Raw genomic sequence first — 69697 nt, 5'->3', positions numbered from 1 at the left:
TCACACATGCAAGGGAAGTGTTCTAACCATTGAGCAACATCCCTGGCCACCATGTGTGTGTGTGTGTGTGTGTGTGTGTGTGTGAGAGAGAGAGAGAGAGAGAGAAGTGGGGGGTTAGTACAAGGCAAGTGGCTTCACCCCAGACCATCTCTCTGGCTCCAAGGCCTTCTTCCTTTGAGGGGCCAGGGGTGACAGGGCTGGGCCACACCTGGCTGTATTCAGTGTCTACTTCTTCTATATTTTTTTTTTTTTTTGCTTTATGGGTCACACCCAGTGATGCACAGGGGTTACTTCTGGCTCTGCACTCAGGAATTACCCCTGGCGGTGCTCAGGGGACCCTATGGGATGCTGGGAATCGAACCCGGGTTGGCCGCGTGCAAGGCAAACGCCCTCCCCGCTGTGCTATCGCTCCAGCCCCTCAGTGTCTACTTCTGGCTCTGTGTTCAGGAGTGACCCTGCCCGTGCTGGGCGGGGGGAGTTTATATAGTGCCTGGCATTCAAGCTGGAGTTTCCACACGGGCGTTTCCTTCTCCTTATAAGGCAGCGAAGGGGCTGCCTCAGTTCACCGGTGGGCTGCCTCCGGCAATCTCTTCCCTCCGACACACTCCCCAGCCCTCGCTTTAGGGAGCCCCCACCCCAGTCCCAATCCTTGGGAGTACGGTGGCCGCGTTGGCGCTGCTGCCTGCCGCCCAGCCCCCTGCTGAGCTGGTGCCATGGGGACAATGATAGGACCTGAAGTCTGTCGAGACTAGCTGGCGCTCATGAGCGAACACCAGCTGAAACTGGCCAACACGGCAGAGCAATACTTTCATTTTCCCAGAAAGCTACGTACTGGGGCCATAGTACAGCTGGGAGGGTGTTTGCCTTGCACGCGGCAGACCCAGGTTTGAGCCCCGGCACCCCACATGGTTCCTTGAGTACCTCCAGAGCACTGAGTCAGGAGTAAGCCCTGAGCATCATCAGATGGGACCCAAAACAAAAATAAGGAGGTGTTAGGGGCTCACGGTCATTCCTGGCAGTTCTCAGGGAACCATGCATGGTACCAGGGATCAAACTGGGCTTGATGGGTGCCAAGTAAACACCGAACCCCTGCCTGTCTCTCCAGCCCCCACCACAAAGATTCTTGAGCACCCAAATTCTCAGCAGCCAGAGAGATAGTATAGTGGGTAGGGGGGCTTTCCTTGCACGTGGCCAACCTTTTGGGTTCAATTCCTGGCACCCGAAAGGGACCTCTGATCCCTGCCAGGAATGTTCCCTGAGCACGGCCAGGTGTGGGCCAAAACAGCAATAATAAAGTAATCCTTAGGGGCTGGAGAGATAGTACAGCAGGGAGGACGCTTTCCTTGCACGCAGCCGACCCAGTTTGGTCCCCAGCATTCCATATGATCCCCGAGCACAGCCAGGAGTAACCCGAGTATGGAGCCAGGAGTAAGCTTTGAGCACCACTGGGTGTGGCCCAGAAACAAACAAGCAAACAAAAAGCAATATTTAGTCCAGTGACATTCAGAACCAGGTCATATGCTTCTACCCACTTCACAGGTAAGGAAACAGATTCAGAGAAAGCAATTCCTCCATGAGTCTATGGCATGCCAATATTCCACCCTGTGCATGCTTCATTGGGGCTGGTATATAGTAGATCCTCAATAAATAGTGCTGTCAGCCTCCTCAAACTTCCTGGAAGTTGGAGAGAAAAGGAGAGAGAATTAAACCCAACCCTCTCTGGCTCCCCACACCGAGTCTCTTCATTTGTGTGCCCTGTAACAAAATAGCAGTGGAGGCCGGGCTAAGGGCATTTATTTTTTTATTTTTTATTTTTCTGCTTTTTGGATCACACCCGGCGATGCACAGGGGTTACTCCTGGCTCTGCACTCAGGAATTACCCCTGGCAGTGCTCAGGGGATCATATGGGATGCTGGGAATCGAACCCGCGTGCAAGGCAAACACCCTCCCCGCTGTGCCATCGCTCCAGCCCTGCTAAGGGCATTTAAAGGATGTTTTGCACAAGATCTGGAATGAGCCACTCACTCATGGTTGCCCCGAGCGCAGCCATTTTATAGGCGGGCAAACTGAGATCTAAGCTGCCTGCTCTAAATGTCCCTTCTCCAGGGGCCAGAGAGTGGATGGTGCGGGGATCAGGAGCTGGTTTGCAGGCAGCTGACCCTGGCTCCGTTCCCAGCAACACATGGAGCCTCTCTGCACTGCCAACAGCTGCCCACAAGCACAGAGCTGGAAGGGTGGGAACCCCCCAAACAGACTGAATTTCCTGCACTAAATAATAATAAAATAAAAAAATTCCATTCGCCAGGAAGGCCTCTTTTTTTTTCTTTTGCATCACACCCAGTGATGCACAGGGGTTACTCCTGGCTCTGCACTCAGGAATTACTCCTAGAGGTGCTTGGGGAACCATATGGGATGCTGAGAATCAAACCCGGGTCGGTCGCGTGCAAGGCAAACGCCCTCCTCGCTGTGCTATCTCTGTAGCCCCCCATCCCCCCCAAGGCGCTCTCCACGGCCTGCCCAGAATAGCTCCCATCCCCCATCTACCCCTGTCTTTTCCTCATCTGCTTTATTTTTCTTGGTTGAACTCACCCTGGCTAAAGATAAGCTTTGAAAAGGAAACATCGCGACTTTCATTCAAATGAAAGCAAATACCTGTCAAGGATTTTATTTAACTCATTAATTAATAAAGCAGCCAGGAAGATGTTCCTACTGAATCAAAGGAGAATCCAAAGGCAATTTATATTTATGTAGTCAAGAGCGATGAAATGAAATTGCTAATAGATGCAGAGCAGGTCAGTGTCCGCGGGGCAGCGTGGAATATTCCGAGTTGTCCCTTCCAGAAGATGGAAATCAATTGGATTTCCACCGGACAAAATTCATTTGCATCTCTATGGTAAAAAGTCATTTGCATTATTACTAGTTTTGAACAACGGAGAGAGGTGCAGAATGACTCAAAGACAAAGAAAGGCACCAAACCCCAGAGGAGCAGATAACCTGGAGGGTCCCCTGAACAACATTACAAATGACAGCCAGAATTTTTTGAGCCACACCCAGCAGCGTTCAGAAATTCTGGCGGTGCTTAAGGAACCATGTGTGGTACCTAAAAGTCAAATCAGGATGGGCTGTGTGCAAGTACTCGCTCTCTCTGGCCTCATCAATATTTTTTTCTGAATTTCAAATTTTTCTTTCTTTCTTTCTTTTTTTGGAGGGTCACACCCAGCGATGCTCAGGGGTTACTCCCAGCTTTGTACTCAGGAATTACTCCTGGCGGTGCTCGAGGGACCATATGGGATGCCGGGGATCGAACCTGGAACAGCTGTGTGCAAGACAAACATCCTACCTACTGTGCTATTGCTCCAGCCTCTTTTTTTTTTTTTATAGGGGTCCACACCACAGGGCTTACTTCTGTCTCTGCACTTAGGGGTCACTCCTGGCAGTGCTCAGGGGACCATATGTGATGCCAGGGACTGAGCTCCCTTGGCCAGCCACATGCAAGGTCAGTGCCTTACCTGCTGTAATATGGCTTCAGCCCCTTTGGGATTTTTCTAATTAGGACTATTAGGACAGTCCTAATATTCTTTTCTAGATGTATTTCATTTACCTATTATCTAGAGAGTGAGTACCATTAAGGGAGGGACCTGGTTTCTCTGATTGACCCCTAAGTCCCTGGTACCCAGACTGAGACCTGATGAATAATACTATAACAACAATAATAGTATAACAGACTATCCATGATTTGTAGTTCAAGCATGCACGATTTGGAATCCAAATCCTTTTAGAGCCTGTTGGGTTTTGTTGATTCGTTTTTACTCGTTTTTGCTTGTTTGTTTTGTTTTTGTGTCATAATGCTCAGGTTCTGTGCTCAGGAATCACTCCTGGCAGTGCTCAGGGGAGCATAGGGGGTCCCAGGGGTCGAACCCCGGTCAGCTGCATAGGAGGCAAGTCCCTCCTGCTGTGCTATTGCTCCAGACCCTCTTTAGAGCTTCGCATCCCTCAACAGCCGTTTGTCCAGCTCACTTCCGGTGTGGCTGAGACTTAGCTACAGAACAGGCAGGGGACCTGAGTCCACGTGGCCTCCGGGAGTCAGGGTCCGAGGACCAGCAGCCCCAGGGCAAGCATGAGAGGAAGAGGAAGGCTCTCGGCTGCTGGTCAGGCCTCCCCCAACTCTCCCAGAGACTCTCCGACCACAATGGTTTCCGTCTCAGACCCCCCCGGGAGATGGCTCACGGACCAAAGAACATGCTTTGCATGCAGGGAACCCAGAATCCATCCCCCACACACCCCAGACGGCTACTGGCGGTTCTCCCCTGAGCACTGCTGATAGCCACCCCCAAAGCAATGGCTCAAGGGCCAGAGAGATGGCCCAGAAGGTGGGGCGTTTGCCTTGCACACAGCCAGTCCAGGTTCACCCCTCAGCACCACATTTCGTCCCCTGAGCACTACCAGGAATGGTCCCTGAGCACAGAGCGAGGAGTAACCCTTGGGCACTGCTGGGTACGGCCCAAATTTATGAAATAAAACTCTTTACACTGACGGTGAGGGAAATGCAAATCAAAACAACAATGAGAGTGCTCATATCACCGAGACAGGCCCTGATCAGAGAGAGTAGAAGCAGGAGCCGGAGAGATAGCATAGCAGGTAGGGCGTTTGCCTTGCATACAGCCAACCTGGGTCCCCAGCATCCTATATGGTCCCCCAAGACCCACCAGATGTGATTCCTGAGCACAGAGCCAGGAGTATACGCTGAGCACTGCTCAGTGGGACTCCCAAAACAAAATCAACACAAAACAAAAAAATTAGAAACAAGAACTGCTGGCAGAGATGTGGGAAAAAAGGAACCCTCATCCACTATCCGTTGCCAAAAGTGCAAATGCCTTTTCACTCCTCTATGTACTGCAGTGCATAGCCCACATCTGGAAAGAAGCCACGTATCCAAGCCTAGGTGCCTGGATCAAGAAACCACAATCTAGGGGCTGGAGCAATAGCACAGTGGGTAAGGTGTTTGCCTTGCACGCGGCCGACCCAGATTCGATTCCCAGCATCCCATATGGTTCCCTGAGCACCGCCAGGGGTAATTCCTGAGTGCAGAGCCAGGAGTAACCCCTGTGCATCGCCGGGTGTGACCCAAAAAGAAAAAAAAAAAAGAAAGAAACCACTATCTAGGGCTGGAGCAATAGTACAGCAGGTAAGGCATCTGCCTTGCATGTGGCTGACCTAGGGGTTCAATCCTCAGCATCCCATATAGTCCCCTGAGCACTGCCAGGAATAATTCCTGAGTGTAGAGCCCTTAGGGAACCCCTAAGCATCACTGGGTGTGACCCAAAAAGAAAAAAATTACAATTGAGTAAAAGGAGGCCCTTAGGGGGGGCAAAGCGGGGGCGGGACGGGGCACATCCTGGGGTGGGGACTGTATGGTGCTGGATATTGAATCTGGAGCCATAGTATGGCAGGAGGGAGCTTGCCTTGCACGCTGCCGATCCGGATTTGATTCCCAGCACACCATGTGGTCCCTCGAGCCTGCCAGAAGCAAACCCTGAGCTCAGCGCCGGGAGTCAGCCTGAGCGCTGCTGGGTGTGTCGGGTGTGTCGTGTCCCCTTCCCTACCTCCATCTGCCAAAAAAAAAAAAAAAAAGAAAGAAAGAAAAAGAGAGAAAGGGTATCCAGAGTCAACCAGGGGTCTCATTTGTCTTTGTGCTCTCAGAGCCTCCAACAGGGCATGGGCATAGTAAATATTGAGGAAGTACCTAACAAGAAAACAAAGAACAAATACAGAACTGGGGCAGAAGTGAGGACATGGTGGGTAAGTCACTTGCCTGCTGCCGATTCCCGGCACCCCATAGGAGTGATTTCTGAGTGGAGAACCAAGAGTAACCCCTGAGCACCGCTGAGGGTGATCCAAAACCAAAAAGAAGGAGGAAAAGGAGGAGGAAGAGGAGTGGGGAGGGAGGGGGAGGGGGAAGAACAGGAGGAGGAGGAGGAAAAGGAGGAGAAGGAGGCCATTAATCTGGAGAGACGGAGAATTAGTTTAAAAAAGAAAAAGAAATGAGGAGCTAGAGTGGGTAGGGCAATTGACTTGCACACAGCCGACCCAGGTTCAATCCCCGGCATCTCACATGGTCCCTGAGTACCACCAGGTGTAAGAGTGGTACTCGGGGACCACTGAGTGCAGAGCCAGCAGTAACTCCTGAGCATCACCCAGTGTGACCCAAAAAGAAAAACTAAAGCTGAAATGTATCACAAATTCACAAATAACACAAAGTCCTAGTTGATGCTGTACTAAATTAATTAACGCTGCTTCTATGGGGCAAATGATTGACTCTACAAGACCCGCCGCCCCAATCTTCCACTTTGCACAAGAGCCAGCGGTAAGATTGTGTTTCATGTATGGGGCAAAGGCTCCAGGGCCCAACCCTCCATCTGTGTCCCTTTCTAATGGACAAAAACATGATGGAGACCAAAGGCGACTGTCACCCTCATGAATCCAGAGATCAAGTCGGTTTGGCTTTGCACGTCATATTCCAGAAACACTGTCCAGCAGCAGAAAGCAATTAAAAACAATTGCACTTCCCCTTCACGACTTAAAAAGCAATTCACGGAATTTACAAATTAAAAGTCCCTGTATAGGGCACTGTGAGTGGAGCCCATGCTTTGCTTACAGGAATACCCTCACCATCCATTAGCCTGTACCCGGCTCCTCCATCTCCCCCAGTCCTTCACATCAAATGACAGGGGCCAGGACAATAGGACCGCGTGGAGGGTCCAACGACCCGGTTCGATCCCCTGCATCCCATATGGTCCCCCGAACACCGTCAGGAGTGATTCCTGAGTGTAGGGCCAGGAGTAACCCCTGAGCATCGCCGAGTGTGGCCACAAACAAACAAACAAACAAACAAACTCTTCCTCCCTCCTGCTCTCTCGGTTATTTCTTTATGGGTTTCGGGCTCTGAGCACAGAGGAGTGTTTGACAGTTTCAGCGGCTAAGTGGCAGCGAATCCTCTGATTGGTCCAGCTGATGGGACCATGTGCTTAGGCTTGGCCCAATCACAGCGTGCAAATAAACGGCGTCCGCTGATTGGCTGGGACGAAAGCATCTGTTTCCTCTGACCCTGAAAAGATGGGATGACAGGGCAGGGAGTGTGGGTTCTGCTCTCTGACTTCTTCTCTGACCTCGCTCCCTCTCTGCGGGCAAAGGCAGTCTCGGAGGCCCTCGATACCCAGGAAGCAGGGCCGTTCTTTTATTTGTGCAAATGATGGGTGCTTTAAATATATATTAATTAACCACACGGAGGTGACGGGCTCTGGATGTATTTGGGGAGAGATTCTGAAGCTATCTGAGTCACAGTGCATAATGCCCTAATGCCAGACAAGTTTGAAAGTTGTATATTGAGCCGGAGCAATAGGACAGCGGGTAAGGCGTTTACCTTACATACGGCCAACCCAATCAATCCTCAGCCTCACAGACGGTTCCCCAAGCCTGCCTAGAATAATTCCTGAATGCAGAGTAAGGAGTAACACCTCTGAGCATCACCAGGTGTGGCCCCAAAAATAACAACAAAAGAAAGTTATATGCCAAAAATACTGTTCATGGAAATATGCATTTTTATGTTTTGCATAAAAAGAGCGCCAACACTTAATTGATGGTGAAGTAAAAGCAACTGTAATTTGGGGGCTGGAGAGATAGTACAGTGGGTAGGGCATTTGCTTTGCATGTGGCTAGCCTGGTTCTACACTAGCACCCCATTTTGTCCTCCACCAAAAGTGATCCCTGAGGACAAAGCCAGGAGTAAACCGTGAACACAACTGGGTATAACCCCCAAATAGAGAAGCAAACAAAAAACCCTGTAATTCAGTATTAACTTCTACTTAACTGGGGGCAGAGTGATAATACAGAGCAGCGGGTAGGACTCTGGCCTTGCACATGGCAGACCCGTGTCCAATCCCAGCACTGCCTATTGGCCCCTGAGCCATATGGTCCCCCAGAATTGAATCCAGGTTGGCCATATGCAAGGCAAGTGACCAGCCAGGGCTTACTCCCGGCTTTGCACTCAGTTTTTCTGGGTTACTGGGTTGGGTTTTGTTTTGTTTTATTTGTTTTTATTTTGGGCCACCACCACAGGGCTCACTCCTGGCTCTGCAGTGAGGAATTATTCCTGAAGAATCTCAGGGACCATAGGGGATGCTGGGGATCGAACCTGGGCCAGTCATACGCAAGGCAAGTGTGAACTGTACTATCACTCCGGCCCCTGGCTCTACACTCAGCGCAGGGCTTGGGGGACCATATGTGGCGCCAAGGATCTAACCCCGGTTGCCCGTGTACAGGGAAAGCCCCTTACCCTCTGTATTGGCACGTGACCAAAAACAGAACAAAAAGAAAAAGAATACCAGTCACTGGGTTAGGGTCCACTTGCTCCAGCTATTTTTAAGATGACTTCATCTTATTCTTAAACTTTATAGTTAATTTAACTGACTGTATCTGTAAATTCTCTGTTCGAACAAGGTCACATTCCCAGGTAGTGAAGGTTAGGATATAATCTTTTTGGAAGATACAAGTCAACCCACAATAGGGTGTAATATCTTTTTGTATACAGGAAATGGAAACAACCATTGAGAAGCAGAACTAATGCAAGATAACATTGATTGCGCCTTTTCCTTAAATTGTAGGAATTTCTGCTATTTGTGCAAAGGCCATCAAGCATTGAGTGGCGGCCAGATGGACTTGGCCGAGCACGGGTGTGGATAAATTGGCTAATTTTAGCTCATGAATGCCGCAATTTAATAACCCCTAATAGCTCACACAGTGAGTTACTGTTCCATCCCTGTGAATGCAGACAGACACGGACGTTCAGGGCAGTGTCCATCATTCAGGTACAGGAACTGAAAAGGGACAAGAACTCTGAATGTTCCAGAACACCGTGCTTTTCGGATGTTTCTTAGAATAATAGCCAAGAGGCTGGGCCCTCGACCTTTTCCAACCTCTGACCCTCTTCTTCCTCCTAATGTAGAAGCCTTGGAAAAGCTCCTTCAGAGCTAGGGGGGCCAAGTGTGCTATTGGGTGTCCAGGAATATGCTTCCCTCCTGACAGAAGGCCAGAGCAGGGGCGGAGAGATGGGACAGCAGGGAGGGCATTTGCCTTGCACGCGGCTGGCTTGGGTTCGATCCCCGGCGCCACCGGGAGTGATCCCTGAGTGCATAGCCGGGACCGGGAGCAAGCCCTGAGCACAGCCAGGTGGGCCCCCCCAAACAAGGAAGGGAGGCATCAGCTAGCTTCAAACCAGCTTCTTTCCATGTTGTACGTTCGGCATTGTCATATCATCTCCGGCACCCTGAGACACTCCCCGGCACGGAGCACTCGCCCTGCGTGTGTGAGGCCCTGGGTACAATCCCTGGCACGACCAACAAGTGAAAATTTAAAAATGCATCAACAGGACCCAGGAAGCGAGAAGTTCCAGAGCTCTCCAAGGTGTGGCCCCGAAACAACGTCCCAGGGGTGTGACTCAGTGGCCGGTGCGTGAGACGAGGTTGATCCTTGATGCAGCGCGCATGCGCGTGGTGCCAGGGATCGACTCTGGAAGCCGGGCCTCGCACATAAGGTGCGGGGGCTCGACCTCTGGGCCATGTTCTCAGCCCCTCAAGTGTGATACCCCTGAAGAACAGAAGTGTGACCCCTAACACTCAACAGCAACAAAACCTCAGTCCATCCATCCTTCCTTCCCTCCTTCCTTCCCACCCTCCTTCTTTCCTTCCTTCCTTCCTTTCTTCCCTCCTTCCTTCCTTCTCTCCTTCTTTCCTTCCTCCCTTCCTTCCTTCCTTCATTCCGTCCCTCCTTTCTTCCTTTCTTTCTTCCTCCCTTCCTTCTCTCCCTCTTATCTTCCCCTCCCTTTCCTAACTCCCTTTCTTCCTTTCTTCCTTCTTCCTGTCCTTCCTGCCTGCCTTCCTTTCTTCCTTTCTTCTTTCCTTCCCTCCTTCCTTCCTTCCTTCCTTTCTTCCCATCCTTCTTCCTTCCTTCCCTCCTTCCTTCCTGCCTTCCCTCCCGCCTTTTTCTTTCCTTTCTTCCTTCCCTCCTTCCTTCCTTCCTTCCTTCCTTCATTCATTCCGTCCCTCCTTTCTTCCTCCCTTCCTTCCATCTCTCCTTTCTTTCTCCCTTCCTTCTCTCCCTCTCATCTTCCCCTCCCTTTCCTAACTCCCTTTCTTCCTTCTTCCTGTCCTTCCTGCCTGCCTTCCTTTCTTCCTTTCTTCTTTCCTTCCCTCTTCTTTCTTCCTCTCTTCTCTCTCTCCCATCCTCTCCCCTTTCCTAACTCTTTTCCTCCCTCCCTCCATCCTCCCTTCCCCCTCCCTTCATTTACTTAATTATATTTATTACTTCGTTTTGTTCGGTAATTCAAAAGCCCATTCCCCTGTGTTAAATCATAATGGACTCCATGAGAATTGGTACCCCCAGGATTTCTTTTTTAATGAATTGGAAATTATAGGCATAAAAATAAAGATAAAAACAAATTAGCTCCCCCGCCCCACCCCACATTTGGTCCTCAGGGGGTGGTATCTGGGAGGCCCCGTGGCGCTGTGTTTTCCAGGTGGCTTTTCCTCTCCTCCCCAGGACTGTAAGGGGATCCCTGAAGTCTGGGGGGATTCGGACAGTCCCAGCCCCAGCTGCCAAGCGGTTTCCCTCTGCCCCTTTGTCCCGGTCCCTTTGTTGTCAAACCTTTTTGTTGAAATGTCTAGCACTCGCCCTGTTGGCTGTGGTGAGTGGGGCCAGGTCATACCAGCAGCGCTGGGGGCTCCCACTGGGCGCTGTGGGGCCCTGCCAGGGACAGACAGAGCTTTCCTGACCTCACACGCGCAAAGCAGGAGCCTCCATGAGCCCCTGAGCGGCCCCCCAGACCCAGTCAGTACCTTGAACTCAGGCAAGGCCGCAGAGATGCAGAGATTGACGGGGGGGCGGGGGGGCTCACACTCTCCTTTGGTTTTCTGCCTTGGTCCCTGGGGCAACACCTTTGACTGTGTGTTTGTGTTTTGGCTGCCATGGGGACCGGGGGCCGAGCTGGGCGTTCTTAGGTGTCTCTTGCTGGCCCTTTGTTTTCTGGAGCCGTGTCAGGCGTCCTCAGGCCTTGCTCCCATCTCTGTGCTCATGGGTCACTCCTGGGGCTGGAGTGATAGTATAGCAGGTAGGGCGTTTGCCTGGCACACGGCTGACCAGGGTTCAATCCCTAGCATCCCATATGGTCCCCCGAGCATCACCAGGAGTAATGCAGAGCCAGGAGTAACCCCCAAGATGTGACCCAAAAGCAAAAAAAAAAAAAAAAGGAGCACTCCTGGGGCCTGGAACATTAGAACAGCATGTAGGGTATTGCCTTGCACATGTCTGACCCAGGTTGGATCCCCATATGGTCTCCCAAGCCCGCTGAGCACAGTCAGGAGTAAACCCTGAGCACAGATGGCTATGGCCCCCAAACAAAACAATAAACAAACAAAAGAACAATTCCCCCCAAAAAATATGAATCAGGAGCCAGAGCGATAGCACAGCAGGAAAGGCGTTTGCCTTGCACATGGCCGACCTGGGTTTGATCACCGGCATCCCATAGGGTCCCCTGAGCACTGCCAGCAGTGATTCCTGAGTGCAGAGCCAAGAGTAACCCCTGTGCATTGCCGGGTGTGACCCAAAAAGATTATATATATATATATATATATATATATATATATATATATATATATATATTATATATCTTTTATATAGCATGGAAGGCTGGAAGGCAGATGCCCTCCCCACTGTACTATCTCTCTGGCCACTGAAATGGAAGGGCTTTATTTATTGTTTGTTTTTGCGGGGAGGGGGAAACACACTGGCGGTGCTTGCCAGTTACTCCTGCCTCTGGGCTCAGAGATTAGACCCTGGTGGGGCTCAGGGAAGGTAAGAGGGGTGCGGGGGACCGAACCTGAGTCAGCCATGTACAAGGCAAGTTCCCAGTCGGCTCTAGCCCCAGAAGTGAAGTTTTTGAAAGGAGTCAATGCGGGTAATGATACAATTAGTAACATAATTAGAGCTCCCTCTCAATCATTAAGAATTTAATCCGTGGAGTTCATGCCCAATTCAATCAGCTTAATCAATGGCTGAATAAATAGCAGCACTCCCACATTATTAAAAAAAAAAAAGAAGAAGAATTTAATCCAGGGGCTGGAGCGATAGCACAGTGGGTAAGGCGTTAGCCTTGCACGCAGCCAACCCGGGTTCGAATCCCAGCATCCCATATGGTCCTCTGAGCACCGCCAAGGGTAATTCCTGAGTGCGAGTGCAGAGCCAGGAGTAACCCCTGTGCATTGCTGGGTGTGACCCAAAAAGAAAAAAAAAAAGAATTTAATCCGTGGAGTTCATGCCCAATTCAATCAGCTTAATCAATGGCTGAATAAATAGCAGCACTCCCACACTATAAAAAAAAAAAAAAAAGAATTTAATCCAGGGGTTGGAGCGATAGCACAGCGGGTAGAGCGTTTGCCTTGCACACGGCCAACCTGGGTTTGATTCCCAGCATCCCATAGGGTCCCCCGAGTATCACCAGGAGTAATTCCTGAGTGCAGAGCCAGGAGTAACCCCTGTGCATCGCCAGTTGTGGCCCAAAAATAAAAATAAATAAGTAAATAAATAATAATAATAGTAATAAACCAAAAAAACCACGTGTCCTCGAATGGCCCGGTTCAGGGGTCACTGGCGGGCGGGCAGGGACAGAGGAGATGGCATCTGCCCTGGGTTTCCTGAGCTGTCCTACCGCACACAGGCGGGGAAAGACAGGAACCGGCTGACCAGCCCCGGAAGTGGGCAGTGGACACTCCCCGGGCCCACCCAGGCCCTGTTCTCCCACGCCCCACGAAGGCCCCGTCCTGAAATTGGCCAGCAGCCGGGGAGATGGGGGAGGTGGTCCGCGGGAAGGTCAAAAGGTCAAAGCTCCCCTTGTGCTCAGCGGTTCTTTCACCCCAGCCCCCCCTGAGGTTCCCCAGGGCCCGGGCCGCCGCCCTTCCTCCACATTCCTGGGCTCTAGGTCCCCACCCCCTTTCGACACCCCGCGTTCTGCCCGCGGATGGAACGGGCCCGAATACTTTCCACGTGAGTCACGGAAGAATCCTGGAGACCCGAGCGCCCAGCCCCGGCGCAGGACGCCGCGCTCCGGGCCGCCACCAGGGGGCGCCGTTCCTCCACGGAGCCGCGCGCGGGCCGCCGAGCTCGGGCCGCGAAGGATGCGCAGCCCCGGGGGCGTGTCTCACGCTTGGACGTGGGCCCAGCCACCGAGGGTGCTGGGACTCCTGGCTTTAGCGAGGTGAGCGTCCAGACCCCAACTCTCTGGCTGTGTGAGCCTGGTCAAGTCACTTCTCCATGGTGGACCTCGGGCTGAGGCCATAGTACAGAGGCTTCTGGCTTCGCCTGGGACCCACCAGAGTTCCATGCCGGGCACCCCAGTTAGCCCCCCGAGTACCAAATCCTAAGCAAAGCCATCTATACCCCCCAAAAAAATGTTTAAATGAGCAACACGAGCATGTAACCAAGCAGGGGTCAGAGCGAGCGCTAGTCTAGGGATTGGGCACTTGCCTGGCATGAGGCCACCCTGGGTTGATCCCTGGAGACCCAGAGGGTCCCCTGAGCCCTGCCAGAAGTGATCCCTGAGTGCAGAGCCTGAGCACTGCCGCGGCTCTGGGTGTAGCTCAAAAGAAGACAAACAAGAGAATCCTGAAGCCCAGAGCCTGGGGGATGCATTTGTCTAAAGGGGGGCTCGGGGAACCTGAGCAGGTTGGAATCCTGTTGGAATCCCTCTGCACAGACACCTCCCCTAATCTGGCGCAGCAGAAGCCTCTCCTGGGGTGGCTCACAGGACTGATCAGGGTCTAGCCGAGCTCTGGGTGCTGGCGCTGTGGGCTCACTTCCTCTAGAGAGGCCCGAGCGATGGCAGTTGGGGGGAGATTCTTGGCCTGGCGACCCAGGTTTGATCCCTGGCTCTCTCAGCACCACCAGGAGCGATTCCTGAGCGCAGAGCCAGGAATTAGCCCCGAGCACCACTGCCGTGCCCTCCCCTCACTCCCCCCCAAATATACCCCAAGTGAGGACAGTGCCATAAGCCACGTTCAAGTCTGAGCCACAAGTGCCCGGGCTGGCATCCACGTATTGTCAGAGCAGAGTTTTTCAAGAAGGGCAGCAGGATGGGGCCGGGTGTCTTATTTACAACCCGGGGGGGGGAAAGGGGGGGGTTGCACACATATGCATGTGTGTGTGTGTGTGTGTGTGTGCGTGCACACGCGCGCGTGTGTGTGCATCCCTCGAGACTGCGGTCCCGGTGGGGTTCTCGAGAGAGCAGGCGTTCCGTGGAACAGTGGTTCTCAAGCTGTGCTCTACACTGTACCAACCTGCATGAGGGCTGGCTCTCCCCGGGGCCAATTAGTCCAGAGTTTCTGGAAGCGTCTGTGCTCCTGAAACCTCCCCGTGCGATGGCGGCCCGGTGCGGCTGTGCACACAGCACGTCGCCTTCCGGAGAGAAGAAACCTCCCTCCTGCCCTCCAGTCTGGGGAAGGCTCCGAGAGCTGAGAGAGGCCCGGGCACGTGTCCGGGGGAAGCCTGGGTGCAGAATTGGGGTCCAGCAGGGAAATCTTGCGGGAAGAAAGAATGCGAATCAGGGGGCCCAGGAGATGTGGCGTCAGTGACGGGGATGGGCTCCGGGCAGCAGATTCCTTTTTGTTTGTTTGGGTTTTTTTGGGTCATATCCAGAGATGCTCAGGCGTTATTCCTAGCTCTGCACTCAGGAATCACTCCTGGCATTGCTCAGGGGACCAGATGGGATGCCGGGGATGGAACCCAGGTCAGCTGTGTGCAAAGCGAGCACCCTTCCTGCTGTTCTATCACTCCAGCCCAGCAAACTCCTTTAGACACCTCACTTAGTCCTCAGCTGACCCCTGCTTCCCAGAGAACCCCAGCGCTGTTGACTAGTCACCAGGTCACCTTGTCCTGGACCTCAGAGCCACCAGCTGACTGGACTAGGACCAGCGGGGGCTGGGAAGCACTTGGACCCAGCATTTAAGGAGGCACGTTGGGGACCTGAATGATAGCACAGCGGGGAGGGCATTTACCTTGCACACGGCCGACCTCAGTTTTATTCCCAGCATCCCATAGGGTCCCCCAAGCACCACCAGGAGTAATTCCTGAGTGCAGAGCCAGGAGTAACCCCTGAGCATCGCTGGGTGTGACCTTAAAATTAAAAATAATAAAAGGTGGAGCTGGAGCGATAGCACAGCGGGTAGGCCATTTGCCTTACAGGCGGCCTACCGGGGTTCGATTCCCAGCATCCCATATGGTCCCTTGAGCACTGCCAGGAGTAATTCCTGAATGCATAAGGCAGGACTAACCCCTGTGCAACTCTGGGTGTGACCCAAAAAGCAAATAATAATAATGATAATAATAATAATAAATAAAAGGAGCTGGATGTAGCCCAGTGCAGAGGGTGCCCGAGATCAGGTGGCTCCGTCAGTGTGGGGTGCAGGGCCTCCAGCCGCAAGGGCGCCCCGGCCCTGATCCAGAAGCTGCTAGAAGTGACCAGGGCTGGTGGGGAGGGGGAACACAGTCTAGAAGATGGGAATGCCTGCCTCGGACTGGAGCAATTGTCTTCCCCGTTAGCAGAGAACAAATGAATATATCAAAATTGAAGCACACGCCAAGGAGGCGAGCTCAGGATTAGTAAGCAGTTTCCACAGGGTTTCTAAAGGAGCCCGCTCTGGGCCCTGCGGCTCTGTGCGGTCTACACCCCGCGGCCCTGGCCTGACTGAACAAAGGAACTGACAGACGGACAGAATGAGTGAATGAGCAGTGTGCTAAGTGCCGGGAGCTTCAGGGACGCCTGTGGGGGAAACAATGGGACCCCACAGGCCTGTCTCTGCCCAGGAAACGCGGAGGCTCTGGGTGTAGCTCGTCCGTAGCTCATTCCTGCACATCTCTTCCGCAGAGGCCCTGGGTGCCTTCCATATCCTGCCTGGAAAACAAACTAATTTTAGAGCCTCTGACACAAACAGGCAGGCGGGGGCTGGAGAGTCGGCAGGGCCGCCCGCAAAGTAAGCTGCGTGCTTCACATGCACCCCGGGTTTGATCCCCAGCATTGCATGTGTTCCTCGAGTACCGCCAGGAGGACTCCCTGAGCACAGAGCCAGGAGTCGGGCCCAAGCCAGGGGTGGCCCCCAAAGCAGCACAAACTAAAACAACACAGGAGCTGGAGCGATAGCACAGCGGGTAGGGTGTTTGCCTTGCATGCGGCCGACCCGGGTTCAAATCCCAGCGTCCCATGTGGTCCCCTGAGCACCGCCAGGGATAATTCCTGAGTGCATGAGCCAGAAATGACCCCTGTGCATCGCCAGGTGTGACCCCCCCAAAAAAACCACAGATGAAGTGGGCTGAGGAGGCGAGCCAGGGGAAAAGGCACTTGGCTTGCGCGTGAGCGGGCCCTGGTACCACCCTGGCACCACCTCTGGTCCCTGAGCACTGGCAGACATCACCCAAACCCCCTCTCATCCCCTCCTGTAGCCCCCCGCCCCCCCCCTGCAGAATCGCAGAGAGGAAGAGCTAGTGCCTCTGCCTCGTGTCGGCTCCCTGGCACCACCTGTGGCCTGAGCACCGCCAGGACAGCTCCTGAGCACCACAGATGTGGCCCCCAAACACCCCCAAAGCTGAGGGGCCAGGGTAACAGTGCAGGGCGCCTGCCTTGCATGCCAGCCAACCCGGGTTCGATTCCCAGCGCCGCATACGGTTCCCTGAGCGCATGCGCAGGGCAGCGGGGCTGGACTCTGTTTACGGAAGCGCTGCTTTGGGGCCCCGATGACCAACAGCAGTGGGTGGGGCCCTGTCCCTTCCCCTTGCTGCTCTGAACCGGCCTTAGTCGAACCCAGGGCCACCTCCCCGCAACTGCTCCCAGTGCCTGCCCCCCCCCCATTGGATACTCGATAAATTGTTTCCAAAGTGTGTGTGGGGGGGTGAAGAGCTTGTTCTGCTCACCCCGAGGAGGCAGGAGTGATCCCTGAGCATCTCCGGGTGTGCCCCCCAAACAAACACAGAAGCAAGAAAGTTGCAAACAGTGCAGCCCGGCTGGGAGGGGCTCAGGGCTGAGCTCTGGGCTTCCACACTCAAGCCCCGGCCCTGCCCCTATGCCCCCTCCAAGGATCCTTGACACTGAGAGGTCCCTGAGCTCTGGGGAGAGCCCCCCGCCCGGGTTCCCTCAGCCCCTTCAGCTTCCTCCTGGGTCACAGCCGGCTCCTCGGTCCTCCAGGGACTGTGATGATGGATGCAGCTGCCCGCAGTCCCCTGAGCCTGACAAGCGCCCCAGGCCCCAGCCCCTCCCTCACCTCCTCCAGGGAGCCCCCGGGAAGGGAAAGGGGATTCAGACTTTCTGGGGCTTGCAGGGGGAAAGAACCGCACCTGGAAGGGAGGGGGACACCCTGCAGCCTCAACCCCAGCCTCGGCACTGCTGGCCCTTCCCCCACACCCAATTTTCAGTTCTGTTTCTTGTTCGGTTGGGGGGAGGCCACACCCAGAGATGCACGGAGGGCTCACTCCTGGCTCTGCACTCAGGAATCCCTCCTGGCGGTACTCAGGGAACCCTATGGGATGCCGGGATTGAACCAAGGTCGGCCACGTGCAGTGCAGGACAGGCGCCCTCCCCTCTGTCCTGTTCCTCTGGCCCCTCTTTCTTTGTTCTGCTTTTTTGGGGCACACACACCAATGCTCAGGGGGTTCCTCCTGGCTCTGCACTCAGGAATTTCTCCTGGCAGGGCTGGGGGACCCTACGGGATGCTGGGGATCGAACCCAGGTCCCCTGCAAAAGCCCTCCCTGCTGTACTCTCTCTTCACCCTGGCCCCTTTTGCTCCTTTTTATTGAGACACTGATTTACAGAGCAGTTGGTAAGCTGGTGCTAAGTTTCAGGCTTAACTCCCCCCACCCACATTAGGGCCCTTCCACAGCCACCCAGAGTCTCCTGCCCTCCCCCACCCCACCGCCAGCAAAATGTTTAATCTGATTTATTCGTTCTAGTTTGGGTCACATGTTTGTGAGTGTTGGCTCTTGGGGCCAGCAGGGCGCTTGCCTTGCACACGTCACCAATCTGGCCTTGATATCCATCTGCAGTACCTGCCAGGAGTGGTCCCTGCGCACTGCAGACACCCCCCAAACAAACAAAGAGAACAAAGAGAACAAGACAGGTTGATGCCCTTTTTCTTCCCCTTCCCCCCCTCCCCCCCCCCCCCCGCTTTTTGGGTCACACCCTGTTTGGGTCACACCCGGCGATGCACAGGGGTTACTCCTGGCTCTGCACTCAGAATTATCCCTGGAGGTGCTCAGAGGACCCTATGGGATGCTGGGAATCGAACCCGGGTCGGCCGCGTGCAAGGCAAACGCCCTACCTGCTGTGCTATCTCCAGACTCTGAGCATCTGGTCTTTGAGCCTCTCCCTAGCTTTGGTCACCGCTGGCTTCATCTTACCCGCCAGGCAAATGCCCTCTGTCGGAGCCTTCCTGCTATTTTACTTTTATTATTATTATTATTATTATTATTATTATTATTATTATTATTATTATTATTGAAGGTTTTATTTTATTTACTTATTTACCTTGCTTTTTGGGTCCCACTTGGCAGGGTTCAGGATGTTACTCCTGGCTCTGCACTCAGGAATCACTCCTGGCGATGCTCGAGAATCATTCGGGCTGCTGGGATGGGATCGAACCCGGGCCTACCCGCTGGACTATGGCCCCGGCCCCTGTTTTGGTTTTCTTCTGCTCCCCCCTTCCCTTGCCATGGGATGGCGGGTCGCTCTGCTTAGCTGCAGTACCTGTGGGCAGTGCTGAGCCTCGGCCTGGGGCCTCACGCTTGAGAGGACCCGCATCGGGTGCCCTTTGCTCCTTATTTGGCTCCAGGCTGCCCGAGGGGGGGCAGGGGTCCCCAGTGACCCTGCTTGGGGTCCAGTGACCCTGCTTGGGGTCCCCAGTGACCGTGCTAGCAGCAGCCAGTCTTCTTGTTGACCCAGACGCAGGAGAAGCAAAAGATCCCTCCTCAAACCAAGATGAGGTACAGTGAGGTGGCTGAAGGCCCCAGTGGCCCGTAGGACAGGACAGTTAGAGGGCGGCTGCTGGGACAGGCTGGGGCGTCGCCCTAGAAAAGGCAATCCAGGAAGCCCTGTTAGAGGAGGTGACCTTTGAGCGGAATAATCTTCCTGGACTAGTGTGTTGTTAGGGGAAGTCCGAGGAGGAGAAAGGGTCACTGGCCAGGTCAAGATCCCTAACTAGGCTGGCCGTGACCATTGGGGGGATACCCCAAAGTGCCAGCCTCCTGAACCCGCTAACACCTGCAAGTGACCTCTGTTAATCCAGTTGATTCAACTAGTTATAAAGATTTTTTTCCTTTTGCTTTTTGGGTCACACCCGGCGATGCACAGGGGTCACTCATAGCTCTGCACTCAGGAATTGCTCCTGGCAGTGCTCAGGGGACCCTATGGGATGCTGGGAATCGAACCCGGCTCGGCCGCATGCAAGGCAAACGCCCTCCCCGCTGTGCTATCGCTCCAGCCCTGCTAGTTATAAAGATTTTAAAGGGGTGATTCAAAGGGGTCTTCACTTCCCGACTCCGGCCTTCCCTTGTTGCCACCCGTCCCTCCCACCCATCCCCCAGCCCCAGTGTCACTGTGAGGAGAGCTGGAAGTCATCCTTCCTGCCTCCCAGGGATCCAGGAGGCAGCAGCTGGGAAAAGGGGAGCCAGCTGCCTCAGTTTACCTGCGAGGCGTCTCTCAGAGTCGTTGCATGACTGTGAGGCTGCCTGGTCACCTAAGGCAGCCCTCAGATGCCTTAGGAAGGCTGTAGCCCCTGGGAACTCCCCGACCCCCCTAATTGTTTCGGGACAGCATGTCAGCTGGGGATGTGGCTTAGGGTGCTGGACCCAGAGAGAAACCTGGCCTGGGGTCCCTGCAAGGTGCCACTCCCTTCCTGAGCTCCGTGGGGGAGTCTGCCTTGAATTCCACCCTCTCCCTCCACGGGGCGGTGTCAAGACAGGCCTGTGCTCGGGAGAACGTGGAAGGGTGCAGACAGATAGACAGACAGAGATTGATGGACAGAGACAGAGAGATAATCAGAGGCTGGAGAGATAGCACAGTGGGCAGGGCATTTGCCTTACAGGTGACCGACCCGAGTTCGATCCCTGGCATCCCGTGTGGTCCCCCGAGTCCAACAGGAGTGAGCCCTGCTTGTAGCCGGGTAAAACCCAAACACGAGAGGGAAAGACAGAGACAGAGACAGACAGAGACACAGAGATAGGGTAGAGACAGAGTGACAGAGACAAAGAGGGTCAGAGAGAGTAGGGGCTGGAGCGATAGCACAGCGGGTAGGGCGTTTGCCTTGCACGCGGCCGACCCAGGTTCAATTCCCAGCATCCCATATGGTCCCCTGAGCACTGCCAGGCATAATTCCTGAGTGCAGAGCCGGGAGTGACCCCTGTGCATTGCTGGGTGTGACCAAAAAGTAAAAAAAACAAAACAAAAAAAAAGAGGGTCAGAGAGATAGTCAAAGATACAGACAAAAAGAGAGACAGGGGGCTGGAATGGTAGCACAGCAGATAGGGCATTTGCCTTGCTCGTGACCAACCTGGGTTCGAATCCCAGCATCCCATATGGTCCCCTGAGCATCACCAGGAGTAATTCCTGAGTGCAGAGCCAGGACTAAGCCCTGTGCACCACCGGGTGTGACCCAAAAAGAAAAAGAGAGAGAGAGAGAGAGAGAGAGAAAGAGAAAGAGAGAGAGAGACAGGAAGGGGAAAGATGAGAGACAGAAGGAAATTCATGGAGAGCTTGATTGTGGATTTGTGTGTTCTCTGTCCTCCCTCTCCCTCTCTGCCTCTCTCCCTCTCTCTTACCCTCCTCCCTCTCTCTCCCCTCCCCTCTCTCTGTCCCTTTCTCTCCCCCCCCCTTCCTCCCCCCTCCCTCTCCCTCCGTGTCTTTTCTTTGGGGGATGGTCAGGCCACACCTGTTCTCAGGGTCTGTGTATTCCTGGAGGTGCTCAGGGACCCCCTGCAGTGGCCGGGATGGAACCTTCCAGACGAGTGCCCTCCTCGATGTCCAGGCTCTCGGGCCCCTGGGATTTGGGATCTCTCTTACCGGGGTGCTCCAGTGAGCCGGCTGTGCCCTCTTGCAGCCCCATGTGGACGGAGGATGAATCTGTCGGAGTTGGAGACCCTGCGCGCAGGCTTAAGACCACTTGGCTTCTTGGCTCTTGCCTGGCGGCCCTCAGTTTTCTTCTCTGTGAAGTGGGCATAGTGCTTGGGTGTGTGTGGTGAAACCGTCGGGGCTGACCCGGCATAAAGACCTGGAGGGCCGTCCTAGCGGTGCTTCATGGTGCTGATTTCTTTTCTTTTCTTTTTTTTTTTTTTTTGCTTTTTGGGTCACACCTGGCGATGCACAGGGGTTACTCCTGGCTCTGCACTCAGGAATTACTCCTGGCGGTGCTCAGGGGACCATATAGGGTGCTGGGAATCGAACCCGGGTTGGCCGAGTGCAAGGCAAACGCCCTACCCACTGTGCTATCCCTCCAGCCCCCAGTGCTGATTTCTTATTGTCTCTTGGTGCACATTTGGCTGTGCTCAGGGCTTACTCCTGCCTCTGTTCTCAGGGCTTCTGCCTGGCATTGCTCAGGGAACCACCTGGGGTGCCAGGAATCCGACTAGGGTGGCTGCGTTTCATGAAAGTGCCCTACCCACTGTGCTCTCTCTCTGGCCCTCGGCTCCGATTTGGAAGCCGAGAACCGGCAGGTGCTTTCGGAGCCCTGAGTGCACCAGGAGAGGCCTGAATTGCCTCCCCAGTCTAGTGTGTGTGCAGGGTGGCTACCCCCTCTCCCAGGGAGGCTCAGCTGCCAAACCAAAAGGTGATTGAGAAAAGCAGGTAGTGGCGGCCGGCAGGAACAGCAGCAGAAGCAGATCAGACACAGGATGTCCCGAGACGGAAACGCCACGTGAAGTTTCCCGGAAACGCAAATGGGACCAAGTGGCCTGTCTCGGCACCCCAGGGGGCCCTGGCCAAGGGGTGGGGGTGGGGGCTCGGGCCAAGCAGAGCCCAGAGGTAGGGGTGGGGGGCTGCTGGGTCCTGGGGCTGGGAGGGGACACGGATGTTGGGGGGGTGGAGGGAGTCCACGTAGGCCTGGGGGCGCCCAGCACCCTCCGGCAGCTTCCTTTGCTGGATTGGGGCCAAGTGGAGCCGGAAACAGACACACCTGCCTGGACAGACCTGCCCTCTGGGTGCCACCCCCAGGGTCGGGGGTTCCCTACTCCCTGCTCCCCGCCAAGGAAACGACTCACCCCTGCCAGTTCTACGGAGTCTCATTAAGACTCCCCTTTCCTGGCCTTGCCCATGGCCGACCCAGCGTCAGTGCCCGGCTCCCCCCACAGCCCCCTGCGTGCCCCCTGCAGTGGGCCCTGAGCCCGGAGCCAGGAGTACGCCCAGAGCACTGCCCGGGGGTGGCCTCCCCTGCAACAAACAAATCAATGCTCCACTTAGATCTATGACTAGGAAAGTGGGGCGTCGGGACCCCCAGGACTCCTGCAGCCCCGTCCGGGTCCAGCCGTCCCCCGGTTGCTGCTTGAGCTTCTTGATCTCCTCCCGTGTGCCCGGGAGGCTACAGAAGTGAAAAGACAGACAGGAAATAGGAAGTCAGTCTGAGGAACTCATTTTGTTTTGGGGCTATGCCCAGTGGCGTAAAGGCTCTGTTCACTACTCCCAGCGATGGTGCTCCCTACTCCCAGCGGTTATGCTCCCTACTCCCAGCGGTTATGCTCCCTACTCCCAGTGGTGGTGCTCCCTACTCCCAGCGATGATGCTCCCTACTCCAAGCGATGGTGCTCCCTACTCCAAGCGATGGTGCTCCCTACTCCCAGCGATGATACTCCCTACTCCCAGCGATGATGCTCCCTACTCCCAGCAGTGGTGCTCCCTACTCCCAGTGATGATACTCCCTACTCCCAGTGGTGGTGCTCCCTATTCCCAGCGATGATGCTCCCTATTCCCAGCGATGGTGCTCCCTACTCCCAGCAGTGGTGCTCCCTACTCCCAGCGGTGGTGCTCCGGGGGACTGGGTGGTGCCAGACATGGAACCTGGGTCTGCTGTGTGCAACGCAGTCACTCAGCACACGGACCCGCTCTTAGCCCCAACCCTGGGAATAGGTCCCCAACCGTGGGGGAGGTGAGCGCCCCCGATAGAAGAGTCTGGGGGTCCTGTACCTTAGGCCCTGGGTCCCTGGTAAAGAAAGGGCCTGTGCTGGGTTTTGAAGGCTGAGTCATCGCCCCAAGCAGGCCACCGGCCGCTACAGGACCACTTTTACCGCAGGAGCTCCCGTAACGCCGGGCACGCTCTCTGGGAGAAGCTGGCCGCGCTCAGAGACATGGAGCGAGCGGCACAAAGTCACACAGCCCACGGGAACGGCTTCCGGAGGATTCTGACACCACCAGCCCGGCTTCCTCCAGGCCTTCCCAGCGGGGCCCTGGGGTCTGGCGGAGGAGCTTGGGGGACTGGAGCAGAAGTTGGGGAAGGGTCTCCCGCGCGGGGCGCAACCCCCCCACCCCCCACCTCAAGGCCCCATAAAGAATCCGAGACTTCGGCTGGAGAACAATGGGAACCCTTTGATGGGGTTTGGAGGTGGGGTGGGGGAGGGGCGCGTGCCCGGGTCCAAATTGAAATTTCAAAAGCTCCCTCGGGCTCTGGGGGTGGGGGATGGGAGCGGCTGGGGCCTGGGGGCTGGTGGGAGGCCGTTCCCGGCCAGCCCTGGTCACAGATCCCGGCCGCTCCGGCTGCGAGCTGGCCTCCCGCTGCAGCATGGAGCTGCGTGGCCGCAGTCTCCAGTGGAAGCCGCTGCAAAGGTAGGTCCCCCGCCGCGTGGACCGGGCCGGGCGGCCAGAGGCCCCGGGTGACGTCGAGGTTCAGGCTTTTCAGCCCCGGCCGAGGTTTGGTGCTGAAAGATGCCCGCGGGTGGCGTTTGGACCCGGCCGCCTCGTGTCGGGGACCTTTCTCGGGGGTCCCTGCGGGCGGATGCCCGGGGTCACTCCGGGAGTACCTGGCGGGCATGGAGCCCGGGCGGGGAGGCCTGTTCTGGCCACGGCGCTGCTGGCCTCTCAGAGGCCGAGGCTGTTAGGCCCCTGCATGACTTCCTGTCTCCTGGCGGGAGACGGACTCACTCACCGGAGGTTGCTCGGCTGCAAAACAGGGGGGCGCTCCTGCCACCTGGCTCACGGAGCTGCGGGGAGGGAGGCATGAGTGCAGAGGCTACCGGGGGTGCCGGCATGGGGGAGGCACCCCCTCACCCCAGCACACACGCCGAGGGCAAGACGGGCCGTGCAGGGGCCTGGGGGCAGCCCAAGGAGGCTTGCGCCCACCCAAGTCAGCCCACATGCCGAGAAGCACCGAGGAAGCATCTCTCGGTACCGATTCGTGAACTGTTTCAAAGGCGGTACCACAGCCGAGGGAGTTGATGGTCGCAGGGAAAAGGGAGCGAGACCCCAGCGTGGGTGGGTGGAGAGGACGGATGTCTTCCCTCGGGAAGCACCTGTACCACCTGCAAAGTGCTGGAAATCAAAAGAAGGCTTTGTGGTAGGACAGGGTGTGATCCCAGAGGGGCCTCCTGGAGGTGGTGACTTTGGGTCCTGGATCTGAAGCCAGAGGTGCAAATACAATACGGAATGTCTTTCTGGGGTGGGGTCTAGTTTGACCGGAGGCCGCTGGCCTGTCAATAAATAGTTGAAGGGAAGAGTGACGTTATTTTACTTCTGTGTCGCCCTAGATAAAATGCCTGGTGGTCAGTTTTCTCTTTGTAATGTGCACACAGATTATGACTTTGTACCAGTCATAAGCGGTTGTGTGCAGGGAGGTGGAAAATTCAAATTAAGTCTTGTTTGATTCGCTGGAGATAGTGTCTAAAGTGGCTTCCTGCGAGAGAAAAATGACACTTATTGGGCAAATATTTATATTTATTGAGCAACTCCTGTGCCCCACGGACCTGTGCTGGACCCAGCATGCAAGGGCCAAGTCACTGCACGCAGAGTGTAAACAAGGACATTGGTGCTTGTAGGTTTGTGCTCAGTCCTAGGAAAGAGTGACTAGGGTGAGGGTCTCTAAAAATGCTCAGGGCCTGGGGCCGGAGCCATAGCACAGCGGGGAGGGCACTTGCCTGGCACGTGTCCAACCTGGGTTCGATCCCTGGCATCCCAGAGGGTTCCCCGAGCACCTCCAGGAGTGATTCCTGAGCACAGAGCCAGGAGTAGCCCCTGAGCATTGCCGGGTGTGACCCCCCAAACACAAACACAAAACAAAATGCACAGGGGTCGACATCAGAGGCTGGTCAGAGCACCCTGGGGGAGGTGGAGTTGTCTGAGGGGGCCAAAGCGGGGGGGGGGGGGGAGGGGAAGGCAGGGGGCGCCCAGGGGCCCCTAGGAGAGGGGTCGGAGAGCAGGGGTCAGCCTGGCCCTGAGGGACGTTTCTCAGGGAGTTGCAAAGGATCTTCCTGCCGCTTCTCTGTTCTATTGTCTGTTCGGCCTTGTGTGCCACACGGGAGTGCTCGGGGCTTACTCCTGGCTCTGTGCTCAGGAACCACCGCGGGCAGTGCCCAGGGGACCTTTATATGGCCTGATCTCAGTCGTTGGAGGTGGCTACACTGTGCTCAGCAAACTTGCTTCTCATTTGCTTGTCTTTCTTTTGGGGGCCACACCCAGAGGTGCTCGGGGCTCCCCCCTGGCCCTGCTTGGCGTGCTAGGCCTCATGTCCAGGTCCTTCCGTGGCTGGATCCCCACCGTCTGGGGTCTGATGCAGGAGGTGTTCCGGTGCTTTGTTCCTGGTGCTCCGTGTCGTGGCCGAGTCGCCCTGGCCCCACAGACAGTTGATCAGACGTTCTCAGTGCGGCTGCGCCGGCCATGAACACCTCTCCGCTATGGACGGGCCCTGGGTGTGCCCCTGGGCTGTGAGCGGTGCCGTCGCAGAAGCGTGGCACGGGCTGGTGGCTCCCTGTGGGGGCACAAACCAGAGAGAGCCAGGGAGGCAGGTGGGCACCGGGGACCCTTGACTTCCTGAGCAGGTCCCTGGGGGGCAGACTGCGCCCCGCAGAGCAGAGCTGGATCCGGCCCGCAGAGAAGGTCCAGAAGAGGCTGGCGCCCGGGAGGGGGCTGCACGATGGTGTCTGTTGGAGGGCTGCGTGGCCTTCTGCCTCCCGGATCCTGGGCGTTGAGAGGGTGTGCGTGAACGGGGTGATCAGAACGGGGGCTGAAGCTGCCACTGGGGGTACGTCTGCAGGAGGGTGCTGGTTTGAAGGATTTGAGAAGGGGCGTGTGTCCTGAGAGGGGGCCCCCAGGCGGGACACAGGCCGGTGAAGCAGGCCTGGGGTCAGATACTGGGGGTCTGGCAGGGTCTCCTTTTTTTTAAATTTGTTTTTTTGGGTCACTCCTGGCGATGCTCAGGGATTACTGCTGGCTCTGCACTCAGGAATCACTCCTGGCGGTGCTCGGGGGGACCTTATGGGATGCTGGGGATTGAACCGAGGTCGGCTGTATGCAAGGTAAATGCCCTCCCCGCTGTGCTATCGGTCCAGTCCCCAACGTGCCTCCTTAAGTGCTGGGTCCAAGTGCTTCCCAGCCCCCTGCTGGTTCTAGTCCAGTCAGCTGGTGGCTCTGAGGTCCAGGACAAGGTGACCTGGTGACTAGTCAACAGCGCTGGGGTTCTCTGGGAAGCAGGGGTCAGCTGAGAACTAGGTGAGGTGTCTAAAGGAGTTTGCTGGGCTGGAGTGATAGAACAGCGGGAAGGGTGCTCACTTTGCATGCAGCTGACCCGAGTTCCATGGGATGCTGGGGATTGAACCCCTGTCGGGAGCATGCAGGGCAAACGCCCTCCCCGCTGGACTATCGCTCTGGCCCCAGGGTCTGCCGTGAGAAGGCGTGTAAGGGCCCGAGGCAGAGCGCGGCAGGCAGAGCTCCCGCCTTGTGTGCAGGTGGCCCAGGTTAGATCCCCAGCATCCCACCCGGTCCCCGAGCTCCAGCCGAGTGAGTTGTGAGTTCAGAGCCGGGATAAGGCCTGAGCGCTTCCCGGTCTGGTTCAAAGCCAAAAGCAAAGGCATGAAGTAAGTGGCGTCGAATTTTATTTTCGTTTTGGGGGCCACAGCTGGATGTGCTCAGGACTTTCGGCGGCTCTGGGCTCGGGGATCGCTCCTGACAGGGCCCCGGGGGAACCGGATGGGGCGCCCGGGGGTGGAACCCAGGTCTGCTGTAGCCCGAGGTGGTGGGGAACTTTGGAGCTTTGTTCCCTTCTGAAGGAGGGGTAGGGGAGGGGGGTGGCGGGAAAGGTTTGGGCCTCACCTGGCAGTCCTCAGGGGCCACTCCTTTCTCTGTGCTCTTGGCAGTGCCCCGGGGGACCGTGCAGGGCCGGGATTCTAACCCAGGCCTCCTACTCCCAAAGCCTGCGCTCAGCCTCCCAGGTCCAGCAGAAAAAGGCACCAAGGAGGCAGGTGGACACGGGGACTCGGGGCACCGGGGCTGACGGGCCCCGGGCTGTCTCTTGAGTGCGCATGCAGGATGAGATTGTCTCCCCTGGGCTTTGCACTGGGCGGGAATCGGAGATCCTGTGGGACTAGATGAGGGGCTGGGAAGGTAGAGAATTCTGGAATGCTTTGAGTCTGAGTGATAAGGGATAGCAGAGGAAGACAATGAACTTGCTTGCTTTCTCCTTTCTTTTCTTCCTTCTTCCCTCCCTCCTTCCCTTCCTCTCTTCTTTCTTTCCGTCTTTTCTTATTTCCTTCCTCTTGTTTTTTTTTTTTTTTCTTTTTGGGTCACTCCTGGCTCATGCACTCAGGAATTACTCCTGGCGGTGCTCGGGGGACCCTATGGGATGCTGGGAATCGAACCCGGGTCGGCCTCGTGCAAGGCAAACGCCCTACCCGCTGTGCTATCGCTCCAGCCCCTGTTTGTTTTGTTTTGGAGCCATCCCAGAGGATGCTCGGGGGCTACTCCTGGCTCTGCACGCAGGAATCACGCCTGACAGACTGCAGGGGACAAGAGGGGATGCTGGGGACCCAACCCCGGTCAGCTGCGTGCGAGGCGAGCGGCCTCTCCCTGGCCGATTGCTCTGGCCCCCAGTGAGAGGCTTTCTGATTTGCAGTCCCTGCCCGGGCCACGTTTCTGACCAATGTCACCCTGTCACGGGAGCCCTCCCCCGTCCTGTCACTCGCAAGTCCTGTTCACCTGTCCCCTCCTTGGACTTGGCTTGTCTCCCGCGCGCTGCGGGCGCCTTGGATCTTTTATTCATGTATTTGTTTAATTGCTCATTACTTGCCCTGCTTAGCTGTCAGCTCCTGGAGCGCAGGCACAGCCCACTGCGAGTCTGCTCAGAGCCAGAGGGGCCGCCCTGGGTTCTGGGCTGAGCCAGCAGAGGAGCAGACCCAGAGATGTGGGGTTCTGCAGAGAGCTTGGAACTGCTGCCTGAGATCCAGAAAGTCTCGGGCAGACAGGAAATGATTGCACGCAAAGGTTCCAGGAAAGAAAAATCACTCAACCTTTTTTTTTTGGGGGGGAGGGAGGTATTTTAGGGGCATGTACAATGGTGCCGGCTCTGCTTAGGGGTCACACCTGGTGATGCTCAGAACCAGGAAGTGTCAGGGATTAAGCCCAGGCCTCCCAGACAGCCCCTGCCCTCTGCGGGTAGGGTGTTTGCCCTGAACGAGGCTGACCCGGGTTCGATCCCTTTCGGAGAACCCAGCAAGCTACCGAGAGTATCCCGCCCGCATGGCAGAGCCTGGCAAGCTCCCCGTGGCGTATTCGATATGCCACAAACGGTAACAGCAAGTCTCACAATGGAGACGTTACGGGTGCCCGCTAGAGCAAATCGATGAACAATGGGATGACAGTGCTACAGGGCTACTATTTATTTTTGGGTCACACCTGGCAATGCTCAGGGGTTACTCCTGGCTCTGCATTCAGGAATTACTCCTGTTGGTGGTGCTCGGGGGGCCGTATGGGATGCGGGGATTGAACCTGGGTCAGTTGCGTGCAAGGCCAACGTCCTCCCCGCTGTGTTCAGCCCTTCCCTGTCCCCCTTGAAAATAGCAGCCACACCTGCTGGTGACCGGGAGCTAGGACACGCACCCCAGGAAGCTGATGCGGGAGGCATACTCTCTGCCACCTGCTGCCTCTCCCCAGGTCCCAACGACCCAATTTTTTCCTCCCTTTTGTTGTCAGTCTGATCCCAGGGTCTAGGAATTCATACACGAGGGGAGCACTGTGCTGATGAGCAAGGATCAGTCCCAACATTTCTTTCCTTTTTCTTTTTTGGCTACACCTGGCAATGCCCAGGGCTTACTCCTGGTTTTGTGCTCAGGGCTGACTCTTGGCTCTGTGCTCAGGGCTGATTCTTGGCTGGCAGGGGGGATGTATGGGGTGCTGGGGGTGAACATGTCAATCACATGCAAGGCCAGTGCCCTTGCATGTGGTACTATCCTCTGGCCCTTCCCCACGTTTCTTGAGCATTTGCTCTGGCTTGAGCTTGTTCGGATATCCTCAGGCTGTCTCAGAGGTGAGCACGTACATACATGTGTGTATGTGCGTGTGCATGTGTATGTGTATGCATATATGCGTGCGTATATATGCATGTGTGTGTGCGTGCGTGTGTGCGTGAGTTGGTGCATACGTGTGTGTGTGTGTGTGTGTGTGTGTGTGTGTGTGTGTTTTGGGCTACACACCCAGCAGTGCTCTGGGCTCTTTCTGGCCGTGCTCAGGGATCATTCCTGGTCAGGGCTCGGGAACACAGACCATGAGACCATGTCCGGACGGAGCCTGGGTCCGTCGAATGCAGGGCAAACACCTCTATCCTGCCCTAGCTCTCAGCCCCTACAGCGCCTACTTGGTAGTCAGGAAACTGAGGCACAGAAAGGCTAAGTGACTCCAATCCCTGGGGAGCAAGGGACGGAATGGCGAGTGCAACCCCTGGCGGGGGCTTCCCAAAGGTTCCTGGGTGCTGGATGCCCAGGTGGTGGGTGGTGGGGCAGGTATGGCAGAGTGACTGAAACGTGCTGTGTTCTGGAAACTTCCAGGGGTTCTGCATCAAACGTGACATGAGATTCAGAGACATTGTTTCGAAGAGGCCAAGATTTTTTTTTTTTATTTGCTTTTTGGGTCACACCCAGCGATGCTCAGGGGTTACTCCTGGCTTTGCACTCAGGAATTACTCCTGGCGGTGCTTGGGGGACCATATGGAATGCCAGGGATCTAACCCGGGTCAGCCACGTGCAAGGCGAATGCCCTACCCGCTGTGCTATCACTCCCGCCCCAAAGAGGCCAAGATTTTTTGTGGTAGCTGGCTGTGTTGTTTCTCTTTTTGTTTGTTTGAGGTGCTTAGGACTTGAGGCGTTGTGGTCGGCTGCATGCCAGGCAGGCGCCCTGCCCATTGTATTCTCTTTCTGACTCCAAGGTCCCCCTCTTCTGTGCTGGGAAGGATTAAGCCCAGGGCATCCTACATGCAAAAACTTCCCGGGAGATGGTTCTTGGGGGGTCAATGTTGATTTCTTGTTTTAAAAAATGATGGTTCCAAGTTACTTATTTGCAGCACGACTACAAATCTAAAACAAACACACACCAGATTTCATGGGGTTCGTTACTAAGGAGGGCGCTTTGAGAACTTAGGATAGACGGAAGGTGTGTTCAGCCCTGCACATATGAGAGCCTGTAAGTCAAAGAGATATAAGTGGAAAAGAATTTACACATTGATGTAAAACTGTCAGAATGCCTCAATACCCAGCAGGCAGTGTAATCAGCCGCATTCCAGGGGACGAAATTTGCATTTTTTTTTTATTTTAAGTGAAGAAGAGTAGTTTTTATTGAGAGAAATTTACTTAGTGAAATATGAGAGGAGAGAAAGAGAGATGTGTTCCAGAAAGAACACAGGCTTCTCCTGAGTGGAAGAGGCCTAAATTTGCATTTCTATGGACAAGAGCAGTAGAAGTTGTTAAGAGAATGAAAAACCTCAAGCTCTGTGCACATCTTTTCAACTCCACCTTTCTTCCTGCACTAACATACGCCTCAGAGACCTGGGCCCTATGAAAAGAGGACAAGAATGCTATTCGGGTATCAGGGTACCCCAAAGAGGAAGCGATGCTTGGAGTTTCACCCAAGTGAGAGAAGGAATCCAGAGTTCTGACCTCCGTCGACGGTCAAGAGTCAGGGACGCCGTCTCGTTTGCCAAGGCGTCAAAAATCAGATGGGCCGGAAACATAATGCGATTTGGAGATGATTGCTGGACTAGAGCTGTTACCAACTGGATTCCACAGGACAAAAGACCGCGTGGCTTCCCACCTACGAGATGGTCAGAATTCCTCGTCAAAACCCTGAATGAATGGTTTGAGGCTCTTCATGTTCCTGGAGTGAGCAGACGCCACTGGGCTACACTAGCACAGGATAGGGACCAATGGAGACGTTACTGGCACCCGCTCGAACAAATTGATGAGCAATGGGATGATAGGTAATAGGTGATGGACAAGAGCCATGTGTGTTACTTACTATTAGTTTTCTACCATTTACCAAGTTCTAACCTGATTCCAAAATAAATATTTTGATAACCCAGTGGGTAAGCCACACCCTCTTTTTAAGGGGAGTGTGTGTGGCTTTTGGGCCATGCCAGGATACCAGGTTACTCCTAGCAGTGCTCAGGGACCCAGTAGCACAGGCCACTCCCAGCAGTGCTCAGAGATCACTCTTGGTAGGCTTGGGAGACCCTGAGGGATGCTGGAGATCAAACCCAGGTAGGCTGCGTGTAAGACAAATAAATGCTCTACCCTCTGTACTATCTGTCTGGCCCCCTTTTTCTTTTTTTTTTTTTTTTCAGTTAAAGGCAGATGGAGAACCACCAAATTTCTTCCTGAAAACAAATTATTTTTTAATTATAGTTTGGGGGGGCTGGAGCGATGGCACAGCGAGTAGGGCATTTGCCTTGCACGTGGCCGACCTGGGTTCAATTCCTCCGTCCCTCTTGGAGAGCCCAGCAAGCTGCCAAGAGTATCCCATCTGCACGGCAGAGCCTGGCAAGCTACCCATGGCGTGTATTGATATGCCAATTACTGGTGCCCGCTCGAGCAAATCGATGAACAACAGGATGACAGTGCATAGTTTAGGGGACCAAAGCGATAGTATAGTGGGGAGAGCATTTGCTTTGCATGCTTTGAATGGCTTTGATTCTTGGCATTCCATAGGGTCCCCCAAGCACCACTAGGAGTGGTCTGTGCTACTGGACAAACCACTAGTAATTCCCTGGTGCAGAGCCAGGAGTAAGCCCTGAGCATTGCCGAATGTGGCCCCAAAACAAGCAAAAGCAAAACCAAAGAAAAATTCAGAGTTTAGGTAGTATGGTTACAATAGTGTTAAAGTTTACAGGGCTGGAGCGATAGTACAGCGGGTAGGGTGTTTGCCTTGCATGTGGCCGACCCGGGTTCGATTCCCAGCATCCCATAGGGTCCCCTGAGCACTGCCAGGAATAATTCCTTAGTGCAAAACCAGGAGTAACCCCTGTGCATTGCCGGGCGTGACCCCAAAAAGCAAAAAAAAAAATTTATAGTACTGAGGTCTGGAGAAATAGTAGGGTGGGTAGAGGGGCTTGCCTTGTACACTGCCAACCTGGTTCAGTCCCTGGCATTTTATATGATTCCTCTTGAACCCAGCCTGGAGTGATCCTTGAGCACAGAGCCAGGAGTAAGCCCTGAGTGCGGCGGGGTAGTTTCTGGTATTGATGTACCAAGTTGTTACATCTACACCAGCACCAGCGCCTGTGACCCTGCTATAGTGTCCGAACATAATTCCATAATTCCTGCTGAAGCTCCTTCCTCCACGCTCACACCCCATAAGCAAACAAGGGAAAGAAAAAGACAAACACATTCACAGACTTGTGTGTGTGTGTGTGTGTGTGTGTGTGCGTGTGTGTGTGTGTGTGTATGAGAGAGAGAGAGAGACACAGAGGGTAGGGCGTTTGCCTTGCATGCGGCCAACCCAGGTTTGATTCCTTGCCAGGCTCTCCAAGAGGGGCTCTCCAAGAGGGGCTCTCCAAGGCCCCTCTTGGAGAGCCTGGCAAGCTCCCAAGCGTATCCCGCCTGCACGGCAGAGCCTGGTAAACTACCCGTGGCCTATTCGATATGTCAAAAACAGTAACAAGTAACCGGTAACAAGTCTTACAATGGAGACATTACTGGTGCCCCTGGAGCAAATCGGTGAGCAACAGGACAGTGCTACAGTGCACTGCTTTTTTCTGGTAGTGCCAGTGGCCACTCGTTCCATTCCAGGTCACACATTCCAAGTTTTCCTTCTACACCAGACCAGCCACCTCCCTGGCCCTGGGCTGGCTTTTTTGGACATCATTTATATTCCACATATTCTTTTTTTTCTTTTTGGGTCACACCCAGCAATGCTTTTGGGTTTCTCCTGGCGGTGTTGGGTGGGGGGGATCCCCATGGAATTCTGGGAGTCGAACCCGGGTTGGCTGCGTGCGAGGCAAACGCCCTCCCCGCTGTACTATCACACTGGTCCTCTCCACATATTTTTCTTGTGAGCTTTTTTTCCTCCTCGTTTAACGAGGTCAGTTGTTGAATCCAAGTTCCCTGATTCTTTTCTTTTTGGAGGGGCGTGGCCCCTTCCAGTGGCGCTCAGGGACCACTCCTGGTGATGCTCAGGGGACCCTATGAGATACCCGTAGTGGAATCCAGGCATCTCTTCATCGCCTTCCTGATTTTGTGGTTGTTTGTTTTGTTTTTGGGCCACACCCAGCAATAGTCAGCGGTTTCTCCTGGCTCTGCAGGGGCTCAGAATCCCTCCTGGCGATGCTCAGTGGGCCAAATGGGATGCAAGGGATCAAACCCAGTTTGACCGTGTACAAGGTGGATGTTCTACCCTGCTGTGGCTGCAGGGACTGGAGTCTGCAAAGCTTTTGCTGCGGCGAGAGAGGAAAAGCTAAAGGTGTGGGCCAGAGAAGGAAGGGGACGGGACGGAGGGAAGAAGGCTGGACCATGCCTGAGTTCAGGCTCTTTGGCCAGAGGGTTGGGAAGCAGGGGGGTGAGGCCAGAGTCGGGTCATAGAGCTTTAGCACAGGCTGGGCTGAATTGGGGGGAGGGCATTCAGGAAGGACAGATGGGGGCTGCAGGGGTGTGGAGTGCAGGGGCGCGTGGGGGAGTGCAGTGGGTCCCAGACTGGTTCCTGGTGCTGGGAGCCAGCACTTGGCTTTGCCTGAGAGCTGGATGCTGCTGAAGGCACTTGAACAGAGAGACCATTCTCTCTCTCTCTCTCTCTCTCTCTCTCTCTCTCTCTCTCACTCTCGGTTTTTTTCTTTTTTGGCGACACCCGACAGTGCTCAGGGTTTACTCCTGGGTGATCTTTCCTGCCCAGGTTTGATGATTTTAAAACAAACCAGACCTAGCTTGGGACTGTAGCTCAGAGGTAGAGCTTCAATGAAGGGGCCCAGGGTTCAACCAGAGAGAGTACAGCAGGCAGGCCGCTAGCCTTGCATGTGGCCCACCTGGGTTCGATCCCTAACACCCCATATAGTCCCTCGAGCCTGACAGGAATGATCCCTGAGCACAGAGCCAGGAGTAAGCCCCTAAGCACAAGGTGTAGCCCTAAAACAAAACAAAAAAAAAGAAAAGGGAAAAAAAGCACTGGAACTTGATACCCTCCCCTGAGGCGGTCTGGAGCTGCTCCCTAGCACTCCTGGGCGTGGCCCTACCGCCCTTCCCCCATCAAAGCACCGCAGGCTCCTTCTGTGTGCTCCGTGGGTGTCCCTGTGTGTCTGCACGGGTGGGTGTTTCCGCGCGTGCAAACCCGTGCATGCATGCACAGCATCTGCAAGGGCAGAAGCACTTGGAGGTGCCAGTTTGCTCCGGTGACGTTGCCCCTGGTCTGCTGGGAGGGAGGGCGGGGGAGGGGAGAGGAGGGCCATGAGGGGAGCGGTCCTGTGCAGGGTGATCGCAGCCCCCAGGCTAGATGCCAGGAACACCTGCCTCCAGAGGAGAACAAATATCTCTAGGCATTGCCACAGTGTAGCAGGAAGAGGGAAAAAAAAAAAAAGCCCAAAGCATCGGTCCTCAAGGTCCCAGGATGGTGGGACGTCCAGCGGGCAGGCGAGGCTGGCCCTTTCCCCAGGCTTCCTTCTGGCGTCCTCGCCCTCTCACCCCGTCCTTCCGGTTCCGGCGGTCTGTCTCATCCTGCCAGTCCCTCCCAGAAAGAAGTAAAATGGGAACCCCCCCCCCCCATCCCCAGCACCTCTCCTCCTCCCCGTGGCTGTAACAGGATCCGGGCTGCCGCCCCGTACCTGGACCCCAGTTGGCCTCCGTGCTTAATTGGCCGGACAGGAACAAAACAAAAGCCGTTTGGAACCATCCCTGCCTCCCTGGCCCGTGCTTTGTGCTAACGGCCGGCGGCCTGCAGCTCGCTTGCGGCAGATAACCCGCCTGGGTGCTTCTTCCTATCTCGGGGTGCAGCTTGCCCAGGCTGTCCCCCCTCCCCCCCTGGCTGCTGGCCAGCTCGGGGACGGGGGCAGGGGGGAGCGAGAAAGCTTGGGGTGAAGCCCCTGGCTCGCCCCAGGTGAGGAGCCTGGGAGGTAGGAGTGGCTCTGCCGGCTGCAGGCTCCGGCCCCCGTGCTGTGCTCGCCTCCCCCGGGGCCGGGTGCGAGACACATCTGCATCGTGTTGATGAGCTCAGTGTGTCCACACGGGCGCAGAGCTGGCTTGTTTAGGCCTGTGCCGGCTTCCCTGCCGGGCTTCTGGACCACATTCCTCTCCGTGGGGCTTTCCTGGGCACTGCTGCATTAGCATTGCTGCTACATATACACATATATGATTTGGGGGGGGGTGTGTGTGCGGCTATGCCATCCCCGAGCTAGTGGCGGGGACCAACTCCCAGCCTCTAGAGGGCCCCCGGCCCTTTGAGCCTTTGCCCCCGCTGTACTGCTGGCAGGCCCTGGGCCCCACCCTTCCGCTGACCAGTGCCGTGCAGCCTTCCTGGTCTGCAGTCTTGGCCAGAAATCCGCCCCCCCCCCCCCCCACTCCCCTGCCCCTTCCCGGGGCGCCAAGCCACTCCCTGGCTGAGACGCTTTGTTGCCCGAGCCTGCTTTTAGAGATGCAAAGTGTGACCTGGACTGTTTGCCGGAGAGAGCTGAGTGGGGGAGGAGAGCTAATTCCGGGCTAGGAAGACTGGGGGGTGGGGTGGGGTGGGGGAGCTGAAGCGGCCCCCACCCCCTCCCAGATGAGCCTTTCAGCATTTGCAACCTTTTCTCCATCCGGCCTCCTTCTGAAAGCAAAGCCCAGGGTGCAGATTAGCTTTCCCTGGGAGCTCCTGCCGGTCTCTCCTCAGAGGCAGGGGAGGGTGCCATCCACGGTGCTTGCAAGTCTCTGTCCTTGCCAGCTGTGTGACCTTGGGCAGCTCACTTCACCTCTCTGGGCTGGGTTCCAGGTCTCCCAGAGTTCAGGCTGCCGGGCCCAGGCCTTGCCAGGGGCCCGTGGGAGGCCCGGGGGACACTTGTGTTTTGTGTCTGAGCTTATCAGCCACATTCCAGCGGCCGGGATCGGACCGTCGTCGTAGGCCTGCCCCGGCTTCCTCCGTAGCCCCCCGTCCCGCTCAGGATTCCATCTGCCACCATACCTTTGTCTCTGTCCCCTGTTATCCAGATAACCTCAGACCTGCCCGAATGCCACTAGCATTCCTCAGCCCGGGCCCAGCCGCGAGAAGAAGCCGGCGGCTTCCTGCTCTTTGCCCCAGAAAACGTTTCAAGTGATCAAGTGATCCGAGGGCGTTGGGGGCGGGGGGGGGGGGCGGTGAGGACACGGGCAGCTGCCTCGGAGCATTCTAAGGCGGGTTAAAATCTGCGCACCACACCGGGGCCGGGTTCATGCCCCCTCCAGCTGCCCCGCCCACAAAGCCTGTGCCCCCCCACCCCCCCAGAGTGCATCACCCAGAGGGGGGCAGCGTTACAGGGGTGGTGCTGGCTGGTCGGTGGCCAGAGGGAGGGAGAGCCCAATCTGATGGCCCCCACTCCCTCTTGGACACCCCCCCACGCCCTCTGGGGGAGCCCCTTCCTTCTCCGAGGCCCTGGCCTGAGTGCTGGACCTTCTCAGCACCCGGAGGTGCCCCTCCCTGCTCTCCAGCCCCTGCCACAACCCAAGCACCCACACCCCCACCCGCTCCCGGCTCCCGGAGCCCAGCCCCGCGGCAGGCCCTGTGGACCCCTGGCTGGCTCCTGTTTGTTTGTTCCCAGATTCCCAGCTTGGAAGAACTGAATCGCCCTGGCGGGGTGGGGCCTGACCTTTCTTCTCTGTGTGGGGGACCGGACACCCCGGCTGCCCCGAGTTCTAGGGGGACCAGGGGACAGGCATTGCCCGCTCCCTCTGGCTGTGCCACCTCTGGACTCCTGAAAAAAAGAAAAAAAAGGCCTCGGAAGAAAGGAGGGTCTTTATTTAGCTTGTTATTCCAATTTGCCACTTTTTTTTCTTTTGAAAATCTTGTTAATAAAGCACTTTGTCATTAAAATTAAAAATAAAACACCCCCTCCCCCCCACCAAAGAACCCAGGAAGCCGCTTTCAGAGCCGTCTGGGTGCAGCCCCGGCCAACAAAGGCGGTTTTTCGGGGAGGAAAGAGGGAAAAGACCGAATTCCCTGGCAATGGGTGGAATTATAAGCAGCTCTGCAAAACGAGTTAATATTTTACTGGAGAGCAGTGTCAGGGATGGGGGTGGGGGGGGCTGCCAAGTGTAGGTGTGTGTGTGTGTGCGTGCATGTGTGTGCGTGTGTGCATGTGTGTGTGCGTGTGTGTGAAATCGCTGTTCCATCTGCCTTCGGGGACGAAAAGAAGCCGTTCTCAGTGGAAATAAATTTCAGCAAGAAGCCTTCTAAAGCTCCTGGGATTTGCCTTGCCCACCCAGGGCCCCGTTTCTCCCCCCCCACCCCCCCACCTCTCCCGAGAGCGCAGAGACAGGGCAGGCTTGTGGCGGGCAGGGCCGGGCGGAGGGCGCAGGCCTTGAGTAATAATGGGGGTGCTTGTTCCCTCGCCCGGCTTGACATCGCTCTTTCTCCCTCCGGATTTAAATGGCTCCTCAGCCCGCGCGGCCCTGCCTGGCCTGGATCGGGGAGGTACACGCCTCCCCGGGAAGCAGAGGCGAGAGACAGCCGCGGCTCGGCGGGCGCTCCTGGCGCGCAGCATCTGCAGCTGGTATTTTTCCACGGGCCCGGCCCGCGCCGGGGCCTAGCGTCTCCCGGCCGGCCGGAGCCCGAGAGAGGGTTAACAGGCAGGAAGCTGAAGGCATCGCAGACTCCGACGGAAGTCAGATTTTTGTTTAACTGACTGGTTTAGCAGGCCTCGGCGTGGGGGAGGGCGCCGGGAAGGGAAGTCTAGCTTTGGGCCTGTGGCCTGCTAGGAGCGCCTGGGGCTGGCCTTGGGGTAAGGACGGAGAGAAGGTGGGGGGTGGGGTGGGGGGTGGGCTCTGGGCATCCTGGCAGGCTCGCAGGGGGACCCAGTGTGGTTTTCCTTGGAGGCCCCACCGAGCTGGGGGGAGGTGAGGGGGGTCGATTCCCGGCAGGGCCCCCTGGCCTGCTTGGAGAAAGAGTGAGCCGGCCTGACCACTGCCTCCCCTCCTCCCCCTCCCCCCCCCCCCCCCCCCCGCAGCCCAGCCCTCTGCGCCCCAGCCCTGCCCCTGGGGGTGGGGGGCGGGGTGCTGCGGGGTGGGGGCTCCCTCCAGCCCCGCAGAGGCCGCTCTGCCTGCTGCAGGCCCCTTTCCGTGGCCCCCCTGGGCTGCTTTCCCGGGGCTCCCCTCCCCTGGGTAAAGGGGGGGGCGGGGAGACAGAGGTGAGGGGTGGGGGAGCAACCATTCTGCTGGAGGGTTCTAGAAGGGGCCAGCCGTCCTGCTCCAACGCCGCGCCCCGTGTGGGCCCCGGGGAGGGTGAGTCCTTGCAGCTGCGGGGTGGGGGGGGCCCCAGCCACGCTCTTGCCAGGGCCCTGCGGGCCTCAGGCTGTGCGGGGGGCAGGTCAGGGCAGCTGCACGGGCCTGCCCGGGTCGGGAGGGCCAGGCAGGGGCCGGCAGGAGCGCGCGTGGGGGCCTCTGGCCCCGGTTTCCCGTGCTGCAAAAGGCCTAGCTGCAAAGGCCCGTCTTTCTCTGCGCACAGGATGGCTCTTGCTCGCCAGCGCCTCACAAAGATAATCGCTCAGGAAGTGTCTCCGCCAATCCCGGGCGGCCTTACAGTCGGATTCGCCGCGCCGGCCAATCGGGGATGAGCTCTTATTAGGCGGCCAGATCATCAAGCCGAAGTGCCAAACCCTTTTTCTGTGAGAACTAGGAGCCTGTCCTCCATGTTTTATAAGTATTGACATTACACAGTGTTAACAATGCATCCACAGAGGTAAGCTCGACTTTTTAACCATCTTTTCTCCCCCCTCCCTCTGAGACATCCGCGAGCAGAGGGAGCTGGCAGTGCCTGGCCGGGCCCCACGCGACCCCACAGCACTTAGCTTAACTTGGAACTGTTTAGACAGAATTCTTTTTTTTTTTTTTTTTTTTGCTTTCTTGGGTCACATGGCTAAGTAGCCATTAGCCATAGCTGGATTTTTTTTTTCCTCCCCCCCCTTGCAACCTGGCAAGGGCCTGGAACACCTTTTCCTCCACCAGGGACAGGGTGTTTCTGGAAATAGTTTGAAGCTAGATCCTGGTATGCCAAAAAAGCTGCTCTCGCTCTCTCTCTCTCTCCCTCTCTTTTCCCTTTTTTCCCCCCTTTCTCTGTCTCTCTGTCTCTGTCTCTCTCTCTAAGCAGTCCCCCACCCCCCCTGCACTATTGTCTTTCCTTTTGACACGTGCTGCTGGGGCAGGACATGAAGGTAAGCAAAAGCAGGCGCCTCTTCCAGGAGGGGTCATGGCAGAGAGCAGAGGAGGCAAGTTCTCCTGGCCCAGGCAGGCTGGACTCAGTTCTGCCCAGCCAGGCTGTGTATGTGTGTGCGTGTGGGGCCAGGAGCCTGTCCTTAGCAGAGAGCCAGGGCAGCGCCCAGCTCCTGGGGCCTAGATGGGTGGTGGCCGTGCCTCTCCACTCTTTTCTCTCCCTGCAGGGTGTCTGCACTGAAACTACATTGTTCAGCCTTTTTTTCCTGACTTTTGCTGGTGCAGAGGGTGCTTCTGCAAGCCAGCCTCTAGCAGCAAGCGCGTCTCCAAGTGTTTTCTAGGCTCTGGAGGAAGTTTTTGGAGTAGGGATGGGGCTGGTGGCGGGGCGGGTGTGTGTCTGGGGGGTGGGGTGGGGTGGGGGAGAGAGACTACATCCTGCAATAAATCGCCGAGGACTCCTTTGGAATCCCTCAGTTTTTTGACTCGTGCATGGTTTTCAATGAACTAATGTATCTCTTCTTGTTTGCAGTTGTTTCCTTTTTTTTTTTTTTAACATTGTAGCAGCCTCTGCCCGCCTGTGGGCTAGAGTGCAGAGGAAATAAAAATCCTATCTGTAAGAGCTCATGACAGCCTTCCCTCCCGAGTTGTGGGGTTGTGTTGTTGTGGTGTGTGTTTTTAATAATCCCATGTAACTGTTTTAAAAAAAAAATTTCCTTTTTGATCAAGTCCCAAATCTGCCAGCCTGTTCTCTCCTCTTAACTGTGGAAAAATGAGACGGTTGCTTGAACATTTGTTGGGTAAGTAAAGCAATCCATTTCCTCTGTGACCATGTGAAAGAGTTTGGTGAACATTTGGGGTCTGTTTCTAACAGGGTGGGGGGTCTTGGCTGAGCAGCAGTTTGGGGGGGGGGGCTCTTCATTAGCAGGCCGTAAGTAAGAGCTTTTAAAATAGTGTCTTGATTTTAGGTGGCTGTTTGAATCCAGTTTTTTTTTTTTTTCCCCTGATTAACCTGCAGCTAGGATTGGGGATTACACTTCCTGTTTATCCTCAGCCAGAGGAGAAATGTTCAGTTCGTTGTGGCTTGAGTGTGGAGCTTTAAATTGGGCTTCTTTGGATGTCAGAAGTCTGGGTAGCGGTCTTATTTGTGAAATGTGAAGTGCTTATGCTCAGAGGCTGAGAGCCTGGAACATTGAGTCAGGCAAGTGTTGGTGTGTTTGTGAGTGGAAGACAGGAGAGAGAGAGAGAGTGAGAGAGAAAGGGGAGAGAGGAGAGAGAGTGAGAGAAAGGAGGGGTGGAGCGGGGGCAGGCCTGGTGTCAGTACTGAATGTTTCAGGGTCTTGATCTGGGGTGCAAAATCCCATTCACCCCCAAATTCTGTTGGATTCAGGACTCGCCGGACAACGGGATTTGGCCTTTTTCCCAGCCAGGCCCACGGGTCTGTGTGTGCACTCGCCTTCACAGAGAATGGTTTATGCCTCACTTTTTTTTACTTCGGTGGTAAAGTCGATCCTTGTTTTAGTATCACCTCCAGAAGTTTCCCTGAGATTTTCCTACATAAATCCCCAGCCTGGAGACCAAGCCAGCGTGACCGCTGAAGCTGGAAAATAGGGCCCATCGCTGCCTTGGGCCAACTCTGTGTGACTTAGTCATCTTTCGGTGCGTGTCCAGTGACCCTGCCTTTGCACACCCCTTTGGGAAGAGACTCCCTTAAGAAGGGGAAAGAGACCAAATCCTAAGTGGTGGGGTGTGTGAGACAGACCAGTTTCTCTGGGGTGACAAGGCAGGCAGTCGACAACGACGAGGTTCCTGGCCTTAAAAGTGAGCAGCCTAGCTCCCTGCCCCACACAAGTTCAGACACTTTAGCTATTTTCTTTGTTCTTATCTCCAGGCTGTAAATGGAAATTACATATTGAGGTTCTTGTGGCCTCCCTAGAAGCAATATCTAATCACAAGACTCCTGGTTTGGAGCCTTCAACGTTTGCATAATGGTGTTTGTTGGGCGGGCAGGAACCTAAGGGCAAGGCGTTTGTCCTTTCAAAGCCTGCAGGAAAATGGCTCCCACGAGTTTGCACAGCCAAGATCGCTTTTCTGACGTGCATCGCTGGACCCCATCGGGCCCCCTTCCCCCCCTTGGCACTGTGGCCACAACCCGGGCATGAGTCTGTAAAAAGTTAATTGCTTCGCCGAGTTGCCTTTATTTTCCAGTTTCACTTCTTTTCCAGGGGTAAAACAAATGCCTGCATTGCAGCAGGCCTGGGTCCGGGCAGCTGGGCCGGCCCACGGAGCTGCCCAATGGGCTTCCAGGCTCCAGCCTGTGAACCAATAGCCTCGGAGGAAAGGTTACAGATTGACAATTACAGTGGCCAGCCTGCTGTGAACAGGGCCTTCTGGAAATTTCGACCATCTTTGTTCCTTTTAGTTCAAAAACAAAAACAAAAACAAAAGAGGTTCTGTCAGAGCTGAAGAAGCACCTCCATTCCAGCCCTAGGGATCTTCCACCCCATCCACCCCCTTTAAATTTTTATATCCAGGTACCGCATTTGTCCATTGCAGAGAGGGAGGCCCAGAACATGGGTCCAGCCTGGCACTGTTTTTCCTTCTGCCTCAGTTCCCGATAGGATGCACAGCTGCAAAGGCACAGACACTGGGGCTTTTGATTCGTGCCCCCCCCCCCCCACATCCTTCAGGATAGACTCACTTTCTGCTTTGGGGAATTAAAGTGGCATTCACAGGAGGGAGGAGGGGGCCCCTGCTTTTATTAGCTGCAGAAAATGGTCAGTGTCTTCCATCTGTAACTAGGAATTAATTATATATAATCACTCAGTAAACTTTTCTACAGAGTTTTTCTAATTGCAGGGCAGGAACAGCGGAGGCCTATTGGAGCCGAGTCCAGTTACTTTTATAATTAACAACTCAAAAGATTTGAGTCAGAAAGCAGGAGACAATGGGGGGCCTCTTGGATTATAAATTAGGGATGCAAACAATACCCACCCCCCCTTTCTTGTAGCCCCTTTCTTTGGAAACAAAACAGTCCCCCTTTTCCCCCTGGCAGCAGGGGTGGGGGTGGGGGGGAAGCTCAGGTCTTCCTTTAGGAAGGGGTGTGTATCTGTGTGACTGTACAAAGAAAAAAAAAAGGTGGGGGGGTGGGGGTGACAGTGACCCAGAACACACGCGTGGCAGAGGTAGGCTTTTCCAAAGTCCAGCCACTTCAGAGGTGCCATCTCTTTGTTTGTTCCCACTGCCCCCGCAGCAGAGGCAAGAAAACACGCGTCAGCTGCCAGTCCTAGACCTGGCTGACTTTGCCCTGTGCAGAATTGCACAGCGCCCAGAAGCCCTGAGGAGCCCGCCCTGCCCTCCTCTCCTCCTGGGCCAAGCCCTGGAACCAACCATTCACCCAACTCAGGTTGCCGCTTTGCCCTTCCCCCTCCTCCTGCCGCCCAGATAAACAAGCAGGCGGGAGCCATTTCGGCGCTGCATGCAGCGAGCTGCCCTGTCAGGCCGGCCGCCCCCTTCTCATCCAGATTCCCCCCGACCTAGGGCCGGCCGGGCTCCAGCCACCCCGTCCGTCCGTCCGTCCGTCCTGGCGCTGGCACGGCCGTGGTGGGCACCGTGCCCGCCTTTCTCCCTTGGAGCTCAGAGGCAGGCAGTCACCTTGAAACTCCCCACGCACGCAGGGCACCAGGAGAGTTGCGAGGCCAACCCTCAGCCCCGGAACAGTCAATTACATTAGCCACTAGGAGGCTATTAGTTCGGCCTCTGCAAGCCGGTTTTTGCAAAATCCATTGTTAATTTTCAGGGCTCTGTTGGGGGTGGACAAAAACCTAATTTGTGAGTATCCTGTGCCTTGGCTAAGGGAATGTTGGACTGTTGTTTCTCCTCTGCAGCGGGGCTGGTCTTGCCTGGATATTAACCATCTTAGGACCGGCTGGGTATTTGGTGGCCGTTTTTTCAGAAACGCCCCCCTTCCCCCCTTTTATTTGTTGCGTTTTTTTCCCCCTGGGCCTCAGTCTGGGGCATGGCCCCTGACTTGGCCCTCCAGGTGCCTCTGGTCCTTGCCTCTGGTCCTTGAAGCACTTTCCTTTCCCCCTAGCTCCTTCTGGGACGGATGCAGAGCCCCGTTCCCAGAGACCCAGGAGGAGAGGGGGTTGGTGTTCCTTCCTCCCTTCCCCAGCCTGCTCCCCTGAACGTTTTCCTCTTTGCGCTGACACCTGTCTGTCTGCAGGGCACATGATTCCTAACCTTTCCCCCCCTCCCTGATTCCAGGGCCGGGGTGAGGGGGGGGGCCTGGCTCTTCCTTCGTCTGGGTCCAGGAGCATCTAAACGGGAAGGCTTTTCCTCAGGAACTTGTGACTTCACAAACTCCCCCTGTCATTGCAGACTTTTTTTTTTTTCTCCCTCCTTCTCCCTCTCTCCCAAGCTCCTAAACAGTTGGGTTGTTGGTATCCTTTGGTTGAGCTTCTCCTGGTTCTGAGATTGAGCTTAGGTGTTTTTGAAACTGGCAGGGGCTGCCTAGATCAGAACTTCAGCTATTGAACAAACTGCTACCATTTTAGCTTCAATACAGGAATGAGGCAGTGGTTGCCAGACGCCATTTTAAGAATCCTGCATAAATAGCTTAGCTACCGATGACTCTGCCTGTTATAGGTGAGTGCTTATATAAAGCTACCCTGCTAACCATTCCCTCCCCCCAGTGTTTTAAAAAAAAATTTAATTGCAGATTTAGGGTAGCATGTGCTTTTTTTTTTAAAAAAAAGAAAAAAATATCTATAATTTTTGGATGTTCACTATTTTGTCATCTAGAGGAGGAAGAGGTTGTGTCTTGGGGATTGAGTGTTTCTTGCAGCCTGGACCAGTTTTGGTATTTTGAATGAGAAGTAAAAAAAGCTGGAAGGAAAAGTCCTTTCAAATAATGCATGCTTCTTGAATTGCTGTGTGTTAAGCCTCATCTGTATAACCAGAGTCTTCTGCATGCTGGTTATTTATTCTAGATGGATTGGATATTCTTGGTTAAAAGTCCAAGAGTAGTTAGGGGCACTTGGGGAAAAGAAATCTCTGGACATTGTGTAGCCAGGCGTTTGCCTGTCAAAACTAGATGTTTGTTTGTTTTTCTCTCTCTTGGAAGGGTGGAGGGGATGGGGTTCCTGGGAATTACCGACTGGCCTGGAGTTCTCAGAATTAATCAGGAAGCTGAAAACGTGGTGGATTTGCAGCACCTCACCCGCAACTTTTAATTGTTCTTTTTTCAGTGCATGAGGTTAGAAAGGAAGCATAGGTTTTCTGGCGTTGCCATGGGGGGGGGGATCTTTTCTTTTCTGGAATGGGATGACGCTGTGGGTTTTATTTGCAGGCACTGTGAGTGCTCTTCTTTAATTGCCTGAAATGTATCATTTTGTGAAATTCAGAGGCAAGGGACTTGGGCTGTAAAGTGAGTGCAGAGGGAGATGGAAGCATAGAATGTATAACATAAAGTAGTGGCGGGCTGTTTTCCTTGGAGGCTGTTACTTGGGTTTTCAGCTCATTTCTACTTATTTCTTTGGGTGGGAGAGAGTCTCCCCAGTAGACCCCCCCCAAAAAAAAACCAAGTAGTAATGGTCAGTTTGAAACCTGGGCTGGCTTTTTCATTGTTGCTGATTTAAATAATCGGGGTTTCTGGAGGCAAGCAGATAAGGAAGATGCTTCTGTCGCCTAAGACTTTAATGTGTTAATGACAGGAGTTTAGAGTCTTTGCTCCAGCTGCCTGTTCCGTGTAATCAGTATTTTTTTTTTTTAACTTGGTTTTTCCTCCAAATGACTGCACACTTCTGAACCTAAAATGACCACAATCCGTGGGGCATTCAGACAGGTACAAATCTTTTCTCACCACCACTTTTGATGTAATATTCATAGTTTTCTCTCCCTGAGAACATACTGGTACTTTACGCAAAGGGTGGGGGGGGGGAAGAAGCTTGAGATTAGTGGTGTAGAAAAAAGGAAGTCCCTTTAGATGTGGCTGTTCAAAATGACTAATTTTGCATTCTGGTCTTTGCTTTTGTAAATGAAGTCTCTCCCCCTCTCCTTTTCATGCACAGACTCTGCAATTTCCTTTAGTTCAGATACAAGCTATTTTGTGTGTCTGCGCGTTCCTGAGGTCCCTTTGAGAGCATGGCTTGTTGATCTGTGAAAAGGTGGTTTTCTGAAATTGTGCCTGGAAGTCCTTGGCAAAAGCTGGGGTGTTACGGCTCAAGTTCGGTGATTATGGTGCTCACTCGTAATACTTAGGAAGATAAAAACAGCTTAACTCGCCCACCCCCACCCCCTTCCCGCTCCAGGATTGATGATCTCAAAACTTCGCAGCAAATGCCACCCTGGAACTAACGACTTTGCATTTTCTTAGCTTCTCAGCTGCATTCCTGCCTGCCTGCTGTTGTGTTCAGCCTCTCTCCTCGGTCACAAGGCAAAATAATTGTTCTGGTGAAGGTAGCTTTCCTTCCTGGCCCATCCACCTTTGAATCTTGTTATCACTGCAGAAATCCTTCCAGTGGGTTTTGCGGGGGGCGGGGGGAGGGGGCTCTGTCAGGCACGTTTGTTCTTTCATCGCCCACGCTTGGGTCAGCTCCCAGATGAGCGTTTCCCCCGTCTTTCCAAAAACGGGATCCCTTCTGAGAAATGGGTTTTTTTTTCACATACCTCATGCTAGCGAGGGAAGCAACCTTCAAGACTCGAGTTTGTTGAAGTTCTCCCACCTCGGAGGGTCTGGAATGGGGGGGGGGGGAGCTTTGGCGGAAACAATCACCCCCAGCAGGAGCCATCCGCAGTACCCATTTGGACACGCTGTGTGAGTTGTGCGAGAGAATTTGCCTGCTTGGGACTGTTTTGCCTCTTAAGTCAGAGTGAAAAGTATTAGCGCTAATATCACCTTCAACAAATCACCGTTGTATTATTGCATGTTAGCGGCGTGTTTAAATTTAACAGGCTGCTTTTCTTCTGATGAAAACCATTTGTGACATGTTTCTTGGGCGATTTGTGTCACCGCTTTCTCTACAGATACAGCGTAAATGAAATTGTTAGCCCGGCTCGGTATCAGAGACCCGGGTGTGTTAATATTCTATTTAAAACCAAACTACCTTTCTCCTCTCTGCTGGGACTAGTTAAATTGGAGATCTCCAGGTTATTCTAATTTAATTCTGAGCTATAATCTTCTTTCTTTCTTTCTTTTTTTTTTTTATCCACCTCCCATCCTTAATCCTCTGGCCTCACCAAACGTGAACCTCTTCTTAACACCTCTCCTGAGGGCTCAGGCCTTTTCTGGACTTGGCTTTTGTCTTGTCACGTCCCAGGCCACGGAACGCAGAGGGACATTCTAACCCTTCCACACTGACCCGGCCTTCTTCCTGTCCTGGCTTTTGAGTCTTCAAAATGGAACATTCCAGCCCTCTAGCCATGGGTGATGAACCCATTTCTTTCGTGGACCCCCGCAGTCCCGTGGGATTGCTTCTGATGGCCCCGCTGTAGATTCTTTGCCATTTTCTTGTCATCAAATGTCTGGAAAGTTCCAGCAGCTCCAACGTTTTACAACTCCAAAAGCAGAACTCACTGACCTGGCTTGGGAAGGGCGTGTCTGTGTGTATGTGGGGGGGTGGGGCAGGGAGGGGAGCCTGGACACTTCCCCCCCCCCCAGTTCCAGCAGCGAGGGAGAGAGAAGATTCTAGTGGCCCACCTTGGACAGGGAGGGTCACTTCCCTCGCTTTTCCGCCCCGCCCCCTCCTCTGTCTTCTAAGTAATCCTCATTCCACTTTGGTGGTGGGGGATAATTAGTCACAGCTCAGGAGACCTCTGAATGCCTTCTCTGAGCCAGCCCTGCCGAGAGGACACGAGTAAGGCCGGGGGCTGGAGACCCCCCAGCCTGATTCCTGGGATATTAAATACTGCTTGTGGGAACGTTTTTTTTTCTTCCCCGAGACCAGGCCTTTTGCTCCTAGGCCCGGACACAATTTCCTACTTTGTAACTTAACCTCTATGTATTTTTTTTTCACATCCTGGCTTTTAACTGGGAGGTAGAAGGAATGGTCCCGGCCATCCTGCCCCCCCAAGCCTGGGGGAGGGGGCACCCCCACCTCTAACCTGGTGGCCTTTGAATTGGGGGGTGACCAAGAGAAACTTGTTTACTTGCGGGCTCCGGCTCCGCGCTGGTTCCTTGGCCCACAGGGCTAGATGGTAATTGTGTGTCTAAAAAAAAAAAGCACTTGAAAAAAAAATTTTTTTTCCCTCCATAGCATTAACAGCTAGAATAGCAATTTGACTTAAAACAAGAACCAACCTCGTGTTTTTATAAAAGAAAAGAAAACAAAAAAAAACTTCTTTAGGAGTCTTGACGGCCACCACTTCAAACGCTGGCTTTCCTGGTCTCTTGCCTCCTCCACTGCTGCTGAAGGAAGGGGTGGGGCAGGCTGGGCTGGTCTTCAAGGTGGGTTTGAAGGTGGGTTTGTCGCAGGATCGCTGAAAGGCAGCCCCCCACGCCCCCCCACCGGGGCGAGGCCTGCTCCTCAAGTCACCCTAAACATAAACTTGGTTTGCTCTGTTTCAGCTTGGCTGAAGAGGAAATAAAAACAGAACAGGAGGTGGGAGAGGGCATGGACATCTCCACTCGCTCCAAAGGTGAGTAAAAAAATCTCCTTTTCTCCGTTGCAGAGCAGAGGAAGAGAGAGCAGTCTCTCCCTGCTGCGAGGCCGGGGGTGGGGGGGTGCCATGCCCGCCGGCTGCGGCCTCCCCCCTCCCGCGTCTGGGCATATTGATCTGCATCTCCTTCTGCCATTGTTTTGCTCTGGTAACTACTGGGGGGTGTCAACCTATTGAGGACTGTGCCCCCCCCAAAAAAAAAACTGTGTGGAGGGGTGGGGTGAGGATACTGCTTCTGCTCTTTTTTTTTGCTTTTTGGGTCACACCCGGCGATGCACAGGGGTGACTCCTGGCTCTGCACTCGGGAATTACTCCTGGCGGTGCTCGGGGGACCCTATGGGATGCTGGGAATCAAACCCGGGTTGGCCGCGTGCAAGGCAAACGCCCTACCCGCTGTGCTGTCGCTCCGACCCCATGTGGAGCCTTTTTCAGAGTTGTCTGACACTTCAGGGTTGTGCTCAGGTGTGTGTGTCCTTTCAATAGCCCCTCCCTCCCTCCCTCAGCTCCTGCTCCAGTGCTCGGCCTGGTGAGAGGCTGCCCGGAGCAAGCTCCCCCAGGCCAGCGCCCTGCAGGCTCGGTGACAGCGTGCTTGGCAGTTGCTTTGGACCCACAGGGGCCTGCAGGACAGGGTGGGGCCTGTGGGGCTCGAGAGGTAGGGACGCCTCCTGTCCCTTCGTCTGTTCTTTGTCAGAGGGGGCCCGGGCCTGGGTACGGAGGGTACCGCCTCAGTGGGCGTCTTGTGCATGGGTCGCGTGCTGCCCAGTGACATCAGGCCATGCGTGAGTCCTTGACTGCCCCCGACGGAGACGGTGGTGCTCCCGGTGTGCATCGGGGGGGATTGAAGTCCCATCCCCTTGAAAAGGCAGCATGGTGGGACCGAGCCCAGCTCTGCCTCCAGGGTCCCGGGGCTGCCTCCGGGGGCCTGCGAGTTTCCAGGGCTGCAGTAAGAAGTGGAAGGTCTGGTGAGACCCCTCAGAGGGCGCGTCACTGGTCTGGTTTTGGTGGGGGAGGGGCCCACGCCCACCCTATGGTGCTGGGGTTCCTCCTGGCTCTGCACTCGGGGATCGCTCCAGGCGGTGCTTGCAGGACCGCAGGGGATGCCGGGGATCGAACCTGGGTCGGCCGCATGCAAGGCAAACGCCGTAGCTGCTTGTGCTGCCGCTGTGACCCTGTCTCCAGTTCTAATTATTATTATTATTATTATTATTTTTGCTTTTTGGGTCACACCCGGCGATGCACAGGGGTTACTCCTGGCTCTGCACTCAGGAATTAGCCCTGGTGGTGCTCAGGGGACCATATGGGATGCTGGGATTCGAACCCGGGTTGGCCGCGTGCAAGCAAACGCCCTACCCGCTGTGCTATCGCTCCAGCCCCCTTGTCTCCAGTTCTAAGTGAACCCTCCCATGTCACGCGGCGGCCTTCTCCCCACCCCGGTAACCCTCCACTCCGTAGGGGGAACATTGCTGCCGTTTCCTTACTGTTTGGGAACATTGGGTGGTTCATTTTTGGGTTGTTTGGGCGTCACCTGGTGCCCCTGGGCTGCTCCTCACTCCGTGCTCGAGTCTCTCCCGGCTCTGCCAGGGATTGAATCCAGCCCGTGGAGCTTGTAGCAGCCTTTGGAGCACAATTTTTATTTATTATTTCAATTCATTTAATTTCACTCTATGGGGGATGTGCAGGTGGCTCCTGGCTCTGGGCTTATTAGGGACCCCTCCTGGCTGGCCCTGGGGGCCCTGGGGTGGCGGCCATGAGCCAGTGGGCTCCATGCGAGGTGAGCTCCCTCCCTGCTGCCCTGGCGCCTGCCCCCTGGACTCCAGGACCAGTCCTACCTTCAGTGACCTACGTGTGGAGAACTCGGGTACTTCTCTGCGCATGTGGGGTCACATGTGGAAGGTCACTGGCCCTGGCATTCCCGAGGGGTCAAGGTCACGTAGGAGGTGCTTCCTAGCCCCATTTCTGGCTCTATGTCAGGGGTCCTGAGGTTTTACACTCAGGGATCACTCCCGGTGGTGCTGAGGGGACCCTATGGGATGATGGGGATCGAACCCTGGTCGGCAGCGTGTCAGGCAAGTGCCCTCCCCGCCCGTGATACTGTCCCTCTGACCATCCAGCTCCTTGTCTGATGGTTCTTCTTCCTGGAAAATGGCTTTTCCCTCCTCAGGCCATAGACCTGGGTTTCTCAGCCCTTCTCCAACCCTGATTCCTTCCCGGGACTTCTCTGTCCTGCCCGGGGGGTGGGCTGCCCCTCCATTTACTTTATTTCTTTCCTTCCTTCCCTCCTTCCCTCCCTCCCTCCCGCCCTTCCTTCCTTCCTTCCTTCCTTCCTTCCTTCCTTCCTTCCTTCCTTCCTTCCTTCCTTCCCTCCCTCCCTCTCTCCCTCCCTCCCTCCCTCATACCCGGTGATGCTCAGGGGTCACTCCTGGCTCTGCTCTCAGGAATTACCCCTGGCAGTGCTCAGGGGACCCTATGGGATGCTGGGAATCGAACCCGGGTCTCTGCGTGCCAGGCAAACGCCCTCCCCTCCCCGCTGTGCTATTGCTCCAGCCCCCATTTACTCCATTTTCACCTGTTCTCCCTCCGGACTATCACAGGGGGAGCCCAGTGGTCCCAGTTGGAGCCATCCTAGCCCCTCTGTCCATACTCAAGGTGGGATGGCACGGCGGGTTGACGGACGAACCCCAGCTGCCTGATCTGGCCATTCTGGCTCAGTTTCCCCTTACGTCGTGGTGGAGGTGGAGGGTGATGAGGTAAATGAGGTTTGCAGGCCTCGTGGGGCCAGGGTGGGAAGGGGGAGCTAGGATTGAGCCCGGGGGTGGGGGGTGGCCACAGGACAGGTGCTTCCAGAAGCCAGTGGGTGGGTGCCAGCTGGCCAGGTGCTGCTGCTGCGTCCCGGGACACTTAAGCCTTGAGGGCACGGGCAATGCAGGGCAGCTGGTTGCTGTGCCACTGCAGTGACCCCCTGTGGGTGCTGCCCAGGGCCGTGCTACTCAGGACCCCTCTGACACGGGGGGGGGGTGTCCTATCTTTGGGAATGACACGGGGGGGGGTTGGGGCACTGTGGGTGTCCCTGAGCACAAGGCTTTGGGGAGACCAGGACGACCTCTGCAGCTTTCCTTTCTTTTTGTTTATTTATTTATTTATTTATTTATTTATTTATTTATTTATTTATTTATTGCCTTTTTGAGTCACACCTGACTTTGATGCACAGGGGTGACTCCTGGCTCTGCACTCGGGAATTATCCCTGGCGATGCTCAAGGGGACCCTATGGGATGCTGGGAATCGAACCCGGGTTGGCCTCGTGCAAGGCAAACGCCCTCCCCGCTGTGCTATCGCTCCAGCTCCCCGTAGCTTTCCTTTCTATTCTGGGGCACATCCGCTGCTGCTCAGCGCTGACTCCTGCCTCTGCACCCGAGGGTCATGCCGTGGGGTGCTGGGGATCGAACTGGGTCGGCTGCAGGCAAGGCTCGCACCTTCCTTACCTGCTGGCCCAGCAGTTCTGTCTGCGGGGACTGAGCCATCCTCGGAGGGCCGGGGGACACGCATGCAGAGCAGTGGGCGGCTGCCTCTGGCTTTCCCCGAGGCGAGGGTGTTCCAGAGCCTGCAGCTCTGATGCTAAGGTCGGGTGCTCCCCGTCGGTGCACAGTGCTCGGCGCCCGGGGTCTGACTTCCCACACCGGCCTCACCCCTGCGCCATATTACAAACCAGGAGCCAACTTCCTTATGGGGGGGACTTTGGGAATACCTCCCTGCTGATCGATCCCCTCCGGGTCGGGGAGGTGGGCTGTGGACCGTGGGAGCCGGCCCTGAGTGCCTTGAACAGGAAGGGAGCACTGGGAGGCGGGCAGCAGCGGCCTCCTGGCGCTGAGCGGAAGGGCCAGGGCAGCGGGTGCGGGGCCTTGTGGGGAGCCAGAGGGCAGAGCTCAGCTGAGCTGACGTGTGTCTGTCTGCCCTCGGGCCAGAGCGGGGCTGCCGTCTGGGCATGGCCCCAGGTGCAGGAGATCTCTCTAATGTCCATGAGGGGTCCCTGGGGGTCGGGGGGCCCTCTCTGTTCCCCACTTGCAAGCACAAAACTGACCCCGCGCTGTGCTTGGGAAACTCAGATGCCAAATTGTCTCGCAATTCTTTTTCCCCGTCTCTCCCTCTCTTCCCTGTGACCTTTCGGGTTCCGCAGCCAAACTGTACCGTGTCCACCCACTTCCGCTGACCTGTGTCCTCTCTCTCTGCCCAGCCAGTCCTGGGCGGTGCCGGCCGCTCCTCCCCGCTCCCTGGCGCCTTTGAGATGTCAGGTTGACATTTGTGTCTGAGAGTAATGATCTGTGCAAAGATGTTCCAGCGTAAAGCGAAAGTACAGTGTAAGGCAGGCGTGCTTGCCTGGCTGGCATTCCCTGGCACGTGGTAGGTGCCGGGGACCCGGGGCCAAGGAGTCCTCTGGTTTCCATACTGAGGGCAGCGGCTCGTGCGTTGCCCCCAGTAGACGGTCACGGAGATGGAGTCTCAGCTGCGTGGGGTGCTGGGCGCAGAATCTTGTCCGGGATTGATTTTTCTCAGGCCCCTCGCGGCCGGGCTCAGGGGACCCTTCCCTGAGCTCGCTGTGCTGTTGTCCCCGTTGTCCTGGACTGGAAACCTTTGCTCCTCCAGCCACGGGTACAGGAAGCAGCCGAGCAGAGAGTGGAACTGGGGCGTGGGGGGTGTGTGTGCTGGGTTCCCGCAGGAGGGAGGGTGCGCTGGAGGGGCAGGGACCCCCATCTGCTCGCTGAGCTTGGGAGACTCATCCAGTGTTATTGGCTTGTTTTTTTTTTCTCTGCCTCTGCGTGCGTGTGTGTACACGTGCGTGTGTGTATGTGTGCGTGTGTGTGTGTGTACACGTTCGTGTGTATGTGTGCGTGTGTGTACACGTGTGTCTGTATGTGTGCGTGTGTGTACACGTTCATGTGTGTGCACGTGCGTGTGTTTGTGTGTGCGTGTGTGTGCACGTGCGTGTGTGTGCGTGTGTACACGTGCGTCTATGTGTGCGTGTGTACACGTGTGTGTATGTGTGTGTACACGTGCGTGTGTGTATGTGTGTATGTGCGTGCGTGTGTATGTGTGCATGTGTGTGCACGTGCGTGTGTATGTGTGTGTACACGTGCGTCTGTATGTGTGCGTGCGTGTATGTGTACACGTTCGTGTGTATGTGTGTGCGTGCGTGTGTGTATGTGTGTGTACACGTGCGTGTGTGTATGTGTGTATGTGCGTGCGTGCATGTGTGTGTGTGTGTGTGTGTGTGTGTGTGTGAGGGCATGACTCAGCGGTATTGCCCCTCTAGGACCCATCCCCCAGACCGACAACATTAAACTGCAGGACTTAGAGATGTGGTTTGGGCCAGCGACCGTGTAGGGCTGAAGGTTTCTGGCTCACATCTCCTGCCCCCCCGCCCCCGCCCCCGCCAGGTCCAGCTACTCCATTACGGGGTCTCCCATGAGCACCAGCAGAGTCCATTTCTGAGCACAGACCCTGAGCAGTGTTGAGGTATTATTACTCCCCTACCCGTGTCACCCCACTCCCCCTCCAAGAAGAGAGGGGGGGGGTCTATGCAGACCAGCGTCTCGGCATGTCCAGACCCCACTGGACCGTCTCCGGGCGAGACCTGTCCCGAGGGCTGTGGGTCAGGACGGCCCTTCTTGGGGCAGGGCCTTGTCCACACCAGAAGTGAGTCAGAGCGGATCCCTCCCCTGGCCCGAGGTTGCAGCTGGGAGCACCCTGGGCTGGGCTACGTCTTGTCTCCGTGCACAAGTGTCGCCGTTGCAGCCGCTGGCGTCCTGGCCCTGCCATGTGTGTGTACACTGTGCAGGGGTGAGGTTGGGGTGCGGGGGGGTGGCGCGGGTGCCGGGGTGGAGACCGGTGTTAAAAACCGACTGCTGTAATGTCACCCCCACAAGAGAGGGAGCAACTTGGAAGCCAGGCACAGATGCGGCGGAAGCCTGAGATATTCAAATCCCGAGCCATCTCTTTCTCGCGGGGAGCTGCCGGGGCAGGGGTACGGCTGCGTGTTCCGAGACAGGATGCTGGAGAATGTACAATTATAGCAATTTGCTAACCAGCCCAGACCTTAATTAGCACAGGATCCTCATGCTCACTGTTGTATGTAAATTAAGACTTACACAAAAGGATTGTTTATGAGGACGGCTCTCCGAGACCTTCTGTCATGTATTTCAAGGAAACTCTTTAAAGAAAATATAACCGTAAACACTCTTAAATCACAGCTCGATTCAGAAGTGCTGAGAAGTTCTTTTTCTTCTTCGTCTTCGTCCTCTTCTTCTTCTTTTTCTTTTTTTTTTAAAAAAAAGAGCATCGGTATTTTTAACTTCTTTTGGCATTCTTACATCTCCTCCCAGCCCCCAAAGAGCCGTCCGTGTTCTGTGCAGTTTAGACTTTATTTGTGAATTAGATAAACCACCAGATTGTTCTTCTCCCAGCAAGGTCTAACATGTCCCGGAACTCGAATCTGATGCCAGAGAAGGCTTTTGCAAAAGGAGAAACGAGAGGTGGACTCGCTGCATCTCCCCACTGGCTCCTGGCCTCGGTTCCCGGGAAGCTGGGTGCTGTGTGGGTGGGGTGAGTCCCGTGTGGGCAGTCTGATCGTGGCCTTGCTTTGGAGTGTGTGGGCGTGACTGCTGTTTCCCTCGCGCGCTCTTCACATGCTCTCTCCAGCCTTTGTGCCGGACAAATCTCACCTTTTCCTTCCCACGTGTAGGGCATGAACATTTGGTCCCGGCTGTCCGCGGGGGTCCCTCCCCGCGTGGCCAGAGTTGCCTCTTGGATGGAGGACCCATCACTCTTGTCTATCTTGGGGCCGTACCAGGGGGTGCACTAGGGGACCACTGCAGGGGGAGCCCACTGACCGCCCGGGGCCAGGGACCAGACCTGGACTTCCAGTCCAGCCCAATGACTTGAGTTCTCTGACCCTTGACTGTTGTCCCGTGGGGCTGAGTTTGGAGAAGCTCCCGGTGGGGGTGGGAGTCAGCCCCTCACCCCAGGTGCCCCCAGCTTTTTTCTAGGCGCCTGAGGGAACCCAGCATACCGCAGAAAACCCCACCTCACCCCCTCTTGTTTCCCACCTTTTTTTGGGGGGGAGGTGCCACACCCAGCACCCAGCATTGTTCTGGGGTTACTCTTTAAAGTGCTTTTTAGGACCCTGTGCCCGGGATCGGCAGAGTGCAAGCCGGGCCCCTTAATTCCTGTCCCATCTCCCCCCAGCCTACCACCTCCTGCCTTTAATTAATTAATTAATTAATTTTTGGGTCATACCCGGCGATGCTCAGGGGTTACTCCTGGCCCTGCACTCAGGAATTACTCCTGGTAGTGCTCAGGGGACCCTATGGGATGCTGAGAATCTAACCCAGGTCGGCCGCGTGCAAGGCAAACGCCCTACCCGCTGCTGTGCTATCACTCCAGCCCCTTATTTATTTATTTATCTTGTTTTGCTTTTGGGGTCCCACCTGGCGATGCTCAGAGGTCACTCCTGGTTCTGCACTCAGGGATCACTCCTGCTGGTGCCCAGGGGACCCTATGGGATGCTGGGGATCGAACCCATGTCGGCCACTGCAAGGCAAACGCCCTCCCCGCTGTGCTATCCCTTCGGCCCAACCACCTCCTTCTGCCTTTAATTTATTTTTTTTCTCTTTTAATATTTTCATCAAGTTTGTGCTTTCTGTTCCACACCCGCTGTGCTCCTCGGGGCTTACTCCTGACTGTCTCAGGGTCACTCCTGGGCGTGCTCCGGAGCCCTGGGGATTGAACCAAGGTTACCTGTGTGCAAGGCTCCTGCACACTTGCACATTGTGTTTCTTGTGTCGCCACACCCAGGGGTTAAGTCTCTGGACCTCCCACATGCAAAGCTTGGTTCAGTCTCTTGAGCTCTTTCCAGCCTCTGGGGTGTTTGTTTTGGGGCCCCACCCAGCAGTGCTCAGGGGTCACTCCTGGCAGGGTTCAGAGCACGCGGACTCTGGCACCATCTGTGGTGTTGGGGTTTGAACCTGGACCCGCCGTGTGCGAGGCCAGTGCCTTATTTCCCTAGCCCTTCTCTGTCCCGCAGTGGTTTTTCATATAATATGACCGTCACCGTCGTTGAGTTTTGATGATTTCATCACCCTGATACGAAATCCCACTGGCAGGCACTTTCCTGTCCCTTGACCCAGCCCCTGATAAGCCACTCATCTGCCACTGATCTGCGTGTCACTGGATCTGTTTGTTTTGGACATAACAAATGGAACCCTCCAGAATGTGAACTAATGATGCTCTCTGGGCTCCTCCCTGCTGTAGCCTGGGTCAGTTCTTCCTGTTCCGACCAAAGGTGGCTGTGTCCTGGTGAGGCCGCTCTCCCATGGGGGCTGTTCTGATATTTAAAAAAAAATTGTTATCTGGGACACACCCAGCAGTGCTCAGAGGTTGCTCTTGGCTCTGCACTCAGGAATCACTTCTGGTAGTGTCTAAGGGGACCATATGGGATGCTCAGGATCGAACCCGGCTCAGCTGCGCGCAAGGCAAGACCCTCCTGCGTGCTGTGCTCTCTCTCTCCTGCTCCTGTTCTGAGTAATCATGGGGACATTTGTATCTGAGTGTGTAGTTGCTTGTCGTCATTTCTCTTAGCTATAAGAGTGGACTTGTGGGGTCGTAGGGTAATGATGTTGAATTTTTTTTTTTTCTTTTTGGGTCACACCCGGCGATGCTCAGGGGTTACTCCTGGATCTGCACTCAGGAATGACTCCTGGCGGTGCTCAGGGGACCCTATGGGATGCTGGGAATTGAATCCGGGTCAGCTGCGTGCAAGGCAAACACCCTCCCCGCTATGCTACTGCTCCAGCCCCCTGATGTTGAATGTCTTTTGGGGACCAGGAGACGCAGACTTTCACATCCAGCTTCCCCAGCATCCACCGCTTTTTATTTTATTTGTCCATTGACTCTCATCCCTCTGTCTTTCCCTGCTTCCAGCGCCTGTTCCCGGTCTGCTGTTCAGAGCCCTATTTCTTAGCTCATATCCCCATGCTTCCCCCCCCCCCTCGTCCTGGCATCCTGCAACGCCTCCCTGCTCTCTCGCCCTGCTGCTTTTTTCTGGTGCAGGTTCCAGCACTCAGCACCCACTTCTAACAGGTGATGGGCCCCTCCGGTCATCCCGGACGCTGCCCCTGCCTTGTTCTTTTTTCTTTTTTCTTTTTGGGTCACACCCGGCATTGCACAGGGGTTACTCCTGGCTCTGCACTCAGGAATCACCCCTGGCGGTGCTCAGGGGACCCTATGGGATGCTGGGATTTGAATCTGGGTCGGCCGCGTGCAAGGCAAACGCCCTCCCCGCTGTGCTATCGCTCCAGCCCCCCCTGCCTGCCCCCACCGTCCTGTATTTGCTCCCGATCTCCCCAGCGGGCCATCGTCTCTCTAGCCCCGAGGTGTCGGAGCCGCTGCAGGCCTGGCCCGGCCTCGCTCCCCAGCGTCTCTTTCCTGGGCGCTCTCGCCCACGCGTGTAGCTGGGTGATTCACACGCTCCTTCCCAAGCTGGACTTGCGCTGAGTCACGATGCAGAGAACGGGCCGCCTCCGTGACCTTCCCTGCGTGGTGGCCAGGGGTGTCTCCGATGCCAGCTGTTGCGGGCTGGAGCGGCGGCACAGCGGGGAGGGCTCCTGCCTTGCACGCGGCTGACCTGGGTTCGATCCCCGGCACCCCATAGGGTCCCTCGAGCTGGGAAGGCGTGATTCCTGAGTGCAGAGCCAGGAGTGACCCCGTTGGGAACCCCCCAGACAAGCACCCTCCTCCAGACACCACATGTTGAAAACTGATTTGACATCTTGGTCTTGGGTCATGCCTGCGGTGTCCCCCACTCCCTCCTACCCCCAAGTCAGCACCTGCTTCTCCGTCGGGCTGAACATGGCCTGCTCTGTACCCGTGGGCTGGGGCAGGGGTCTAGCTCACTCTCCAAAATTCTGTTTTTTTGTGTGTGTGTTTTGACTTTTTTTTTTTCTTTTTGGGTCATACCTGGCATTGCACAGGGGTTACTCCTGGCTCATGCACTTAGGAATTACTCCTCGCAGTGGTCAGGGGACCCTATGGGATGCTGGGAATCAAACCCGGGTGGGCCACGTGCAAGGCAAATGCCCTACCCGCTGTGCTATCACTCCAGCCCTGTTTTGGCTTTTTGGGCCACACCCAGCGGTACTTAGGAGGGCTATTCCAGGCTTCCCACTCAGGGATCCCTCCTGGCGGTCTTGGGGAACTGTAGGGGCTGCCTGGGTTCGAATCCCTGGTTCTGTTCTGAGAAATGATCTCTGAGCACAGAGCCAGGAGTCAGTCCTGAGCTCAGTTTGTGGCCCAAGCAAGCAAGCAAACAAACAGAAAAACAAGCCTGTGCTTTTTCTAAACTTTCGGATCAGAATTCTACATCCTGCCCCGGCTAGCCCCTGTCCACCACCATCTTGCGCCCTTGCTCCATTCATTTCTGTTTCTACCACACAAAACACCCAGATTCTTGGGCTGTCTCTGACCCCAGGACCTTTGCTCATGCTGGCAGATACTCCCCTCTCTTTTTCCCTTCACCTCCATCTTGAGTTCCAGATTCCTAGTGACAGTGGCTCCCGGCTTTAGTGTTTGCTGCTGCTTTCCACCCCCTGCCAGGCCTGTTGCTGTCTGTGCTCTGTCTCTTCTCGTGCTCTGGATGCCCGAGCGAGTGACTTGGCGGCACTTCTCTCCCGGGTTCTGCATGAAAGCGACCTTTCAGCTCCGAGCACTGCTGGTTTCCTGTGTTACCCAGGACTGGAAACAATTACTGGGGCTTAAATGTCAGGCGGGCTTGCTCAGAAGCCTTCGCGCCGGTCTGTACCTCCAGGGACCAGGGACCCTGTTTATTTATTTACTTTGGTCTTGTTTGTTTTGGTTCGGGGCCATACCCAGTGGTGCTCAGGACCTGATCCTGGCTCTGTGCTCAGTGATCACTCCTAGTCGTGCTCAGGAGACCCAGTACCCTGTAACCCCATACTTTCTCTGCTGCCCCCTGGGGTCTATCTTGGGGTCGCACCTGGCTCACTCCCTAGTTCCCACTGTTCCGGGTGCCTCTGAAGATCGGCCTCCTCCCTCCCCCTTCTTCCAGGAAGGGCCTCGCTGCCCCTGGCCCTTATTTTCAGTTTCTTTCAGTGGCATCCCCTGTGGTGCCCGGGGCTTACTCCTGGTGGTCCTTTATGCACAGGGTAGGGGAGGGGTGGAGAGGGTAACCTGGGGCTAAGTGTGGGCGAGGCAGGCGCCTGTGAAAGCCCCTGTACTCGCTCTCTCTCTGGCCCTCTGATCCTCTCTCAGAGATCCCCCTTTGGGGGGCTGGAGCGATAGCGCAGCGGGGAGGGCGTTTGCCTTGCACGCGGACGACCTGGGTTCAATTCCCAGCATCCCATATGGTTCTCTGAGCACTGCCAGGAGTAATTCCTGAGTGCAGAGCCAGGAGTAACCCCTGAGCATCGCCAGGTGTGACCCAAAAAGCAAAAAAAAAAAAAAAAAAATCCCCCTTTGGGGCTGCACAGCGGGTAGGGTGTTTGCCTTACATGCGGATGGCCCGGGTTCGATTCCCAGCATCCCATATAGTCCCCTGAGCACCCAAAAAAGAGAAAATCCCCCCGTTTTGGGGGCGGGGTGCTATTGCTAGGAATTGAACCCAGGATCTCTTGCGGGCAAGGCAGGTACCCCCTGCCGAGCGCCAGCCCTTCTCTCTGATCCCTCTCCTTTCTGATTGCTCCTGTGCATGCTCTGGCTGGGTCCCGTCCTCTTGCCCTCCTGCTTTCACTTTCCAGGGGCTCCTCCTGCTTCTGTTTTGGGCTCAGGGCAGCCGCCCGGCCTGACCTGTCGCTCCGGTGTGTCCTGCTGGGTAGCCCATGGGGCCAGGGATGTACCAGCCTCCCTGTGCTCCTGAGTCATCTTTAGGCTCCTTCCAGAATGTTCCCCTTGGGAACAGCCCCCCCCCCCCCCCCATCCTTCTCCCCACACACACATTCCCAAGCCCGTCTTTGGATTCCTAAAGGCAGAATTCAGGGGGATGCTTTCTGGCCACTGTCCCTGCGTGTCCTTGGGTAAGGACACACACCTGTCATGCTAGGGAACGTGTCCCGCCTGCTAGCACTGAACTGGGTGCCTTGGGGTGGCACCAGGGATCAAACTCAGAGCTTGTGGGCGTGCAAGGCAGGCAGTATTTGGTGGGGGGGTTGTTGTGGGGAGGGTTGGGGGTTTCCAAGCTGTGCTCAAGGATTCACCCTCTACAGTTCAGCTGCCCGGTGATCACATGGTTTTAAAAATGTTCGTTATAGATGCCCCAGATTCGATCCTCACAATACCTGTAAGTCATGATTGTTGAATCACATAATTTTTTTCTTTCTGGGTCACACCCGACAGGGGTTACTCCTGGCTTTCCACTCAGGAATTACTCCTGGCAGTGCTTGGGGGACCATATAGGATGCTGGGAATTGAACCCGGGTCGAACACGTGCAAGGGAAACGCCCTCCCCACTGTGTGATCGCTCCAGCCCCCATAAAAATTATTTAAAGAAATGAAAATGAGCCAAAAAAAGCTCATTCAAGAGCCACAGAGATAGTGTAGCAGGGAAGGGAAGGCCCTTGCCTTGCGTGCAGCCAACCTGGGTTTGATCCCGGACACCCCGTATGATCGTCGGCACCTCTGGGAATAAGTCCTGAGCACTGTCTGGATACGGCCTCCAAATCCAAAAAAAAAAACACAAGCAAGTAAAACTACTAAGTTGCTTAAGGAAGAGGAATTCTCATAGCCCCACCTCCTAGAACCTGGTAGGACCCCCCCCCCCCACACACAACCCCCCTCTCAGCACCCCCGAGGCCGGACGCTGCCATCTTAGAGGTGCTGGCCAGCTGGAGAATGGTCCCTTGCAGGCAGTGCTGGTAAACCCTGCGACAGTGGCGGCTTTATCGGTGGGGGGGGCTTCACTGGGTGCCGGGGGTGCCTAGCTGGCGACGGGCCCAGGCACAGACGCAGGAAACGGTCATTATGCCAGGGCCCGGGGGTCGCTTGCCCGGCCTCCTGGCTGCTCTTGGCTGGAGCCAGACATGGCAGCTTCCTTCGTCTCCCCGCCGCAGCTTTTCTGTTTTCAAAAGAAATTTTGGCCTCCCACTTTGCTTAGGAAAGGCTGGGCTCCTCCTGGTGACCCCCAGACTCAGGGCGACAGCCCAAGGGTGAGGGTCAGGGATTATTTGGGTCATTCTAGCAATACCGGGTGGAGTGCTGGCTTCAGGGCCATGCCAGGTGGTGGTCTGGTGTCTCCCTCCCTCCCTCTCTTCCCCCTCCCTCCCTCCCTACCTCCTCCTCTTCCTCTCTCCCTCCCCACTTCTCTTTTGGTTTTGGGCCACACCTATAGATACTCAGGGGTTATTCCTGGCTTAGAACTCAGGAATTAACTCCTGCCAGGGCCTGGGGGACCATATGCCATAGGGGATGCCGGGGATCGAACCTGGGTTGGCCACGTGCAAGGCAAACACCCTGCCTGCCATACTGTTTCTCCAGCCCCTTGTTTGGGGCCTCTCGGGGCTGTCCTGGGATATGCTCAGAGCACCACAGAACTGAATTGACCTTGAACTCAAGTCCAGTTGCCTGCAGAGCCTGTGCCCCAGCCCCTGTGCTGTCTCTCTAAGCCCCCAAATTAGTGTTTTGTTTTTTTCCTCTTCCAAATTGAGGCCTGCTGAGCTGATTTTCTGCCAGGCTGGTGGTCTCCTGGCAGTGGCGGGGGGCAGGGCTAGTACCTTTGGATCCTGGTGCTGGCTGGACACTCTGGGGGACTAGACTCCTGAGGGACTTTTTGGGTCACACTCGGTCGGTGCTATTGGCTGTGGCTAGACTCTTGGGGGACTGATGTCCCGGCCGACAGCTCTGTAAATGCTTTTGAATCCTCACCCAAGAAAGATGGACTCAGAGAAGGAAAGAGTTTATTGGATTTATTCTTTTTTTTTTTCTTTCTTTTTGGGTCACACCCGGCGATGCACAGGGGTCACTCCTGGCTCTTCACTCAGGAATTACCCCTGGTGGTGCTCATGGGACCCTATGGGATGCTGGGATTCGAACCCGGGTTGGCTGCTTGCAAGGCAAACGCCCTACCCACTGTGCTATCGCTCCAGCCCCAGATTTATTCATTTTTATCATTTGTTTTTCAAATGGTAGAATTGTGGGGGCTGGAAAGAGGGTTCAGGACCTATGAGATGCTTTGCCTTGCATGTGGCCCAACCCTATTCAGTGCGTTTTACTGCAGATGGTCCCTGAACCCCGCCAGGAGAGGATACAATCGCTGCATGCTTGCAACCCACTCAGAGTACAGGAAGAAAATACGAGAAAGACTCTGTTCTCTCTCCGGGACACAGTGCTGATGGGGCGAGAGGTTTTGTTTTTGTGTTTGGGCCACACCCAGCAGTGCTCAGGGCTCACTCCTGCTGCTGTGGCTCAGGGGACCCTGTGTGGTGCCGGGATCAGACTCTGGGTTGGCTGTGTACTCTTTGGCAAGACAAACGCCGTCCTGCTGTGCTATTGCAACACCCTCCAGCTGGCCAGGATTTTATCCATCCCGCCTCCCACAAAATTAAAAACAAGTTGTGATGGAGTGGAACTTTCTAGGTCTTGAACTTCCCAGTGGAGAATCCCTACCGCTCATCCCTCTAGCATTGTTTCTTTTCTCTGCTTTTCTCTGCCTCCAAGAGTTCCCAAGGTCAGATTAATTTTTTCCGCCGGGGAAGAGTAACTTGCATGCAGATAAGCAGGGGAAATTCGGGTTCCTGTGAAGGGAGGTGCTTCTGGAGTGCATGTTCTCTCTCCTCCGTGTCTCTGGCTATGTAGATTTTGGGATTTGGGGTAATACCTGGCTGTGCTCAGAGCCTACTCCTGGCTCTGTGCCCAGGGGTCACTCCTGGCAGCGTTGAGGGGACCATCTGAGGTGCTGGGGATTGAACTTGGTTCTGCTGCTGGCAAGGCAAGTGCCCTTCCCCCTATACTATCTCTTTGGCCCCATCTCTCTCATTTTTATTTGTTTATTGGGTTTTTGGGCCATAGCTGGTGATGCTCAGGGGTCACTCCTGACTCTGTGCTCAGGAATTTCTCCTGATGATGCTCAGGGGACCATATGGGATGCCAGAGATTGAAACCAGCTCAGCTGAGTGCAAGGCAAACTGATTACCCGTTGTACTGTTATTGTGGCCCTTTCTTCTGTTTTTTTTTTTTTTTGGGTCACACCCGGCGATGCCCAGGGTTACTCCTGGCTCATGCACTCAGGAATTACTACTGGCAGTGCTTGGGGGACCATTTGGGATGCCGAGGATCAAACCCGGGCCAGCTGCATGCAAGGCAAATAAATGCCCTTCACGCTGTCCTCTGGCTCCGTCCCCTCTCTTCTGTTTTTGTTTTTATTTTTTAAATTAAATTTTTTTTTTCTTTTTGGGTCACACCTGGCAATGCTCAGGGGTCACTCCTGGCGCTGCACTCAGGAATTACCCCTGGTGGTGCTCAGGGGACCCTATGGGATGCTGGGAATCGAACCCGGGTTGGCCGTGTGCAAGGCAAACGCCCTCCCCGCTGTGCTATCGCTGCAGTCCCTCTCTTCTGTTTTTAAACAGAAGCCAGACAGGTGAGTTTCTGAGTGCGCTTTCTGCTCTTCAAATGCGGGTATCTCCTTGAGCATTTGAAAAATCTCCCTAGCGTTGGCCCCGCCAGGTGGAGGCATCGGGGCCTCCCGTGACTCAGGTCTGGTTCTGGGTTCTGGGTTCTGGGTTCTGGGACCGACTTCCTGTTTACCCGGCTCCCGTCTGGCCCCTTGCTTCAGTCCCACCATCCTGGCCTGGATTTGTCCTTGTCAGCTTCACCACCCGTCCAGGTGCTCCCTTCGCGCGCCCCCCAAGTCAAGGGACCGTCTTTCCAGCCAGGTTGTTACTGGGGGCTGTGGGTTCTGCGCGCTCTCTGCAGTTGGGGTGAGGCTGACAAGAACTTCTCTTCAAGCCTGGAGTCACCCCCAGCTGGCCGGGCGGCAGGTTGAGGTGCTGGGAGGCCCCAGGGGACTCGGTGCCTTCTGGGAAGAGCAGATGTTGTTTCTTTGGACTCGGGTCTGCCTGGGGGCACAGAGGGAAGAGGAACTTGGAAAAGACTCGGCTTTTTTTTTTTTCCTCTTTCCCTGCTCGAGGCAGGGTCTTGCTGGCCAGGGCCTGGCTGGCACCGCGTGTGCCAAGGCCAGCGTCAGCGTCACTGGGGAGGTGTTGGAAAGAGACCTTAGGCTTTGAAGGGGTGGGATGGGAAAAGAAGATTCAGACTGAAGAATTTGGTTAAGGGGACATCATGGGGGGGAGGCAGGCAGGCCCTCAGCTGAAGTTTTCCATGGACAAAAATCATTTCTTTTTCTTCCTTTCCTTTCTTTTTTTTTTCTTTTTGGGTCACACCCAGCAATGCACAGGGGTTCCTCCTGGCTTACTCAGGAATTACTCCCTGGTGGTGCTCCGGGGACCATATGGGATGCTGGGATTCGAACCCGGGTCGGCCATGTGCAAGGCAAACGCCCTCCCCGCTGTGCTATCGCTCCAGCCCCTCTTCCTCTCCTTTTCCCTCCCCTCTTAAAAAGATTTGGTGCTTCTGAAATAATAGCTCTCTTGAAGAGTCTGGAGAGCAGAGAACAGGGGTCTGTAGGGCCTTCCGCTTCTGGGGTCTCCACTCCCCCCTTCCCCTCCCCCCAGTGAGTGTTCAGTAATTGTGCTGAGTTGCTTTACCTAGATAGGAATCCAAGTCCTGACTTAATCCTCTACTTTTGGTGGTGGGGGAAGTGGGTCACTAGGAACAGGGAGACAAGGGTGGCCTGAGCACCCTGGGAAGGGGCTCCGGGCTCCTTCCCGGGCCCCCTGCGGTGCCAGGGAGAGAGTCCCACGGAGGGGGAGCACCAGCCCGCGCCGGTAGGCATCCGTGGGTGTTTGGGGGTCCCCCTTGGAGCCCCCCGCTGTGTGAAGGCCAGAGGAGGATGGGGATGAAGCCCGTGGCCTGGAGGGGGCCAGGCGCACTCGAACCCGTCCAGGGACAAGACGCTTTTGCGTCATTTTCAGCTGAAACAGCCACACACAGGGAAGAAACCTGCTCCCCAGGAGGGAGGGGTGGGGGGAGAGAGGAGGCTGCTCCAGGAGGGGTGTGGGGCCAAGGGGGCCCGAGGAGCCCACCCAGGGGGAAGGCTCGGCTGGTTGAGCAGTGACTCCCCCCCTCCCCAGCTGAAGGCGCTCTGCAGGGCAGGGCGGGCGGCAGCAGAAGGCGGGCAAGGGCCGAGCGGGCAGCGTGAGGCTGGCGAGAGCGCGTGTGTGCCAGGCCCCACGTAGGCGCTGGCGGCCGCCCTGGACTGTTCTCATGTTGGCAGATTCCCGGGACTCTGAGTCAGCGCCTCCCTCTCGGGCTCATGAGTGTCTGCCTCTCTGCCCTCCCTCCCCCTTCCCTCCCTCCCCTCCCTCCCCTCCCTCCCCTCCCTCCGGCTCCCTTCCCTCTCTCCCTCCCTCCAGCTCCCCTTCCCTCCCTCCCTCCAGCTCCCCTTCCCTCTTTCCCTCCCTCCCTCCCCCTTCCCTCTCTCCCCCTCCTTCTCCCCTCTCTTCCCTCCCTCCCCCCTCTCCCCTTCCCTCTCTCCCTCCCTCTCCCCTTCCCTCTCTTGCCCTCATTCTCCCCTCTCTCCCCTTCCTTCCCTCCCCTTGCCTCTCTCCCCTCCCTCCCTCTTCCCTTTCTCTCTTCCCTCCCTCTCCCCTTTCCTCTCCCTCTCTTCCCTCTTTCCTTCCCCTTTCATCTTTCCCCTCCTTCCCCCTTCCCTCTCTCCTCTCCCTCTCCCCTTCCCTGTCCCCTACCCTCTCTCCCCCTCCCTCCTTCCCTCTTTCCCCCTCCCTTTTTCTCTCTCCCCTTCCCTCTCTCTCTCCTCTCCCCCTCCCTCCTTCCCTCTTTCCCCCTCCCTTTTTCTCTCTCCCCTTCCCTCTCTCCCTCCTCTCCCCCTCCCTCTCTTCCTCTCTTCCCTTCCCTCTCTCCCCCTCCCTCTCTCTTTTCCCCTCCCTCCCTCTCCCCTCCCTCTTTCCTCTTCCTCTTCCTCTTCTCCCTTTCCCCCTCCCCCACCTGCCTCTCTCTCCCTCTCCCTCTCCCCCTCCTTTCTCCCTTCCTTTCCCCCCTCCCTGTTCACCCCCCCGCCCGCCCCAAGGAGCCCACGCTTGGTGGACAGGCAGATTCTCTGCTTTCTCTGAGACAGTGAGCACTGTGCAGGGTGGGGTTGCTAAAGCCCAGGTGGGCAGACCAGGGCCCCCGGCAGCATCCTTCCCCGGGGCTTCGCAGCGGCCACCGCCAGCCTCGGCGGTGCTCCCAGCCTCGGCGGTGCTCGGTGCCTCTAGCAACTGCTCTGGGCCTGGCTGCGACCCGCACACGCCTCTCAGGGTGGGGCGGTGGGCAGGGTCTCAGACTGGGGGCCCAGAGTGCCTCATCAGGTGGCCCCCTCCCCCAGGAAAGCAGCTGAGAGCGAGAGAGGGCGGCAGCGTGGCAGGAACTGGTGCTTCAGGAAGGTCCTTGGGCCCCCACAAAGCCAGAACCTGAGGCCCCACCCACCTCTAGCGCCGCTCACTAGGCTCTCCAGCCAGTGAGTGAGGAAGTGAGTCCCCTGACCCCTGTCCGTCTGTGTCTCTGCGTCCCGGCGCCCTGCGTGGAGGCTGCGCCTTCCCCTGGCCTCACTGCCCCCACCCTCCTGTGCTCCTGAAGCCCCCTCCCCTGTATCCCAGAGGGGGGTGTCCTTTTGATGGGCGGTAAGGGAATTAGAGGCAAGACCCGGAGGTTACTCCTCCCTGCAGTGCTCTGCGGAGGATTTATTTTCCTCTCACCCAGGTGCCTCTCGTGACGGCGCCCGCCCAGGTTGTGGGTGACCTCGCCTGCCTCTCAAGATCTCTTTGTCCCCTCCCCAGCATCCCGGAGGCTGCGGCTTTGTTTCTGAAATGGCCCGGGGAAAGCCTCCCCCCTCTCCGTGTCCCTGTGCTGGGGACGCCACGCCGAGTGCCCCTGGGACTGGCCGGTCCCCCTGGGTCTCCCTGGCGGCAGCTCGGCAGTGTCTCGTGCCCCCAGATGCGGGCGCAGGGACCTTGGCTGAGTGCTGCCCGCTGCGGGGGCGGGGGGCGGCGGGTCCGCCCTGCCCCCTCCTCGCTGCACAATTCCAGAATTTTGTCCAGGGCTTGGCCTTGGGCTTCCCAGGAGGGCTCAGGCCTTGCCCCTCTGCGCCTTGCGGGGGGAGGGGGAGGGGGAGGGGGAGGGGGCGTTCCTTCTGCTATTATTCTTCGGGTTGTTTCTGGGGTTACACTGATGGTGGCCATCGGCTTGGTTGGACCCTCCAGGGTGCCAGGGACCAGGCCTGGGCCAGGCAGACACTGTGCCGAGGGCTCCCTCCTGGCACCCTTGGACCCGGCCGCGGGGCGGGGGTGGGGGGGCCGCTGTGCTGTGCATGTGGATGATAGATGCGGAATTCATGTGCCCATCAGCCTCTTGTCCCCAGATTGAAGCAATTTCTGGGCTGCCCATCTGCCAGCTCACCTTTTACATATGAATGCGCAGTTTAATCACCACTTGTGCCTGATTGAGAGGCTGGTCCTGAGGAGAGAGGGAGAGTCTGTGTGTGTGTGTGTGTGTGTGTGTGTGTGTGTGTGTGTGTGTGTCTGGGGGAGGTGTGTAGGGGTGGGGTGTGTGTGTGTGGCAGGGTGCTTGTGTGGGGGTTGTGTGGCGAGGTGTGGGTGTGTTTCAGGGTATGTGCGTGTGTGCGCGCACGTGTGTGAGTGTGTGTGTGTGTGTGGATGTGGTGTGTGTGTGTGCAGGTGGGTGTGTGGCAGGATGTGGGTACGTGTGGTGTTCCTGTGTGGATGTGTGTGGGTATCTGGGTGAGGATGTGTGTGTGTGTGTGTGTATGGGAGGGTGTGGGTGTATGTGGGGTGGTAGTGGGGGGGTAGGGATGTGTGTGTGTGTGTGTGGGCGGGTGTGTGGGGTGGTGTGGGTGTATGTGTATGGGCGGGGTGTGTGTGTGGGGGGGCGGGTATGAGTGTGTGGGGTGGCTATGGGGGTGTGGATGTGTGTCTGTGTGTATGGCTGGGTGTATGTGTCTCTGTGTCTGTGTGGGTGGGTGTGGGTGTGGGGTGGCTATGGGGGTGTGTCTGTGTGTGTGTATGTGTGGGCGGGCGGGTGTGGGTGTGAGTCTGCGGCTGTGCGGCTGTGTGTCTATGTGTCTGTGTGTGTGTGGGCGGGCGGGTGTGGGGCTGTGTGTGTGTGTGTGTGTGTGTGTGTGTCTGTGTGGGTGTGTGGCAGGGGAGGATGGCGCAGGGTAATTGGAAATGATGATTTGGGAGGAGAGAGTGCGAGCCCCCTGCCCACGGCGAACCTTCCCAGCCTCACTCCAGCCTCACTCCAGCCGGCCCGAACCACCGCTGTGTCATTCACATCCGGTGACAGCCATGCTCCGCGCCTGAGCCTGCTCCCCGGTGACGGCCCCGAGCCAGAGCCAGGGGACGTCAAGGCAGCGGCCTCGGGGCGCCAGGAGGCGAGGGCTCCTTGCCCGGGGGCGGCCTCGCGAGCACCGGCCCGCCAGGCCCCAGCCCGCCTGCTCGGCCGGGCGGCCACTGTCTGCCCGTCTCCTCGGCTGCCTCCCCCTCCCCCGGGAGAGGCCGGGGACGATCCGGAAGCAGGAATGTCAGCCGTGCCCGAGCCGCCGCTCACTTAAGCCAGGCTGGCCGGGCGGCAGGGCTGTCTCCATGGCAGGTAAGTGGCCCTGCCCGGGCCTCCCCCGCCCCCGGCCCGGAGCCCCGGCACCCTGGCATCTCCCCAGCCGAGAGCCACCGGTCTGCTCGTTCCCACGCGGCCCTGGCCCTGCTCTGCGCCAGGGGCTCACACGCCCGGAGCCGCCGGGTGGACACAGGTTGGGGTCCTCGAGCCCCTGTGCTGCCGGCCACTGTCCTCTCGGGGCCCTGAGGCTTGGCTGTCTTTGTCCTTCTGGTGGGGGAGGGCGTGTGTGTGCATAGACGGGTGCAGGGGGGTGACCCCAGAAAGCGCCTGCTGCACCCTGGCTTCGTCCTGAGCTGCCCCGTCCTCTCCCCACCAGCCCCGCCCCCACGGGGCACCCCCTTCCTCTCCCC

The 69697-nt window shown here is 56.1% G+C and overlaps 1 long non-coding RNA gene across 1 annotated transcript; it reads left to right on the top strand.

The window, feature by feature from the left end:
* Nucleotides 1–37938: 37938 nt before the first annotated feature.
* LOC129404812 (uncharacterized) lies at nt 37939–48520 on the top strand. The gene is made up of 3 exons (XR_008630137.1): nt 37939–38460; nt 39183–39416; nt 48450–48520. It is a non-coding gene; the product is annotated as an uncharacterized LOC129404812 (long non-coding RNA).
* Nucleotides 48521–69697: the final 21177 nt, after the last annotated feature.

The sequence above is a fragment of the Sorex araneus genome, chromosome 5 (genome assembly GCF_027595985.1).
Source record: "Sorex araneus isolate mSorAra2 chromosome 5, mSorAra2.pri, whole genome shotgun sequence".
NCBI classification, from domain to species: Eukaryota; Metazoa; Chordata; class Mammalia; order Eulipotyphla; family Soricidae; genus Sorex; species Sorex araneus.
The sequence above is the reverse complement of the archived record's forward strand: the minus strand, read 5'-3'. Positions and strand labels throughout refer to the sequence as shown.